This window comes from Pleurodeles waltl, chromosome 3_2 (assembly GCF_031143425.1).
Source record: "Pleurodeles waltl isolate 20211129_DDA chromosome 3_2, aPleWal1.hap1.20221129, whole genome shotgun sequence".
Taxonomy (NCBI): domain Eukaryota; kingdom Metazoa; phylum Chordata; class Amphibia; order Caudata; family Salamandridae; genus Pleurodeles; species Pleurodeles waltl.
Genome location: NC_090441.1, coordinates 164,680,329 through 164,752,417, shown reverse-complemented (window position 1 = coordinate 164,752,417; position 72,089 = coordinate 164,680,329).

Genomic DNA, 72,089 nt, shown 5'->3' with positions numbered 1-72,089 from the left:
TAGCTGAATGGAGTTAACATAGTGGTTCATACATACACCCACCCAGAAGACCCTCCAACAGGCAGCACCTACCGCTATACCCATGGCTATGCCCCTGACTAGTGCCCAGAACCCTGCTCTACAGCCATTCCCCAAATAACTTAAGGACCCAACGCTTAGGATACCTGACCAAAACACCCCTACTCCCGCAACTAAGCAGCTTAAACCTGAATGCACACACACACATCCATCAAGGGTAAAAAATATGTTATGGGTACTCACCCCCTTGTGACTGCTGTGCAGTCTTCAAGCACCTATCCAGGTCTGGGTACGCCACCGCCAGGATGTGTAGCATAAGGGGGGGGTCAATGCCCAATGGGCACCACTTCCCCATTGGGAGGACTTCCCCAGCTGGGCCTCGCAGATCTTTTGCGCCCAGCGCTGCAGGTCCTCCCACCTCTTTCTGCAGTGGGTGCTCTGCCGGTTGTAGACCCCCAGGGTCCGCACCTCCTTGGCAATGGCATGCCAAAGAGCCCTCTTCTGGTGGGCGCTTACCTAAAAGGGACACACAGAAATGTAACACAGAGGTCAGGCACAGGCCATCATATACAGCTGGCTATACGTCCACTATGGAACGGACTAACAGCACATACACACGCAGCATGTCAGGAACCCTGGCCCATCCAGTGTCAGAGGTGCACACATGTATGCTGCCAACACCAACCATTACACACATCCATGGCCCCCAATCCTCCTACTTACCCGTACCTCTGGCCGTCCGTAGAGTTTGGCATACAGGGGCAGGACCCCGTCCACGAGCCTCTTCAATTCCTCTTGGGTGAAGGCCTGGGCCCTTTCCCCTGCAACACGTGCCACTTCAATGACCAGAGGCAGGACACAGCAGTACACTCAGTGGAGTACCTGCTTTCACAAGATCAGGGAGTCAAGTGATGTTGGGGTGACAAGTTCGCGTACGCACTGCGTTGGTGTGCACCGTCACCACCGTCGGCGATCATGATACGCTAGGATTCCCCATTGACATCCATATTAACCAATGAATTTGTGCATGGCGGTAAACACCACCTTACGCTGTTTCATCAACCGCTAGCGGTATGAGGTCACTTCCACAATGACAGTTCTGGATTATATGGGGCAGACATTTTGGCAAAAACTACGCATTTATAAAACTCCTATCTGCACAATGCAGGCCCTTCTGTTCCCCAAACACCCATAGGCATGTGACAATTAACATTACCTCACCTGAAAAGCCCTGATCTATCATTGTGGTCAAGTTGCTGTTAAGTCATACACACTATGCATTTATGTCGACGACAATGAAGCCAGTGTGCTTAATGACTGACAATGTGTGCCGATGTATGTGTGTTCCTCATACGTGTTTCAAACTCCTCCTAGGTACAGACCCTTGTGGCGAGGAAGGGCCCCGTCGGTGTACAGACCACTTGTGGATTTGCAGACCATGGTGGAGCGTCACATCATTATCAATTACAGACTCACCCGTGCAACTATTCTTGAACTTTGTGCATTACTGGATCTTGCACTGACTCCGGCAAATCGTAATCAGCATGCCATCCCTACTGAAGTGCAGGTGCTTTCTGCACTCCATTTCCTGGCCACTGGCTCATTTCAAGTGACAGTGGGCATGGGTGCTGGTTTTTCACAGCCAATGTTTAGCATTATACTGACAAGATTGCTGAATGCATTAGTACGCCACCTGCAGTCCTATGTGAGGTTTCCCCAAAGTGCTGACCTGCCTGCCATCAAGTCGTACTTCTATGCCTTTGCCAACATACCCCATGTGATAGGTGCCATCGATGGCACCCACATACCTATAATCCCCCCAAGAGTCAGTGAACAGGTGTACAGAAACCGGAAGAACTTTCACTCCATGAACATTCAATTGGTGTGTACTGCAGACCAGTACATAACACATGTGAATGTCATGTTCCCTGGTCAGTCCATGATTCATTTGTGCTGAGGAACAGTAGTGTGCCACATAAGATGGAACAACTACAAGAGGACAGAGGGTGGATCATAGGTAGGTGTTTCTGTCACTTCTTGCCACCTTGCAGACAGCCAGGCTGTCTGCCTCTGAGGCTTGTCATTTTAAGTTGTGTTGTGAACCTTTTCCTAGGTGATTCTGGCTATCCCAACTTGTGTTAGCTCCTGACACCAGTGAGGAATCCTGGAACAGATGCAGAGAGGAATTACAATGAGGCCCATGGACGTACTAGGAGGGTGATAGAGCTCACAATAGGTCTACTGAAGGCTAGATTTCGTTGTCTACATAACTCTGGCGGTTCCCTGGGCTATGGGCCTGAAAAGGGGTGTAGAATAGTGGTGGCCTGCTGCATGCTGCACAACGTGGTTGTGAGAAATTCTATCCCCCTCTTGGAGGAGGAGGGTGCTGTATATCCAGACCAGCTTCCTCAGAGAGGGGACGAGAGTGATGGTGATGATGAGGAAGGGGAAGATGTAAATTCCAGGACCCAACTGATACAGCTCTACTTCCAGTAACTATGTGGGACAATTGGATGAGATTGGTGTCTGTGCATCATGCTCTCAGTGTGCCTTGTCATCTAGTGGAGTGGTTGGATTAATACTAATTGCCACTGTGTCCAAGTCTGCATAGGACAGATTATAATTTAGTTTTCTAAACATATTATGGCACAACAACATGTAATGCGAGTGGTGCTTTTCATGCTACGCAGGTGCAAATAAAGGAGTTATAAACCAGTTGCATCCATACTTCACTTTGTTCATACATAATGACAGGGGGCATTGTAACAGGTGTGATATGTGTTTTATTTGGTGCAGGGATGAAATCGTGCAAATTACAATGATGGTAGTGGGTCAATGGTGGTTATCCAAAATGGCAACATGGTGGCAGCATTGTTGTCAGTATTGTGAGGTCCATCCATGCTTACATGAGTTTTTAATTAATGGTAGCACTGTTTGGTGGTTGATTGAGTGGGATAGTTGGTGGACAGTTTTTTGAAGAGTCACTTCTTAGAGGGGGCCTTGCTCTTGGCAGGTGTTTCTGTGCCATTTCTTGGCCTGAGGGTCCGTTTGGTTGCCTGTTGTTGGCCTGTAGGGGTTGAGATGGAGGTCCCCTGTATTTCCTCAGAGGGTAGTACATGTGAGGTTGATGCTGATGCACCTGTTGTCCGGTGTGGATCCTGTGCTGTGGTGGGGGCTTCCTGTTCTGTGTGGGCCTCAGGCTGTGTTTGGACAAGCTGCAGCAGCGCACCTGCTATGCTGGCCATTGTGGCATTGTGCAGTTTCCACTGCTCCATGGCCTCTTGGTGGTGTGCTTGCTGCATCCTCTGACTCTGCTCCACGGTGGATACTCTCTGGCCCAATCTGTCCAGGGTATGGTGGTAGGCTCCCAGGACCTCAGAGATCACGTCCTGGGCTGCAGCATCCATCCTGTGGCCTCCCCCGGGCCACTGAAGCACCCTCCCACTGGGCCTAGCCCCTGTGCCTGTGTGCCCTGCACAGGTCTGGTGGTACCACTTGTACTGGGGCCATCGTCTTCCTGCCTGTTGGTAGGGGGTGACTGTGTTCCACCAGTCTGTGGCCTGGATACACAGGTGTGGGGACGGTTGCCCTGGGCTGCTGTTCTTGGCTGGGTGGTAGGGGTGTCAGTGGTATCCTGTGTGGGGCTGCTGGATGGTGACAGTCCAGGACTGTGTGAGGGGCCAGCCTGATCATCTGTGTCCAGGGTTCCATCCCAAGTGTCCTGTGAGGTGCCTCTGTCTCCCTGTGGGGCACTGCCACTACCTTGTCCTGTCCGTCAGGGTGGCATGGGTGGTGTTGCCTGTTGGGGGAAATGGACATGTCTGTTACATTAGCATGGTTGGATGGGGTGCAAGGGCCTCGGCGGGTTTGCGCAACTTACACACTTTGGGGCCATGCAGGATGCTTTGGTGAGGTTGACATTGCTTTTAGCTTAGGATGTGGAGGTGCATTGTGGGTGTTATAGGCCATTGTGTTTCCTTGCAGGGGTGGGTGGCTGTGCACAGGGGGAGGGATGTGGCCCTGTTTGTGGGCATGCAGGGGGTGGATTCAGAGCCTGTGGGCTGGGTGGGATAGTGGTCCTGGTGGGTGTTGGTGGGGGGGGCTGGTGCATGCATTCCAGGTGTTATGGATATGGGGTAATTGTAGACAACTTACCCGAGTCCATTCCTCCAGTGAGTCCGGTGAGGCCCTCAGGGTGCAGAATGGCCAGTACCTTTTCCTCCCAGTCAGTGTATTCTGGTGGTGTTGGTGGAGGTCCTCCCCCAGTCTTCTGGACTGCAATGTGGTGCCTAGATGCCATGGCCCTGACCTTTCCCCGCAGGTTGTTCCATCTCTTGCGGATGTCCTCCCTGGTGCGTGGATGGTGTCCCACTGCATTGACCCTGTTGACAATGGTCTGCCATAGCTTCATCTTCCTGGCGATGGGTGTGTGCTGCACCTGAGCCCCCCGAATAGTTGTGGCTCGACCTTCAGGATCGCGTCCACCATGGTCCTTAGCTCCCTTTCTGTGAAGCGTGGGTGTTTGGGGGGTGCCATGGTGAGTGTTGTGAATGGTGTCGGGTGTGGATCTTGGTGAGGGTGCCCTTGTGTTGTTGGGTGTGGGTATCGTGGATGGTGGCGTTCGGTGTCTGCTTCTAGTGTTCTCTGTCTTTGTTAGCCTACTTTCGTTGCAAAGGATTATGGGGTGTGTCTGTGAGTGTTTTATAGTGTTGTGGATGTGTGTCAGGTGTGTGGGTTTCTAACTTATCCAATGTGTGCACTTCTTACTGTGGGGGCCACTTGCCGCCTGTGGCGGTCTGCTCAGCCAATGGTCATTCGGCTTCCACTGACCGCTGCAGTGATTTGTGCATCATTATTGGGAGGGCTGGGTGTTGGTGTGATTGGCGGTGGCGGGTGGGAGAAAAAGCATTTCCGCTGACAATGTCCTGGCAGAGACTGGTGGATAGGTGATTTTTGTCGGAATCAGATTTTTGCATCATTATATGGCGGGTTTCTGTTCACCGCCAATGGCGGTCTTCTGTTCACCGTCGCAACGGCGGTCGGCGGTGATTACCGCCGTGTTCATAATGAGAGCCATAGGCCTGAGACCTGTTTAAAGGTAAAAGGGCACCTTAAGTGGGTGGCAGAATGAGTACTGCAGACCCACTGGTAGCATGTAATGGGCAGGCCCTAGGAACATGTAGCATCCACTGTATTAGGGACTTACATATGTGTTCGCCAATTTCACCATGTTAAAATGAGAGAGCACAAGCACTTTAGCACTGGTTAGCAGTAGCAAAGTGTGCAGAGCCGTTAGGCTAACAAAAACGAATTCAGCAAAACAGGAGGGAGGCAAAAAGTTTGGCAGGAGAATTCACTAAGGCTGACAGGTCTCACAATAGTCTTCCTTCTACCTCTCCTTTATTAAATCATAATATCTGAATGCTAACATCCGCCTGCAACTATGTCAAAACCACAATATCTGTTTGTACTTTATTGCTGTAAGTAAATGAGGAATGAGAATAATAAATGTGTACTATCTTATGTATGTTTACCTTGGCAATGCATTGGTCGTCGATATGTTCAAACCAATATCATTGACCTTAAAATTGTGACGTAGAACTGTCCCTTCACAGGGAGAAGGTGTTGCAAACACAGTTACTATATTATAAGATTACTGAGGCCAATCCCCCCATCTCTCCCCAGAGATCAAATCAACCATTTGTACTAGGTCAGGTATGTTGATGGAGACCCAGACTGAGAGGCGAAGGGGTGAGGAGAGAGAGATAGACACAATCCTGCAGACTCTGGTGTTCCAAATTCTCTCACTGGATTCCGGTGACACAGCATGTCAAGGCCAAACTAAGAATCATCAAGGTCTCCACCTATGGGTGAGAGAACACCACTTACCAAAGGGTTGATATACCCTCTGGTGCGCCTTGCATTCAGCATCCACATCAATAGCAGCAAAAAGGCTGGCAGCATATGCTTTCTCACAGCCAATGTTTATTGCTAGTGGTGACAGGATGGGACCAGATTTGCAAATGTTTGAACCCATAAAAATAAAGCCTGGCCTGTCAAACACTGGACGGTAGTGACAGGGAGTGACTGCTGAGAATTGATCTCTTCAGTGGAGGTTTCCTACCCGCAGGTGTCTCTAATAGGAGGTATGCGTGCCCAGCTGGTATCAATGATAATTAACTGACTGATGGTACTGTGCATTTCCATAATGATGCCACTGTTATAAGGTTACCAGTTACTTGACGAATAGAATACAAATATTCTGCATAGGAATAATCAATATGCTTCAAAGCAGAGGAGGTTTCTGCAGATGGTCCATGCCTATGCCACGAAAGGTTGACTATACTGGTTTTCATTCACGTTTGTATGTGGATTATTCAGCACACGATAATTTCTGATTATTCATATGCCTTATTTACTTTAATTTTAATGTTTAATAAAAATATCTGCTGTGCAGGTATATTTCTGGATGATCATCTATGCGTCTTTGTGCATCATATTTTGAACATTGCAAATGCGAAGCTGGCAATACCTAGCAGCAGCGTTGTCTCTAAAATAAGGTCATGAAGTCATTGGTTAATCTCTGATCTTTGGGAAAACAGTCACGCAAGTCTAACTCTGCATGAAGACAAATCTGGAAGGCACGATTACCGATTGCAATCAATATTTCTCTGCGGGGTTCCTGTCTCTGTCTCCCACAGGTCACTGATTATACTTCACAAGCAGAGAGATATATTAAACTGAGCCAGCACGAGAAAGATCAAGCAGGATAAAGGCATTAAGTAATGCGGCTTGTGGGTTTGTTTCACAGGGGCATGAACAATTGAGGTCATACTTTCTTTATCCCAGAAACATCTTCAGTTTTAAGTACTTCTGTGTATCTATTACGAGGAGCAGACTTGTATCCTTTTTTGTGAGGCATCAGGAGTCATTTATTGTAGTCAGAAGAAAGTGTCGGGTTTGTTTTACACAAATTTAGCATAAAGGAAATGTTAATTAACCTTTTTAGATCTTTGGCAAACATGTATCTTCAGGAGTAAAAGCACATATGGATGTGCTTACATTTCTGCTCTAAAATATTCAACTTCCAGAAAGTCAAGGAACGTGCAAAAAATAAACAAATATACTTTAACCATGCCATGGCTGTGACACTTTGGAACTCTTTCTGTTCATATAGGTCACAATGTCTAGTTCTTGAAGCGATGGGTGGTAACTGTTACCCACACCACATCCAAAGTGGTCAAGCCTGCCCAGTAATGCTCAGAAAGCACCACAAAAGGCCAAAAACGCAGATAATATGTTATGGTAATCATCTTTGCTGCGGCCCAGGTCATGGTGTTCGCCAGTGAAGCAATACCATCACGCTACCGCAGACAACATTTAGGACCACACAGGGGGCACAAACTTAACCCGACCAAACCCTTGAATACTGAATACTCATAGACCACCTGCCTGACCAACCCAAAAAGACTGAATCTCAATGGACTATAACCAGCCTGACCAACCCAAGAAGACTGAATCCTAACAGACAACCACCAGCCTGACCAGCACTGAGTATTGAATCGCAATCGATATACACTTGCCTGAACAACCCTGAGGATTAACTGCCAATGGATACATCTCAAAGTCATTGATGGGTGAATTGCACAAAAGTCAGGTGAGCACAAAAGATCCACCTCCACCCCACACACAGAAAAGACTTGCCATCTTTAAAGTAGTTTGGTAAACACCCACTCTGTACAGAGAGATTCAGAGAAATTATTCTTACGAAATGGATGTCATTGTTGTAGAGGAAAAAGGTTAGAAGACAACTCAGTGTGGATGAGCTCAGAGGAGCCACCTTCCATGTTGCCTGAGAGCAGGGTTCAGCTGAGCTGTGAAGAATATCTAAGGTGAAGAGAAGTGATGGGTGTACTGAAAAAGAATGCTGAGGGTCCAATGAGAGAGAATGGTGTAAAGGAGACACTTGTGGATGAGATGGTTGGAAGGGGCCCTATAAGAAACACCTGAGGAGAGACTATAAGAGCCGCTAAGTATGTGTGGTCAAGATTGCCACACATATGCCAGCACCAGGATTATGTCAATGTGGATACCATCATGTCATGAATATCTACACATTACCAGTAATGTGGAAGGACCAGGGTTTTTCCAAGGGCTAGCTTCATCATATCATGGTTGGTCCCACTGGGCCAAGACATGCCACCAATATGCCAGAGGCTGCTTTATGCTGGTGCTACAAATGTGCCAGGTCCTGTGTTTTGCTACAGGTATGAACCAAAATGCTCTCAATGCCACTATTATGTCTAGAGGGTACTCCTATGTACCAATGACAGTATATTGGCATCAAAATGCCAATTCTACTATTCCAAGAAGTACCACCAGTATGCCAGGTCTATATTTTGACAAGGGGTGGGCACCAACAAAACAATGATTGTTCTAACATGACAAAAAGTACCAAGATCATACCTGGCCAATTGTTTTGCTTGAGCCAGGAGACATCACACACATATACATACACATACTGACACATACACACACACATACATAGGCACACATAGACAAGCACCAACTCAGACACAGACATAAAGAGATACATGAAGAAAACCACTCAGGCATCAGAGTCTTTGAACCATTTATTTTCTACTTTTCTATTCTTCTAAATTGGTTTGGCAATTTTATTGTGTTGCGTTCTTTACTTTGATATTGTTGGTACTCCTTGAATTTAGCACGTACACCTCTGGGGATTACCTGCACATACCGCTTGTTTACCTTGCCCGCAGTCGAGAAACAGGAGGAAAACGATCTAAGAGCGTGTCTTACTGGCCTTACCTGTGTAGCATCAACTGAGTCCTCAGGCAATCATGCACCAGAGAGGTCCATGTCCATAACCTGTCAGATAGGAACTACAAATGTGGCTTAGAACATCAGATGCAGAATTTACATCATACAAGTGCAATAGAGTGAAAGTAGGACACTCAGAACACAGTGGGCGCGTTGTGTCATAATTCGTTTTAACATGAAGTACTCATCTGATGCAAAACAGGACAAAAGAGAACTCTGCTGCAAGAAAAGAATTGGTAAGCAGCTTGCTAGCTCAAGAACTAAGTAGTAATTCTTGAGTTCACAAGAAATACTTGATAATTGAAAGTTGATGGCATAACCCTTAAGCAGTGACAAGAAACAAACAAGGGTACTGTTGGACATCATGAATGTGAGGTATGTAACCAGAAAGTCAAGTGGTGTAACATTACAGATGTTGTATTGCAGTGAACGGTATACTAAACCCTGTCTTGTGTTTCTAGAGCAGTTCATTATCAGGCGTCAGCAGTAAGAGGACACCATTTGAGCCGCCACCCTGTGGTAGAAGCAACCCAGGTATCTATCTGGTTCTTTCTCCTTTCTTTCCTCCCAGGCTCCTTCTTCCAAGGGGATTATTGGACTAGTGTGTTGTTGCCACCTGATCAATGTGTTTGTCACTAAGAGAGGATGGACAGTCGCCGTGTCCACTTGAGTCATGTCAGATGACGATGCTTGTTATTGTTATTTCGAGGATGTAAATTGGCTGCACGAAATGGTATTCTCTGTTGATGACAATGAAATATGTCCCTTGCTTCCCAGGTTTTTCAGGATGTCTGCTTGGCCCATGCTCCATGGGCACACAGATAGCTTTTTCTTATGGAGTGGAGGTTGCAGGCCATTTAAAGACAGGGAACTTCAAGGCCAGAAGTCCTGGCAGTGCATCACTCTCAACCAAGTTAAGAGAAATGTTTGTTACTGAAACTGTTTCAAGAAGATTTCTTCCCTGTTTTATTGGGTTTCATCCATTCTTCAGGTTCTTCAGGAATGGCTGTCTTTGGATCGCTTCCCGCTACCTTGACTGGCAAGTAGTGGTGATAAAAGCGTTTTGGAAGCTGGTATGATGTAAATTCTGCATCTGTATGAGTCCTTTTCCATATGCTTTCTCCAGATAGGCCACCTTTTCCATCATACGATTGGCCATTCATTATTCAGAGTCCTCTTTTCCATTCCATTATTTTTTGTCTTGTAAATGCCAGTTTTGCTGGAAGGTTGCTATTTGTTCAAAAATATACCACAAATAGCATAATACCTGTCCTGCCATTAAACAAGCACAGCTCCTTCACGACCATCTCTGCAGTCTGGATGCAAAGTTGCTGTGACTCAGCATGGCACATAGAAGATGGCAAAGAGCCTGAGCCCTATACAAGCTCTTCAACAAGAGAACCAGTCTTGTGATAACTGGGGGTATCAAGGACGACTCAATATAATGTCATACACAGAAGATGCTTGTAGCAAATGCATCTTTTTCTGCATGGTCATCCCAGATGTCATGCATTTTTCTATTTTTGCAAGCTTTTGGGCTCTGTGCACTTCAACATATATAAGCAGCGGTAAGGTGCCTCCGCTTCCCCCTGAAAACATGTGCTGTACATTGAAACTCCCTATTTGGCCTATTTATCTCCATATATTTCTTAAGTGCACCTATGGCATGGAACGTTAAATGTCATATATTGGCTGGTGTGTGTGTGTGTGTGTGTATTTGTGTATTTATAATCATCCAAGCAAGATGCCAAAGCAAAGCTGCTCCTTACCAGATGATGCCAGTGCCAGCGGACCTTGGGCTCTGTCCCAAATTACTGATAAATCCATGTATTGCATCCTTGCGCAGGAATGAAAAGCAGCTCACCAAAATCTTGAACTCTGGTATATTGATACACTGTGATCCTTGGCTAGGCTGCAGTTTAAATGCAATTCAGTGAAACATTTCTGGGAAAGTGCCTTTGCCAAATGCATTCATAGATCACCCTTATCATTGTCACACAGGGCAAAAGGCCACCTATTAAAATAGGGCACGCTACATATTGATGGTAGTGTGCCTCCCAGTGAAACATGAAGCTATTTCACCAGTAGGCTAGGCTACAATTTTTAGGCGCTTGTGGGATTGCAATCTTTTTTTTCCACCTCTTTCCTGGAAAGGGCAAGAAAAATGCTTCACAGTTATTTCCAGCATATTTTTAACATCTGACTTACTAATGAAGTCAGATTTTAAAAACCTAAGCTGAAAAGTAACCTTTTAAAATTAGGGGTGGGTGGTAAACTCAGCTCCTCCGACAGAGTTCGCAGAGTTTTGCCCACTCAACCCTCCACTTGGAGGGCAGAGTTCCGGAAAAAGTCTGGCAATCCCAATGTGGTGGAGTTTTTTCTTGCACATGGGCAAGAAAATCGAGCTCTAGACTGTCTACAGGTGATATTCCTCAACACAGGCATTCATGGCAGGTCACTACTGCTCACGTTGAGAAAGCTGTCTAATGCGTAGAGAATGCTGTTGCTTGAATAGAAAATTTACTCGAGTGGCAGCAAGTAGCATCACCCTCTGGCGCGTTGCATGGTGCCATTTATGCTGATTGTATTGCGTGGGACAAGCTCCCAGTGCTCCTCATGGAACCCTGCAAAATCTTGCAGAGTTTTGGGATTTTGGGTAACTACACAGAATTCCGCAGACTGAAACTCCGTGAGTACTAACACCCCTATTAAAATTAACTTTAGGCTGCCTGGGTGAGAACTGACCTAAAATCATTTCTGACACTCATTACACCTCTGATCTGGAATACATATCCTTGGCTGGGAGAATTTACAACTCAGAGGACAACGGCTTGCCTCTAGGACAAACAAACACCAATGGGTGTTAACTACTGACCACTTGCACAGATACGCAATCTGGGCATGAATAGGGACAGTTGACAGAACAAAAAGCAGCTTTAGTACTACCTCTTTTGACGTAGAGATGCCATAGAGGGCGTCTCCTGTTCATTCTCACAAACTTCATACACAGCTCATTCCCAGTTAGAGAAGGGGGAAATCCGGTTCTGCAACTTGTCATGCTACCAGAGCTGAAGTACAAATCTTTGGTTGAGAGAGTTAATGACTGTCTCAGTGGACAAAGGCTAGCCTCTGGTCCCAGAAAAGACCAAAGGCAAAGGATTTTAACCCCTGACCATTTAGCAGGGTTAGCTATCTGGGAGTGGACAGGAATAGTTTGCAGAACAAAGGCTCGCATTAGGATTACCTTCTTTTACTTTAACTTGGAGATGACCAAGAGTCCTTCTGCTTTTCATCCCCAGGTCACTCCTAGACAGTTAGGCTCCAGCCACAGTAGGATGGAAAACCAGTTTTGGTCAGGTATGGAAGTGGACAAGAAGTTCAAGACAGGCCTGCCTGGAGGCAGCTTCATCATGTCATTTTGAAATGGGGGTGTCTGGATAATTTGACATTAGGGCAAAGAAGAAGAGATGAAAAAAAGATGGGGGAACTGTGAGAAAATTGTTAGGATTATACAGTAGACTTCCTCCACTCACTGGTTAGTGCACAGGATAAACTTGACATCCCAACCACCACCTCCTCAGAACATTCTTGGACCCAGGAAACCTACATCTGAACAAGAAGACCCTGCTGGAAGAAGAATCCTGACTTCTACCTCCTGGTCAGAAAGGGATTGTTTACAGTACCTATTTCAGATTGACTAACCTGTGATCCACGGGTCCATTGGGAGTAATGTATGAGGATTTGCCACCTGTGCCCCACCATACTTTCTAGAATAAGTGAAGACAACACTTGATCCAAGATAGTGTTGAGGGGAATGGGTAAGAGTGGGATTGGAGAGAAGATAAAAGAGAATGTTGAGTTAGTTGTGCTCCTTCACACTGACTCCCTCCCTCTTCTCTCCTTACTGTAACTTGCTTTTTTAACACTGTGAAAGTGGAAATTCAATGAACACAATGTTATTTGCCTACAGATGTCACAATTACTATCTCAGTTTTGATTGTAACCCCTTGGTATATGTGCACACCTTATCCAAACCTTCCTATGATTCTTCTTCTTTCTTGATCTCAGTCTCAAGGATTGCACCTGATTTTTATTTTGGATTATAGTTCAGTTAACAATTATATTCAAAGTTTTAGTTGCCTTAATTCTAGGATCTATTTTCTCGACTTTGTCCTTGTTTCGTGGTGGATAGATGTTTTGATAAACCCTAGTCCCTTCTTTGATTTCTTTAGTTCAAAATCCTTCACTCCAAAATCTGTAGTGAGCTTATAGAGCACCACCACTAACAAATCACCAAGATTTACCAATATGCCTTGTTCATAAGTATTTTGCCTCTATGTGCTTCCTGACGTGTTCTGTTTTTGCATTTTGCAGTTGGTTGTGCGCCCATTGTAGGTGGAGTTGAACTTATCTGTTTGATGTTGTTGTCCTTCTCTTTCATGTTGTTCCTCGGGGAACACAGATGTAGATGTCGAGTTTTGGAGGCTGATTCTGGGGTTTCCTTTGACAAGAATGAGGATTGCCTTTCAGGTAAGTCTCAGATGAATGTCAGGCAAGTTCTTCCTTAGTTGAACGTCAATTGACAGGCAAGGCACAGCAGGTAAGGCAGGCAGTTTTAACCAAGGGTCTATAAAATGGCTGCTGAGATTTTGTAATCTTGTGCCATCTCAACAGGAATGTTCTAGTACAGGTAACCTTTTTCATGTAGCAGGTGCTAGTTAAAATTTGATGCACTCTGTTGGCAAACACTTCTTTTGAATTATTTAATTCAAAATATGTTTTAATATTCGGAGCCCTTAGCTCTAGTGTTAACACCCGGTGACTAGCTCTGTTTCATGCTGCATGGACATCTTTAATTGTGCCCTCTTCATGCCGGAAGCTTAAGCATCCAATTAAAGACTGCATGGTGTTCCTTCTTTCTGCCACACAGTTTACGAAGAGTGTTTCTGCTATGGGTGGCCATAGCATTAACACTCTCTGCCATGTGGCCATGAACGAAGAGGTCCTACAAAATGACACCTGAATTCTGCTGGCACACTGGGGTTGAAACTTCTCTCACAGGATCAAGTCACTGGCCTCCTATTTACCTGCTTCAGGGACACAAAAAGCAGAAATACTCCTGATTCCATGTGGGATAAATTGACTAAGGAGGACTAGACCCTGCTGGAGACCTGACTGGAGTGGGAGACACCTGGGCCCATATTTATACTTTTTTAGCGCTGCATTTGCGTAATTTTTTTACACAAAAGCAGCGCAAATTTACAAAATACAATTGTATTTTGTACGTTTGCGCCGCTTTTGCGTTAAAAAATGGCGCAAATGCGGCGCTAAAAAAGTATAAATATGGGCCCTGGTGCCCAGGAGCATACCATGAGGAGCTAGGACTGCAGGATTGACCAGAAGAAGCTTTTCCAGCATTAAGACACTAACCAGGACAACCCACTTGGTGTATCCAACCTCCACTCCATTGCGGTCAGTTTGAAAATGCACCTAGGTCCCAGTCCACCACGAACTGATTTTTGTGCCATAGTACTTGACTTTTCTTAGGCATTTTGCTTTAAAACTTTAAAGGTTTGCCTTAACCTATGCTGATATTTTCATTATTATAGTATTTCTCTAGTTTTATAATGTGGTTTGGGAACTTTATTGTGTTGTGTTCTTTCCTTTGAAATTGGAGGTACTGCTTGAACTTAGCATACACTTCTCTTATACTGGAAACCCTCTGTAAATTGAAGGTCCTATTGAAGGTAGTGGAATCCTCGTAGCAAAGAAGCAGGAATGTCTATCTTAGCTGCATCGAGGCATCATCAGATCTGCTTCATTCAATGTTGTACTACATCAGGCAGGCTACTACTTTCACATGATCACCCAGTTCCTCCTCCTGGAGATGCATGTGGATGCTAATGTCATCAGCATACTTTCAGAAGCCCATTTTGGATCTCCTTCTGATTTTGGACAATGGGGACAACTGAGCCTTTGAAGCAATCGAGAAAGGATAATCTTTCCTGTAGTAGGTGCTTCTGGTCTCTGTCTATAATCTGAAATTCTGGTGAATCGCATTGCCTATCCTACAGCACCAGTGGGCAGGCCCTCAGACTCCCCAAAGTCCAGCCCTGTGCTGGGAAATCCAAATATCAGATCTTAGTTAGAGGCATCATTTGCAGATCCCCAGCATATTCCAAGTGGGAAAATGAGGAGCTGTAGTCTAATACAAGTCAATGTATGTTCATAAGGGGTTACACTTGCATAAATATAAAAATTGCTTGCCTCATGATGTCTTGGTGATTTGGAAAATGTTCTTTATAAGTCATTGTTAGAAATGGGGTCTCTAATTGGCAGTGGTTTGCACCCTGTCCAAGTACGGACCCTCACTTTAGTCAGGGTAAGGGAGCCACCCAGCTAAGATAAGCCCTGCTCACCCCGTTGGTAGCTTGGCACGAGCAGTCAGGCTCACCTCAGAGCCAATGTGTAAAGTATTTGTACACACTCACAGTAACACAGTGAAAACACCACAAAAGTACTCCACGCCAGTTTAGAAACAATAGAATAAAACAAGACGAAACAACACAAATCCAACATACACAAGCACAGATACACAGACCCCAGGCACAGTACCTTTGGTAAATGATGAGATAAAGATGTTGCACGGAGTTGGGGAGGTAAGGTGTAGCTGAAGCAGGTGCGGTGTTGGTTCCTAACTGCTACCGGGGAGGTGAGGCGTTGGTTCCTTACTGCCAGGCAGGGGAGGTGAGACTTTGGTTCCTCATGGTTGCAGGGGAGGTGATGCGGCGTCGATGGTGAGGCGTCGGTTCCTTACGATCCGGCGGGGTCGATGAATCCAGCAGATCAAGACGTGAGGCGTCGACTTCGCGGTGTCACAATCACACCACGGGCCACAGATCCTGCTGCAGAGATGGAGTTGGGTGTCCTGGATGTCAGGGACACGGCACTCAGGACTCACGCTGTAGCAGGACTTTGGAGCTGCTGCAGCAGCGTCAGGCCTGCGACGTCAGTCGTGGTCGTTGCACTCAGCGGGGACCACAGCTCCTGGTGCAGGCAGCTGCGCGGATTCAGACAGCGGCTCTGGTTCTGAAGTTGCTCTGGAGTCGATGCACTTGGTTTCTTCTTGGTTACACCAGAACTCACTCCCAAGGGCCCAGGAACTGGATTTGGCACCACTTGGCGAGTCAGGACTCTCAGCAAGAGAGCCCTAGTGCTGGCAGATGAAGCCTTTGATCTTCCTGAAACTTCTAACAGGAGGCACGCTCAGTTCAAGCCCTTGGAAAACCTTGGAAAGCAAGATGTAGAAAGCAAAATCCAGTCTTTTTCACTCCCAGGACAGAAGCAGCAAGCAGCAGGCCAGCATAGTAAAACAACAGGCAGAGTGGCAGTCCCTCCTACAGCATCTAGCTCTTGTTCCTGGCAGAATGTCCTCAGTCCAGAAGTGTTCTGAAGTTGTGGTCTCAGAGGCCCAGTACTTATACTCATTTCTGCCTTTGAAGTAGGCAAACTTCAAAGGAAAGTCTTTGTACTGCACAAAACCCTGCCTTTCCTGTTCGGACACCAGACACACTCCAGGGGGTTGGAGACTGCTTTGTGTAAGGACAGGCACTGCCCTATTTAGGTGCAAGTGTCAGCTCCTCCCTCCACTCTAGCCTAGGGAGACCCATCAAGATTTGCAGGGAACACATCAGTTCCCTTTAAGTGACTCTCTAGAGTGAATTCACAAACAGCCCAACTGTCATCCTGACCCAGACGTGTATTCCAAAGCCAGGCAGAGGCTAAGAATGGTAAAGCAAGAAAATGCCCATTTTCTAAAAGTGGCATTTTCAAACTTACAATTTAAAAATCAGCCTCACCAAAAGATGTATTTTTAAATTGTGAGTTCGGAGACCTCAAACTCCATACCTTTATGCTTTCCCAAATGGAAATTACACTTAAAATATATTTCAAGGCAATCCCCTTGTTAACCCATGGGAGAGACAGGTCTTGCAATAGTGAAAAACGAATTTAGCAGTATTTAACTATAAGGACTTGTAAAACACACCAGTACATGCCCCACCTTTTAAATACACCGCACCCTTCCCATGGGACTACCTAAGGCCTACTTTAGGGGTGACTTACATGTAGTAAAATGGAAGGTTTCGGCCTGCAAGTGGGTGCACTTGCCAGGTCATATTGGCAGTTCCAAACTGCCCACACAGACACTGCAGTGGCAGGTCTGAGACATATTTACAGGGCTACTCGTGTGGGTGACACAATCAGTGCTGCAGGCCCACTAGTAGCATTTGATTTACAGGCCCTGGACACCTCTATTGCACTTTACAAGCTAGTAAATCAAATCTGCCAATCATGGATAAACCAATTACCAGTCCAATTCAGACAGAGAGCACTTGTACTTTTGCACCGGTCAGAAGTGGTAAAGTGCCCAGAGTCTTAAAGCCAGCAAAACCAAAATTCACCACAGGATCAAAACTGGAGGTCAGAAGCCAAAACGACAGGGGAAACCACAGAGCTGACAGGTCTAACAGTTATCTACATTTTCATCTAAGGCCTTGATTTAGAAAATGCTTTCCAGATGGCATCATAAGCAGCAATTTCAAAGTTTCTGCAACAATTAGGGAATGGCCTCTGGCATTTTCTAAATGTTGTTATTTAGGGAAAAATGTCCACTGAACCCTTCACCTTCACCAGCATTCTCTTGATGGGGGACAAACTAGCTTAATGATGGATTCGTACTGTTGGGTCAGGCTAATATGCTTCCTGTTCAGGAGACTTTTCTCGGTTTCAGGCGTCTTCTGTCTCATTCGATTCTGTGCGAGATCTCTCTTCCTGGGTAGCCTCAGTGCTGCCATCAGTTCTGCAGGTATGTGTTTTATGAACGTTCAAAGTCCAGGAAAAGCAAAACAATCTTGTACGAAGATCAGTTGCCTAGTGAGGCAAATTGTCCCACTGCCATGCAAATCTAGCTCCTAGTAAGGCAAAAACTGATTCTCTAACACCGCCTCATCTTTCCTTTAATAGCGCAGTACCGAGATGGAAGCAACTTCAGAGATTGTGTGTTAAAATTTTACTGTACTAGCACAACACTTGCATAAAGAAACCACTAGGTAAAGCTCCAGGACCATTTGAGTAAAATCATAAATAACTTTTTGATTAAAATAAGGGCAGAACTAGAAAAAGTAGGTCAGTCACTGGAACTTTATAGCTTCTTAAAGTGATAGTTCCATTCCACACGGCTCCTTTATTCACTATGGACAGTCAGTGAGAGATCCTGAACAGCAAACCCTCCAGTCACACAGCACGACTCACAACTCAATCCTTCCTCTATCCTTCAGTCAATCCACAAAGGCTGGGTGAGAGTCAGTGTTAATGAGCAGGCAGGACAGTTCACAGCTTCCAAACTTCACAGAGTTAATGTAGGGGTGTCTCTGTCTTGTGTCTCACCGCAGACAGGCTCTCTAGGCTTTTTGAGTCTTCCTAAGCCAGTAGACACTAGGGGGCACAAATATGAGAGGCTTGCACCACCGGAGCATCACCTTTTTTCACCCTTCAGCAGCGCAAGCCTCCCAGCCATATCTATGAGGCCACGCAAAGCCACTTTGTGTGCCTCTGCATGGCCTCACAGATGTGAAGCAAGAAAAAGTAGCACAAGTTGCTAGGTGCCCTTATTCTGCACCAGGGAGGCATTCCAATGGTATTGTGGTGGGTTTTCCACGCAACACCCACGGATTTTGATGCTGCACCATATTTACTTAATCAAGTAAACCTAGGGCAGCGCCAAAACCTTACTGCTCCCCAGAGCAGGTGCAACGAGGAGAAATATTTTAATTTCTCCTCGTTTTTCCTCTTTCAATGGGTGCTGCATTCTGCAGCACACGTAGAACGAGGAAAGCGCCTCTCCGGATTGTTTTTGTGCAGGAAGGTGTCCCTTGCTGCACAAAAAAAATCCAGCATGCAATGCAGGCAACCTTGCATCATGGTGCAAGGGTGCCTGCATTGGCACTAGGCAGCCAATTGTGTGCCAGCTCAGGTGGAAAAGACAGGAATGCATTTATTATTTCATAAATGCGGTGCATTCCTGCCCTTTCACATTGATGTAGGGCAGCACAGCAAGAATACTTGTGGAGCTGCCCTATGCCAATTGACCATAAATATGGGCCCATGCCCTTCTCTTCTTCTCTGCCCCAGCCCTTGGTGCTACGTCCAAAATTGTCTGGAGGGTCCACTTTCCGGATACCAGTTCAGAGTGAGCGCAAGGTAACTTTGTCCTTTACTTTCCAGTCCCAAATCAAATCACCAAATTCAGTGCTAGACCAGTTAAAACTGACCAAGTGGTCTGCTTCTCAAGATCAGTCCTGGGTGCCCTCTGGTGGTTGTCTGGTTGAGCCAACCAGGGCATCAGTTTTGACACGGAACCTATTAGAACAAAACACACGACTTGGTAAGGGTGGGTAACACTCCCATCCACGGTACAAGCAGAGTCGATCCACTCCCAGTTCCTGCACCAGGCAAATCTGTGTGGGTCTGCTTGTCTGCCTCCTCAGACATCCAGCTGTACAGTAGCTATCTGGTCCCACACAACCTTCCCCCTCTCACTTCAGAAGGCCTGTGTTTCTGGGACTGTCAAGCTGTCTAATCCAATTCTATGTAATGCTTCTGAATGCAACACCAACAGATATAGCACCAAGCAGAAGTGGGAGGAACCTCCTATTATAATTCCTCACGCATGTGATGACGCAGAAAATGAGGGTCCTACATATATTCATACATATTGCATAATCAAACGTATAATATAGAGTGATGTTAGTAAAAGAAATAATATACGAGGGAAAATGTGCCCTCGGGGTAGTTCGCCATCATTGTAAACGAGCTTTATTAATCATGAAGTATTGAAAATGTAGTAATCCGTCATAATCGCAAATGTATGCCATGATTTCTTGTTTGAAAACTGTTTTGCTTAGCTTAAATTTAGTATAGTCTTTGGCCTAGTTGCCTGGCTTCAAATTCTAACTGCGTGATTCTTTTTTTCCTTGAACTAATGAAACATATATTCTTGCTTGAAGTTGTATTTTTCCAGTAGAAACCGGCTGGTACACTTATCTCCAAGGTTTCGTGCTAGGCCGGTTACATCCCCTTTGATACAAGGTCAGTCTCTGCAGGTGTGGACAATGAAGGTACAGATACCAAAAATAATTGGCAAACCATGATACAATTTGTGTTCCAAGGCTCCAAGGCTAATGTATGCACAAATAAGTTCTAGTAAAAGGCAATTTTTCATTGGACAATTTGAAGCCAACCTATGAACCGTCCAATGGAAGACCCTGCAAGATTTGGAATGTTTATTACTTAAACCCACCGAACAAAGAGAAGTCAGCCATTTTCCTCGATGCCAGTTTGAAGCCTGATGCCAGACTCCATTTTGGACGACACCCTGATACCCTTTTCTCTATTCGAGAGAAAGAGACTTAAGAATTCTCACCCTAGAGACTTTAACTTTGATTTGCCCCGTCTTGCCTATGCAGTAACTTTGCCCCATTCTCCTTGCCGCTGCAAGGAAACTTGCCCTTAACTTTGCCCCTTCGAAACTTGCCCCATGCTGATCAACCGGTACCTGAAGGACGAAGACTTTTCTTGAATGCTGATTGTATTTGGTAAATATGAAAGGATAAATGTATTATGCATTGTGTTTTTCCATTTAGGTACCAACTGCTATTTTGACAGGGCCCTAGCTAGAAGTTTTCCAAATTTGTGTGACTAAATTCGTTTCGCATGAAGCCCCACATGCCAATGCTAATTAGAGGTTAATCGAGGTATTCATTCAATGTATCATGAAGAATTTAAATCTTGTTATGCTGACCGAATGTATGCAATTAGTCAAATACAGTTAGTCACATTGGTGATTTGCATTGCTATAACAGAGTGTATCATCATCCAGATTTTGCGTAGATTGCGTTTCTTCCACCGTTATGGACAGCTAGTAATGTTCATATACATATATCAATTGGTGTTGAGACATATATATATCGTACTAGCTTTGTTAATATAGGGAAATAAATTCACTAACTTTTAATAAACTGGTGTGGTTATTCATGACTGAAAGGTCATGGTGCGCCGAAATACAAACTGTTATTGATTTCTGATGTGCTATATTGACCTATTAATTGGGTATTGATTACCGATTACAGTAGTTATTGATTATTGATCTGAGTGACTCGACTATTTTAGGATGAGGAGAGCCCGACTCGGTTAAAAGATTCACCGACCTCCAACGTGTCCAGGTACAGGTAATTTATAAGGGCTGGATGCGTTACCAGTAGATGGTAGCAGAGATTGATGGTTTTGCCCTTTGGGACCCCATCCGAACAATAGACAGAGTCAAGTTAGAATTTTTCTTTGATAAAACAAGTCGGAGAGATGATGATGCCCTAAGTCCCCAATGACTTTCCCGGGATCTCGGAGCTTGCGAATGGAGGACATGGAGGTGTGAGAATGGTCTCGGCGTTTCTAGTGACGGTATGAGTGAAGTTAGGGTTTCGCGCTTGCACAGCTTATCGCCGCAGATTAATTGAGAAGTTTGTGAGGATTTAAGGGGTTAAAAGATATTAGAGGATTGTTCCTCCAAAGGTGTGAGAGTAGGGAAGTCGTCGAACTTCACGTGTGTGTAGCGCTTTGAGCAGAGAAAAATTGTCCACGTGGTTGTTGATGTTGAGACGGGCCCTGCGAGGTCAAGAGACTCCGGAGTATGTTGAAAAGTGTATGTGACACTTGTTTGATGTTGTGATCTGGTCGGTTTAATAGGTTGATCGGGCGTGGTCAACAAGTCGATATGAATGTTGCAGAGTGAAAGAAAATTTCGACTTTGAGATTTGACGAATTCTAAAGTGCACTAGAATAGTTCATTGATCATTTGAGAGTAAAGTTTGCGGGTCAAATTTTGCTTGCGAAAGTGGGAAACCGAGAAAGATGGAATAACTGCCGAGGCTAGTGAAAAATCCCTAAGGTTTCTGAAGCGATTGTATTACCTTTCCTGTAGTAAACCGACAGATCTGTTTTATTCTTTTGGTTAAGTGCTCGCGTTATATTGCAGAAATTAGTTTATGAGTGAAGCCGAATGAAAAGAGGACAAGCCGCAGGACTTTGTCAGCCGCAGTGTGTGAGTGTGACGTCACTAGGAGCATCGCTGGGATAGGTCGGTTGGTGAGAAGGGTCGCGCACGGATTGGACGCAGTCCGTGAAGCGCAATTGGAAGGGGAAAGGCAAGCGAAGAGTATTCCGGGAATTAAAGTCACTTATTGATTACATATTTTTTAGAAAAACAAAAGACGGAAAGATGAAATTTTTCAAAGCATTTAAGAGTGCCATGAGGGGAGATGTTTATATTAAAGCAAATGTAGGAGAAGAAACACCCCCTGAGGGTACACCAGCTTACATCGTCATTGAAGAAAAGGGTGTAGCGCCATGTCTTTGGCTAAAGCAATGGTGCAAATTAACAGAAAAACATGGAAGTGTAGCGTTCCCTATCCACGGGTCGTTTAACCTAAGGGTTTTAGAAAATCTGAGGTTTGCGCTATACGACATGAAAGTACCTCCAAGGCCAGCACAGTTTGAGGCATTGGCAATTTGGGAGCTAATAGCTAGAAACCAACAACAAAAGAAATTTGAGACAAGAATAAGAAAAGTAGAAAAGACACTAGCGGATGCTAGATGGGACAGCACACAAAAGGTTTGGAGATCAGATGTATTGCAGGGAATTAAATTGTTTTCAGCGATTGCCGAGGAAGCGGAGACGGAAGGAAGGAAAGCCACCTGTAAGACAAACAGGAGTCAGTCCAGAGAGGGAGAGAGCAATAGAAACTCGAAAAGGGGAGACGAGTCAGATGATGAGGAGTTCATTATACAATTGCTGAATGATCGCCCACCGCCATATGTGGAAAGCGAAAAAGGCTCAAGCATTAGTACTGCCCCTCCAGAACCAATCCAGGGTAATGTAACGCCAAATTTGAGAAGATCTCAGAGGCCGAACAGTTCTGACATGCCTTTCTCACCACGAATACCACGGGTCCAGAGGATGTACCCAGACGTGCCAGCATTGAAACCTGCTGATAACTATCAGCCACAGGTTCAAAGGCACTGTTGTGATGAGCATAACATGGGAATGACTTCCGATTCAATGGCGCAGGGAGGACAAAACTATCAGAGACCGACATTGATTCAAGCTGAATGAACACAGTTCTCGATGCCCCAAAAGCAGACACAAGAAGTGCGAGTAATAGAAAGCCAGTTAGGTATGCCAGCAATGATGAACCATAATGTGGGGATTAACATGCCACAGAATTCGGGGAACAGACAGAATCCAGACGCAATATCTCTACCTATCACTGTAGGTCCACCAGTACCACTGTACATACAGGCAAATTCAAGCACAAGCGACCAAGGGTCAATGATACAGAATGGGACAGGGAGGAGATGCATAGAAACCACTCCAGAGACAACTCCGATAGCGGCACTGCCAAATGGATCTGGGTCCTTGTCGGAATTTAGCCCAATTCCAATTTGTGCTCCGTCAACCGTGGTAAGGTCACATCCACCACTATTAGTACCATTAACCTCACAGACTGAAACATTATAGAAACCGTCAGTGGCAGTTGATGTAACTGCTACACTGATGGGACTGAACGCGCAACAGCTAACACAATGGTTCAACAGCCTGAACTCCCCACAGAGTGTATCCAGCGGGAAGGGAGAAGAATACCTGAATAATATAAGGTTGGGTATGGAGGCAGATGAACTGGTTGAGGGAACAATGGGTTTGAACAGATTAGAATCATACACGGAGGAAGAACTAAGATACATGTGCCCTAGGATTACAAGAGAAGTGAGCAGCATACATAAGAAGTTACAAGAAATTGCAGACAGGCACGAGATTGATATAGGTAAGACTAAACACCTGAGTAGGAGTTACAGGTTAGACTTCGACACAAAAGACTTTGAACACATGAGATCCGCAGGGATGAAAACACACCTTAAAGAGATACTGCAGAGTGCACAGGTCTGGAGATGTTTAGACAAGTGGGAAAACAGGTGGGTCAAGAAAAAGGATAAAAAGAAGGAAAATACTTCGGAACGAAGTGAGAAAAAACAACAGAATGACGATCTGATAACCATATTACCAATGAGAGAGACAGCAGGGGGAAAACTTGTGCATGTACCATGGCACAGGTGCGATATTCAATCCTTTACGGACGACTTTCCCAAATTGAGAGAAAAACCGATCGAGTGGTATCAACAAACAGATAGATTTGTGAAACTCGCGAAGTGTCTCTGGGAAGACCTGAATACCTTGTTCGAGATTGTGGTTCCGGCTGATTTGTGGGAAGATTGTAAAAGGGCTGTAGGTTGGCCGACGAGTGAACCAGAGAGAGATAGGGACACAGGTGCGCCATCACCTACGGTAATGAGTTTGTACCACAAGGTGATCGAGCACTTGAAAACCAAGGTTGCGTCGAAAAATGTGGATTGGCAAAGGATTGACAGGACCGCCCAAGAGATTAAAGAATCTATACACGCATATTATGAGAGGTTGTTGAAAGCGTTTAAAAATTACAGTGGCACGGAAACGATTGAGCCAAAGGACATGCTTCATTTTGTGTTCAGGTTTGTGGAAGGGCTGAGACCTGAAATTAGCCAGATGATTAAATCGCATTTGATTTGTTGGCAGTCAAAGTCGATCGATGAAGTGTTGAATTATGCAAAATACTGCAGTGATGAGATTGAGACAAAGCAGAAAAGACTGAAAGAAAAGGTGATGGTAATGCAGCTCAGAGCAGCTCAGACAGGTTTACAAGGTTTGCAAGGTTTTCAACAACAGATGCCGCAGCAGCAGCAACAGGGAAATGCTATGTTTCAGCCGCAGATGAGAGGCAGAGGCCGAGGAGGTTTTGTGAATAATGGTCCTGATTTGAATACCGTTATGATTCCAAATGGTATACAGGCAATGAAGAAGGTGATGCCATGTCACACGGTGGAATTGTCGGGCATTGGAAATGGGAGTGCCCAATGATGGTGCAGGAAGGTGTAGGTCAGCAAAACAATGATGTCAATGCATTTCAAACTATGAGAGGACCGAAACTGAGAGGTCCGAACCCGAATTTTCAAAACAATATGAACCAGATGCAGGGTCTACAACCCATGCAACCGCAGCAGGTGCAAATGCCCCGTGTGCAAATGACACAATTGCAGCCAATGCAACAGCAGTTTCCCATGGTACCTAATCAGCAAATGCAAATACCCTTAGCACCAATGAATCAGCAGCAAGCAATGCTTCCTCAACAGGTCACGGGTCAGGGAATGAGTCAAAATGACACAGTACACCAATTCCCACTACACAGCGAGAACGGAATAAACGATGTATGGGAGAGTGGAAGTTCAGATGAGGAGGGAAATTGTGTGCTTGCAGCATCTTTGGAAGTTGATCAAAAGGGTCCGTATGTGGAGGGAAGAGTTATGGGTCATCGCGTTTCATTCTTGGTTGACACAGGAGCTACACGTTCCACTGTTAGGAGCATTGAAGTGCCAAATCTGCCACTTTCAGGGAGAACAGTTCAAGTAGTGGGAGTAGCAAACAGGTACCTGACAAACCCAATCACAGATCCAGTACAAGTCAGAATTGGCAACTATCAAGGGTCACATAATTTTGTGGTATGTGACTCGAGCCCGATATCACTGTTAGGGAGAGACCTATTGTGCAAATTGGGATGTTCGATTATGTGTTCGAACAATGGAATTAGAATTCAGACGAGCAGTGATGGGGAAGAGGAGGACAGTGTAGAAGGGGATGAGATGGAGACTGTCGATGAAGAGTATCCTCTGATTACCCTTTTTCCGATGATCACTGAAGCAGATATTCCAGCTGAGTTACAGGAAACAGTCGGAAAAGAAGTGTGGGATATGACAGGAAAAGAGGTAGGATTGGTGAAAGGAGTGGAACCAGTGAAAGTGACTTTAAAACCCAATGTAACCTTTCCCCAGACCCCACAGTACCATATGGCACAAGACACCCTCATGAAAGTCGCCCAACTCATTGATGAGTTTGTGAAACAGGGAGTACTGAAGGAAGTGTTAAGCAGTCCATGTAATTCACCAATTATGGGACTAATAAAGCCAAGTGGAAAGGTCCGAATTGTGCAGGACTTGAGGAAAATAAATGACATAATAATAAAATGTTGCCCTGTAGTACCAAATCCAGCTGTGATAATGTTTCAAGTCCCTTGTGATGCCGAGTGGTTCTCAGTCATCGACTTGTCACAAGCATTCTTTTCGGTGCCTCTTCATGAGGACAGCCAATTTCTCTTTTGTTTCAAATTCTTAGACAGAGTTTACAGTTGGTGTCGAATTCCTCAAGGGTTTTCGGAGTCACCGTCAATTTTCAATCAGATTCTAAAGAAAGATTTGGAAGCGTTGGAATTACCATTTGGGTCAACCCTAGTACAGTACATTGACGACTTACTGATTGCATCCAGGACAGAAAGTGACTGCACAGCTGACACCATTGCCCTATTGAACCATTTGGGAAGAAATGGACACAAGGTGTCTCCTTCAAAATTACAATTCTGCCGGAAGAAAGTGAAATATTTGGGTCACCAAATAGAGAAAGGGTCACGGAGAATAACGAAAGAAAGAATAACAAGTGTACTTCAAATGAGTCCCCCAAAGACGAGGAGGGAGGTGAGGAAGTTTTTGGGAATGGTGAGTTATTGTCGCCAATGGATTCCCAACTTCTCAACCCTAGCAAAACCTTTACTGAAACTGACCCAGAAGGATGCATTGGATGAAATTGAACTGAAAGGAGAGGAGATGGATGCTTTTATTGAATTGAAAGAATGCATGTGCAGGGCTCCAGCTTTAGGTATGCCTGACTACACAAAACCTTTCACATTGTTTTGTCATGAACGAGATGCATGTTCCTTGTCTGTCTTGACCCAAGCCCATGGTGGCGTAAACAGACCAGTAGCATATTTTTCAGCTACTTTGGATCCGGTCGCAGCAGCACTGCCAGGGTGCTTGCGTGCCGTAGCAGCAGTTGGTATCAGCCTCACTCAGAGTGAAGGAATAGTGATGGGACACCCTTTAACAGTCATGGTCCCTCACTCAGTCGAGATACTTTTGACACGTTCCCGAACACAGCACATGACTGGTGCTAGACTCACAAGGTACGAAACAATAATTCTGGGATCACCTAATGTGCAGCTGAAAAGGTGCACTACGTTGAATCCAGCAACCTTGTTTCCCAGTGAAAATGCTGAAATTGAGAACGCTGAAGACATCGAGCACGACTGTCTTCAGGTGACTGAATTTTGCACCAAACCAAGATCTGATATCAAAGACACCCGATTGGAAGAGAATGATCAAATCATTTTTGTTGATGGTTCATGTTTAAGAGATGCACTGGGTGTATTGAAAGCAGGGTACGCTGTATGTACTGTAACAGGTGTTCTGGAAGCCTCTTGGCTTCAAGGGGTTTACTCAGCACAGGTAGCAGAATTGGTAGCCCTTACTAGAGCTTGCCAACTTTCTGCATTAATGAAAGTTACCATTTACACTGACAGCCAATACGGATTTGGAATAGTGCATGATTTTGGACAATTGTGGTCACAGAGAGGCTTCATGACCTCTTCAGGATCACCAGTGAAAAATGGTGAAAGAATAAGAGAATTGTTACATGCCATTCAGTTACCAGGGGAAGTAGCAGTGGTGAAATGCAGTGCACACTCGAAGGGACAAGACTATGTTTCCCTGGGAAATGGATATGCGGATCAAGTCGCAAGGTTTTGCGCATTGAACTGTATATTGCTCAGGGATGAATGGAATTTGATAAGCGAACCAGAACTTGAACAAAGCGAAATCTTTGCTCTAAAGGTTATAGATACAATGGACGAATTGAAATCCTTACAGAATGATGTCAGTGAGGATGAGAAACTCTCGTGGACCAAATCACAATGTGTGAAGAGACTAGATGAATTATGGGTTTCAAGTGAAAGGAAATTCGTTCTTCCAAATAGCCTTTTGACACAGATAGCCAGATTTTACCATGGACAAGCTCATCTTGGGAGGGATGCCATGATTAGGTTGTTTAAAACTGATTGGTTTAACCCCAAATTCCGTCAAGTTGCTGAAGCAGTTTGCCACCGTTGCGTCATTTGCCAACAGATGAACGCAGGGAAGGGAACCGTAGTAAATTTGAGCCACATTGGAAGAGCAGGGGGTCCATTCAGCAGGATGCAAATGGACTTCATTGAGATGCCTGTGCATGGAGGCTTGAAGTATGTGTTGGTGATTGTGTGCATTTTTAGTCACTGGATTGAAGCATACCCTACACGCAGAAATGATAGTCTCACAGTTGCAAAACTACTCTTGAGAGAGCTAATACCACGTTTTGGATTCCCGATCTCTTTAGAATCAGATAGGGGAAGTCACTTCAATAATGAAGTAATAAAATTGCTTTGTGCAGCACTGAACATTGAGCAAAAGCTGCATTGTAGCTACCGCCCTGAAGCATCAGGTCTAGTGGAGCAAATGAATGGCACATTGAAATCAAGAATGGCGAAAATATGCGCATCAACAAACTTGAAATGGCCCGACGCATTGCCTTTGGTGTTAATGTCAATGAGAAACACCCCTGACCGAAAGACTGGACTGTCTCCACACGAGATTCTCATGGGCAGAGCTATGAGACTTCCAGTAGTTCCTGCAAATGCACTTTTGAATATTACAGATGATATGGTGTTAGACTACTGCAAAGGTCTAGCTGATGTGGTTCGCTCTTTCTCTCACCAGGTGGAGGCAACCACCTTGCCACCGATCCAAGGTCCAGGACACACCCTGAAAGCAGGTGACTGGGTCGTGATAAAGAAGCACGTGAGGAAGTTGTGTTTGGAACCCCGTTGGAAAGGACCTTTTCAAGTGATTCTGACGACTACCACTGCTGTGAAGTGTGCGGGAGTTCCCAATTGGATTCACGCCAGTCACACAAAGAGGGTATTGTGTCCCACAGACGAGGAAGTTGAAGCGCTGAAGTTACCAGTACCTGATAACAAAGTGCCAAGCGCTGAGACAGAGCGAAAAAGAACTGAAAGCGAACAGGCAGAAATAGAGGAGGGAGAAATATTCTCTGAGGACGAAGCAACTGATTCCCTTGGGGAAGACCAAGGAGGAGCCTCAGAAAGCGACGAAGCAGCTGAAGGTAACAAAGAGCCTGAAGCAGCTGAAAGTGACAAAGAGCCTGAAGAAAGTAACGGTGACAAAGGGCTCAAAACAGGTAAAGAAGCAGGAGAGCCTGATCAGAGGAGGGCTTTCCCAGAAGCAGACGACACAGAAAAAGAAAAGGAAAACCTGATTGACTCCCCAGAAGGAGGGGACAAGGCAGAACAGAACGAAACTGCTCAAAATCCTTCAGAAGAGATTGCAGGTCCATCAAGTGGACCCAGTGCGAAAAGAAGACCAAGCATATCGCCAGTAAAATTAAGAACTAGAGAAGCGTTGAACGACAGTGAAGGGCCAAGAGTGAAAGGGAAAAGAAAGGAAGTGTCTGTCGTGGTACCAACACCAAGTGAAGAGAAGGACTTGGCCAAAGAGGAAAGTACCAGTGAGAAAGAATCAAAGAGAGATGCAAAATTGAAAAGAAAAAGGATACCGAGCAGAAGGTATTCCGGTCCGGAGTGGGCATACATAGCCAATAACGACTGGTCAGACGAATTCGTATCCCTTAGTCTCGAGAACGAAGAAGCAGAACTACACTTTGGAAACAAAAGTTCTATGGACTCTGTTGATTGAAGACATTGGTCACCTGATTGACTTTTCAACCGGCTAAGACATTGTTAACCTGATTGACTTTGAAACCGATTTTGAGACAACGCTGCTAACCGATAAGAGACTAAGCTGCTAAAGAAAACTGTGTGAACATTGAACTCGTTCAGCTTTGTAAATATCTGCGAAACCGCTTTGATAGAGTGCCTTCAACTTTCTGATTCTATACAGATCATGACTAGTTTCACTACACAGGGGCGTAAAATGAAGTATTGTAAATACATGTGTATAGGTTTATTAATTGCATGGGCACTAATCATCGTAGTAATAGTTCTTGGAATGCATGGGAAGAATGAGAAAGAGACGAATGATGCTACTACTTCTAAACCTATTATTGTTACTGAATTAACCGCTCTGAAAAGACTCGAACAAGACGAGAGACACTTGCATGATAAAAAGGAACTTTCATCTAACGTTTTCTATCGCTTGCTGAGTGAGTATGTTGAGACCATGGATGCGAAAGATTGTTATGTGTGTACGCAAATACCTACCTCAGTAGTGGAAGGGGTAACATATCACAGCATGCCTCTTACATATGGAATTACATGTAGTATTATAGCTTCCAGATTTTATGGTCAAAAGGATATTCATTATTTCTACACTAATTATGATGTTACTTTTGCATATGTCCCCATAATAGGGCATTTGAGTAAAATAGCTAGAGATTGGTATGCCAAATTAATGAGGGAATTCTTTGAACCAATGTCACCTTTTCATACAGCTCACGCACATAGAGAGAACCTTACATGCTTGCTTTCACCAGTAGAAATAGAATTTTTAGATCGCACTGATGATAGGAAGAATGAAATGAAGGAGAAATTAGAGAGGGAATTACACGAAAGGACGTCTGTGGATAATTATGCTTTTGCTGCAATAAAAACACAAGGGAAAATAGCTTTAGATACATTGCATGTAGGCAGATTTTGTATACATAGATTTCAATCATATTATGACACCGTTTTTGTGGGAACGAGTGAATGCAAACATACGTACGCATTTCAATCTAAGTGGACGTTCATGCTGAATGGACAAGATCCAGTTATTCCTGGAGTATATTATATTTGTGGACTCAACGCCTATTATCGTCTTCCTAAAGGATGGTATGGGAGGTGTTATTTGGGAATAGTGTTCCCAAAAGTTTACCAACTAGATGACTTAAAGAAATTTCCAAAGCTGTCTGAATCACATCGTGTTCAGAAAAGGGAGACAGCTTCTGGTGTGGTAGGAGACATATTTGGAGCATTGATTCCTTCAGTAGGAGTCATATTGAATTCAATCAAAATACGAAAGTTGTCTACTATTGTGGATAACATGCTGACAAAGTTTTCAGGAGCTATAATCCTGATGGATGCTGAACTTGCTGCAGAAAGAGCTATGACTCTTCAAAATCGGCTTGCCTTAGACATTCTTTTAGCAAAGGATGGCGGCGTTTGCAAAATGCTTGGTACACGTCACTGCTGTACCTATATACCAGACAGTAGTGGAAAAATTAGAACAATGCTTACGAACTTAACCAAAGAAAGCGTAGATTTGAAGGAATTGAAAGAGCCCGGAGTTTGGGAGAAGGTTGGAAAGGGATTTGCTTCTGTGGGAAATTGGCTCAGCAACGTTTGGAACGGATTGTTATTAAAGATAGTAAAGGGAATATTAATAGTAATAATTTGTTTATTAGGTCCTTGGGGAATATGGAAAGTTATTAAAATAATAAAAGCAAGGAACAAAAGAAAGAGAGAGGAGAAGATAGAAAACAAAATGGTGGAAATTTATAGAGAAAAATCAAAAGGGACTAAAAGAAAAAGGGAATTGACAGAAGTGCCAAATTACTATACAGAATTTTAATGGAATAAAATTTGTGGGTAGACTTGATGTGATGACATAATTAGTCATCAGAGGAGGGATTGATGACGCAGAAAAAGAGGGTCCTACATATATTCATACATATTGCATAATCAAACGTATAATATAGAGTGATGTTAGTAAAAGAAATAATATACGAGTGAAAATGTGCCCTCGGGGTAGTTCGCCATCATTGTAAACGAGCTTTATTAATCATGAAGTATTGAAAATGTAGTAATCCGTCATAATCGCAAATGTATGCCATGATTTCTTGTTTGAAAACTGTTTTGCTTAGCTTAAATTTAGTATAGGCTTTGGCCTAGTGGCCTGGCTTCAAATTCTAACTGCGTGATTCTTTTTTTCCTTGAACTAATGAAACATATATTCTTGCTTGAAGTTGTATTTTTCCAGTAGAAACCGGCTGGTACACTTATCTCCAAGGTTTCGTGCTAGGCCGGTTACATCCCCTTTGATACAAGGTCAGTCTCTGCAGGTGTGGACAATGAAGGTACAGATACCAAAAATAATTGGCAAACCATGATACAATTTGTGTTCCAAGGCTCCAAGTCTAATGTATGCACAAATAAGTTCTAGTAAAAGGCAATTTTTCATTGGACAATTTGAAGCCAACCTATGAACCCTCCAATGGAAGACCCTGCAAGATTTGGAATGTTTATTACTTAAACCCACCGAACAAAGAGAAGTCAGCCATTTTCCTCGATGCCAGTTTGAAGCCTGATGCCAGACTCCATTTTGGACGACACCCTGATACCCTTTTCTCTATTCGAGAGAAAGAGACTTAAGAATTCTCACCCTAGAGACTTTAACTTTGATTTGCCCCGTCTTGCCTATGCAGTAACTTTGCCCCATTCTCCTTGCCGCTGCAAGGAAACTTGCCCTTAACTTTGCCCCTTTGAAACTTGCCCCATGTTGATCAACCGGTACCTGAAGGACGAAGACTTTTCTTGAATGCTGATTGTATTTGGTAAATATGAAAGAATAAATGTATTATGCATTGTGTTTTTCCATTTAGGTACCAACTGCTATTTTGACAGGGCCCTAGCTAGAAGTTTTCCAAATTTGTGTGACTAAATTCGTTTCGCATGAAGCCCCACATGCCAATGCTAATTAGAGGTAATCGAGGTATTCATTCAATGTATCATGAAGAATTGAAATCTTGTTATGCTGACCGAATGTATGCAATTAGTCAAATACAGTTAGTCACATTGGTGATTTGCATTGCTATAACAGAGTGTATCATCATCCAGATTTTGCGTAGATTGCGTTTCTTCCACCGTTATGGACAGCTAGTAATGTTCATATACATATATCAATTGGTGTTGAGACATATATATATCGTGCTAGCTTTGTTAATATAGGGAAATAAATTCACTAACTTTTAATAAACTGGTGTGGTTATTCATGACTGAAAGGTCTTGGTGCGCCGAAATACAAACTGTTATTGATTTCTGATGTGCTATACCGATTACAGTAGTTATTGATTATTGATCTGAGTGACTCGACTATTTTAGGATGAGGAGAGCCCGACTCGGTTAAAAGATTCACCGACCTCCAACGTGTCCAGGTACAGGTAATTTATAAGGGCTGGACGCGTTACCACATGCAATGTAGGACAGTCTCTACTTCATTGGGAAAGGCCCCACTATATAAGCACCCAGTTCAATCTGTTTTTAGAGCTAAATTAATAACATTCAAAAACTATGCTGCTCTTGTGCAACCAATTTACACTGGTTTCCTCCTACTGAATATAAGTCTGGTCTCACCTATACTGGACCCCTGTGAGGTCGGGGAAGCCATCCTCATCTGCAGATCTCCTGGACAGAACAGGCAGGTTGTGCTCCTGCGGATGAGAACCTGAATACAATCGACTCACACGCTATAAAGAAAACACACACACTGCAAACACAGTTAGCAGTTTCTCAATGCACAGAGTCACAATACCACTAGTATCTAGCAGATAAAAATGACTAAAATCATGCAAAAAAGCAGATTGTTCACAAATGTACGAAGATTTGCGGCCTGATTTAGAGTTCGGCCAATGGATTACTCCATCACAATGTGACGGATATCCCATCCACCTTACTACAAATTCTTTAGCACATGTAATCAGGTGGCAAGGATATCCATCAAATTGCGTTGAGTGACGTCTCTGCTAAACTCTTAGTGAATGATTTATCATTATTTCACGCAGCGCAACGCAGCAAGCCACCTTGATGCTCTGTGTTGTGTGAAAGAGAAAGGACAGGAATGTGCCGTATTTAACATGATACAGCACATTCCTGTCCTTTGCCTGTGCTGGCGCACAATGTCTTGCCTACCGCCAATGCAGGCAGGATTGATTTTGTGCAGGAAGGAACATTTGCCAGCAGAAAAACAATACTAAGAGGCATTTTCCACTTTTCAAGTGTGTTGCAGAATATAACACACTCAGGGCCTCGTTTATGAGGTGCAAGGGGCATACTGCACCACAGGAGAGTCTTTTCTTTTATTCTCCGGTGGCGCAGTGTGCCAGTCCACTTCTACAAGGCCACGCAAAGCCACCTTATGTGGCTTTTCATGGCCTTGTAATTATGGACCCCTTTCATGCGTAACACTGCATGAAAGGGATGTTCCATGGGTTTTGTTTGGGGTGTTCTCATGCAACACCCATAGAACCAGAAGGAATCTGACGCATTCCCAGATTTATAAGTCTGGGAATGCATCAGATTCATATGCCACCTCAGAGGTGGCATAATATTGACGAAACGGGGAGAAATGTCTTTATTTCTCCCTGTTTTTTCCTCTTTCTTTGTGTGCTGCATTATTCAGCACACACAAAAAGAGGGAAACTCCTCTTGTGATTGGTTTTGTGCAGGAAGGTGTCTCTTCCTGCACAAAAACAATCCTCCCCACAATGGTGCCTGGTAGTTGCAGGGCAGCAGTTTGTGCACCAGCGCAGGGGGTGGGGACAGAAATGTACCGTATCTTGTAGATATGGTGCATTTCTTCCCATTCCCGGTGGAGCAGGGTGGCGCAGCAAGGCACTTGCTTCGCCACCCTGTGCCACATGCCTTGTAAATGAGGCACTTAGAAAGAGGAAACAAACTGGAGAAGTAAATATATTTTTTCCTTGTTTCGCCTCCCCAGGCGTATTTCCAGGTCTACCAATAATGGTAAACCTGGGAATTCGCATAAATCCATGGGTGGATGTGTAGATAAACCCACAGTCCACCCATGGAATACCTACCTGGGGAAGGGTAATGCAAGGCAGCAATTTGCCCAGCCTTGCGGTACTCCAGATTTACTAAGCCATGCAGGGCCATGCAAGGTGGGCGTGGGTGGCTTGATAAATCTGACTTTATTGTTGGGTTGCCCTTTCACCCCCTCGAGTGGCACAAGGGCAATGCAACACAATGATAAAAATGCCCCTTCATCTCACCCGGAGTCTTGCATTGTGTTTACAATATACCTTCCAGATTTGTAGCGTTAGTGGTATTCTTGCCTTGGCTGACCTCTCCTATTATTTTCAATTGACTTCACCCCAGCCCTTCCTTCTATCCTCTTTGTTTAGAATGGGAAAGAGGGCCTCCATGGATCTCTTTGGATATCTTCCTCTTTTGATGTTTTTTAAAAATATACTTGTTACTGATTCTTAAACATGGGTAATACCAATAGTCCTAGCGGGCTGGTACTTCTGGTAGCGCAGTGACCAATGCAGAATGATTATTACAGCGGTATCCCTGTCTCAGGCGGTACCGCCTTTGTCCGCTTTCGATGTCCATGAGCAGGAATCCTGCCTGGCAGCTCGTCTGCCTGGTGCCTTTCAATTGTTTGCCATGAAAGACATTTACTCCCAACATTCTGAGCATGGAGCTATGTATTTATTTGTATATGTGGACGTATATTTATTTAATGAGTTATGCAGCGCAGATCTTCCCCTCAAAGGAGAAACAACTAAAAAATAAACAAATATTCGCAGTGCAGTGAAAAAGAATCATGGATACCGACTGGGAAGAACATATTTGTTCAAAAAATGGAATGAGGTTGGTATGTAGATGCCCAATAAAGTAATTTTAAGCCTGGGAATTTAGGAGGGCCAAAGGAAAGCTTCTGCTCCACGGTCACCCCATGCCTTGCTTAAATCCAGTGAACCAAATTGAGGGGGGGAGGGGTGTGTGTGGCGGGGGGGGGGTTACAGGTTGCTCTGCCACCTGCATGCGGCTCATTTCCTGTGTCCTAATAGATTTATAATGAGGATCTCAGGAATCTGCAGACAAACACAAATTCATCACCATGTTCCACATATCAATTGACCATACGTTAGTCACTAAACAGGGCCTGATCTGACATTACAATGGCCGCGGGTTTAAAAGATGTTTTAGGTCTCATTCCTGACACCGGAGCATTGTGCACCAAGGCCCAAGGCTGGAGGATAAAGTGCGTTTCATTTAGTGAGACGGGGATTCCAGCACATTCTTTCTTTAGTCATCAGCAGCAACTCAGGAGCTTTAAGTTATGGGCAGGAAGAGCTTTCCTGAAACCTTTAAGGGAATGTGTGGGAGCTGAGAAAGCTCCCTGTATTAAGGGAGCAATAATTATTCTTATACGCTCTTTTGTCATCCACAGATTCCCAAACTCATTGGTAACTCTCAATGGAGTTATAGGTTTAGTCATTAATGATGTTTTCAATCCTGGTGTCTCTGTGATTTCATAAGCAGCTCATTGAGAAGAGGAAAGATTTCCCGGATGGCCTGGACAGATGAGTGGAACTTTAATGTGTTAAATTAGCAAAGAATAGTCTTTCACTAAAGCAATACTCGGAGAAAGACATCAACTTGTCAGGATATATTCAATTATATTGTGCCTTGTGAATGTACGTAAATATGACTGTGTGTAAGATGGGGGATGTGTGTGTGAGAGAAAGTGATGTTCTGTGCATAGTCCTGTAGTACTAAGGGTGTGCACAGTCATGATTATGTGCATGCAAAGTCAGGTAAAATTGGCAAATGTTGGCCTACTGGTGGCAAGCAGTTTCCAATGGTCCTCATCTACCCAACGTGCAAGGCACATCGTAATGAAAATACTTGTGGATGGTACAAACCCTTCCAGCTGAATGTATGGCTGGGATATCTTGAGGCATATTGACATTTAATTCTTGAGAGTTACTGAAATATTCTTCTGGAAATGCATTGTATAGTCCCAGCAGTGCGTATGAGATATTTTGGGGGATTGCTTTTTGTTGTGGCCTCTTTCTATCTTATGCATTCTCCCCACTACCTTAATGTTCCCTGCTGCTCAGCCGGCGAGTGAGATCATTGTATGGTTGGAATTTTTAGAGTGTCTGTGCTTGGATAAGTGGACAGTTGGAGTGAGAAGGGCTGAGCGGCAGGATGCTGCTCCTGGTTCGGGCTTTATCTGTAACCTACAACTAACATAATAAACCTACTTCTTTTGTAACCTACGAGCATCCAGTATTGATGACAACACTGGTGACGATTTAAGGAAGAACCAATGCGTGAAAAAAGAAAGAAACTGAACCTACAGAAAATCTAAGGAGGAACCAGATTACAGAGGAAAACTAAGAGAAGAGAGATTGAAAATCTTAGAGAAAAATATGAAGCAAAAGAAACTGAAGATTGAAGTGAAGAAAAACACCCTGGGAGCCCCACCAGTGTCTTCTCTATGAGACAGCCTGTACTCAACAGAAGTTAGAGGACGTGTGACTTGTTAACTTCAAGGCAAGCTGTTAAAACAGGAAGTGTAGTGGCCTGCAGATTAAGAAGGTGGTCTGCACAGCAGTGCAAGGAGCAAGACCTGTTTTACCTGCTTGTATGGACTGGGTGTATTGATGAAATGGTCTGCTGAACTGCGTGTGTACAGAGTTAAAAATGTGTGGCACTGAACGTTTGGCAACCTAGTGGAAAGTCAGTTGGAGGAACAACTGGTGTCAGCATTTAAACACTATCTGAAGAGTGATCAGTGAACCTGTGCAGCAGCCGCTTGAAGTGCTGTGCTTAAGGGCACACATTGTGAGTAACACTGACAGTCTACCTGTTGACTGGGTTGCTGAGTTTCCCCGCCCCCTATACTACAAGAGAGATCATTGGGTACCTGATCTGTTTCAAGGAAACTTTCTGAGAGGAAGACTACAGCGCCGACCTGGTACATGGGAACAGCTCATGTACAGTGGAGAATGTGTGCCATTTTTTTGTATGATGATGAAGAACTGTGTGTGCATTTAAATGGAATAAAATGTAGAATGGCAATGTATTCGGGTGAGACGTCGCTCACCAGTGTGGAGTATTTGAATATTTTCCAGGGAATAATTTAACGTTAGATATACTGTCATGTGCATTTTACTCAATACCATATGCTGCTATCCTCTATTTTAAAGGTGCATTGGGTTGAATTGAGTAATGTTATGTTTATGCTGACAATGCTTGCCGCTGCGGAAATTAATTTTTAATGCTGTATTGAATTGAGAAATGTTATGCCGTTTCTGACATGTTTTAAAGTTGTTGAGTCATGGCATGTATGTTACGCATGGGAGGTGCACCCTAATGCTATTTTAACATGAAAGTTTGCTTACCATATTTTGCGTGTGTATATTGGCCTGAAGTTTTAAAGCGATGCTTGATTTTAGAGATGTATAATTTGAGGTTATGTTGTGATATTAGTATTTTGATCCATATTTGGGATTGTGTTTTGACCATCCTTCCTAGGGGCTAAGGATGTGGGGGCAGTGTGTTAAGCACAATGTTAAAGGACTACACCCCAGTGATATGTGCCAATCCTTCCGATGGGGTTAAGGATGTGGGGGCAGTATGTTAAGCCCAGTGTTGGGGGGGTCACCCCAGTGATATGTGTCAATCCTTCCTATGGAGTTAAGGAGGTGGGGGCAGTGTGTTAAGCCCAATGTTAAGGGAGGTACACCACACTGATATGTGCCAATCCTTCCTATAGGGGTAAAGGATGTGGGGGCAGTGTTTTAGGCCCAATGTTAGGGGATAGGTAGTTACATCCCAATGCAGTAGAGGATAGGTGAAACCCTGGTTCTGTTTAAGTGAATGGTGATAGGGGTACATGTTTACACCCCAATGCAGTGGAGAGTAGGTGGGACCCTGGTTCTCTTTAAGTGACTGGTGATGGGGTAGGTGGTTACACCCCAATGCAGTAGAGGTGGAAGAAACTCTAGTCCTGTTGAGTGTTGAGTTGTGGAAGGCAACACGCTGGTCCTGTTATAGTGTGCATGATGTGGAGAGGAACAGGCAGTTAGTGTTCTCTGTTGGGTGAGCAGGGAAGTTTTGTGTTAGTTGTACACTTGTATTGTAAATTTGTGGAACGTATTGATTAACTGTGTTTTACCATCTTACATCCCATTGGAGTATTGAAGTTATGCAGAGTGAGTGTTAACCTTTTCTGTTTATTGCAGAGTGTTTGTTAACTTGTTCTGTTTATTTCAATGGGGTGGTGCTCAATTTTGGAGGATGGTTGATGAAGGGTGTTTTGCCGTTTTCCGTTCTGTTGAATATTTCATTGTTTTCATAAGGGGGAGAAGTGTTGTGGCCTCTTTCTATCTTATACATTCTCCCCACTACCTTAATGTTCCCTGCTGCTCAGCCAGTGAGTAAGGTCATTGTATGGTTGGAATGCTGACAGTGTTTGTGCTTGGATGAGTGGACAGTTGGAGTGAGAAGGGCTGACCGACAGGATGCTACTCCTGGTGGGGCTTTATCTGTAACCTACAACTAAGCTAATAAACCTACTTCTTTTGTAACCTACGAGCATCCATCATTGATTACAACACTTTTTTTATGCAACATATGTTAGTTTGGTGAACAGTTGAGAGGTTTCTGTTATGGTTTAGAATGGTAACCACACACAGTAAGGGGCCTATTAACAAGAATGCAGCACATCATAGATGATGGACCACCTTTCTTGCGCCCCCCAACCGGCACCTAACAACACCATGGTTGCGCCGTATTTACAATACTGTGCACCATGGCGGTCGTTCACACAATAGCATCAAAACATTTGACGCTATAGTGGTGCTTTGATGCACTAGGGAGACCCATTGAATATAATGTGTGCATCATTTAGGCGTTAAAAATGACAGAAAAAAAGGCGCTGTGAAATGTTGAAAATTTCACTGCACCATTTCTTCGGGCCTCTCTGTACTGGAACACCCCCCTTGCATAAATTATGCCTGGTGCAGGCATAATGTGGCGCAGGCAGAATGTGGCGCAAGGGGTCGCAAAGTGGCAGAAGGCAAGCATTGCGCCACTTAGTAAATATAGCGTAGCAGAAAAGCCACCTTAGCATAAAAAAAATTACGCTATGGTGGCGCTAAGGTGGCAAAAGGGGCTTGTACATATGCCCTTATGTTGCAAAAGGGAGAAGAAAGGGAGGTGAGGTGAGAGTGCGGGGGCCTGGAGTGGATGGGTATAAAAGTTGGGTCCATATGGTTGCTATTCTAGCAACGCTAGTGTTCATCCCAGGCGCTGCCTCTAACCAGGCCTTACCACCACCACCACCCAGCATCCCCCAACATGACCACCAGTGGCAAGATTCTTATTCAAAGGGTTGGCTTAAGCATGGGGAGGGGGATAGCAGAATGGTAATGAACATCAGCATGTCTTTCAAGAACCACCATGCTGCTCTCCCTGTTTCCCCAGGTTGCCCTCTAGAGCCGCCTGGCAGGGTATCCAGGCCCTAGGAATTCCATGGAATTACATGGATTGCCCTAGCCTGCCTGTTACACCTAATAGCCTGCAATGCTGCTTCTCCCTACACTGGGTAACTTCCTACCCAAAACACCTACTCCTCCTCATAGTATCCATCCTCACCCATAAATGTTCACCAGCAGTTGACAACTCTCTATCTACATCATGCATCCATGTTGACCTTATAATTGTGTGCTATTATCACCAGTCGCTGTTGTTGGCATACCGCCAGACATTTCAGATTGCCTACGCCTGCCTCCCATTGCTGATCTCCTACCCAGTAAAGCTTAACACTTACGTCAACACCTTACAATCAGACTACTAGAGTCCCCAAAACTCACCACATTGAACAGGAGACACAAAGAATGATGTCTCTGAGGCAAGTGGCTTGCATCTTTTCAGAAAGGTTGCCACTCTGAAACAAAAGAGACAGAAACCTAATGTTACAGTGTGTCTGCATCCATGTGTGACTGTGATGCTGAGATCCCCAGTGGCACCCTTTAGGCACTATTATCAATGGAATGCTATTTTTGACCTTCCTTCACTGTCACTAACACTGTTACACTTAGATAGCATTTGACACTACAAATTCAGTGACTGACTACTTAAATCCAAAGGGAATTCACACACTCGGTGCTGGATCAGCACTACCTTAACACCACATCTATTTCATGGCAGTGCTTTGTCACGGGAAGAGATGTGCTTTGAGTCAACAATGGACTCGGAAACATCCACACAGGATTTTGACCCTAGAACAATGACACAAAAAATGAAGAATTCAACCAGTGGCACAGTAACAGGACCACACTAACAATGGAATAGGGAAATACAGTGGCTGACACTGAGACAGTGGCAAAGGGACATTGACACATGAGAGGGGCATTAGGAAACCTTGGCAGAAATAAGGTGACTACAGCGGAGAGGCAAAAACATTGACACTGGGATACACTGGCAGTGGAAAGAGGCAGCTAACACTAGGACAGAGAGACATATTGCCATAGGGATTTGGACACATTGCCACTGGATTGACAGAAATGCAGGCACTTGTACAGGAAGAGACTGTCTCTGGGCCTGGGGCACACCTGTTCCACACTGACACTGGAACAAGGAATTACAGCACTTGACTGTAAAAGGCACTGGCCCTCGGAATGGCACATTAGGGTAGCTGGATGGGAATACCTGAAAACTAGAACGAGGACATGGCCCCATCAACAGTGCACTGAGATTCACACACTACTTCTGGGGCACACCGGCACCAGGACAGGGACACAGTTTCACTAGGGTATGGTCGGGGTGACTCTGCGACAGGGGCGGGCCCCCATACTCGGACACACTGACTGTAAAATGGTGAGAAAGGGCCACACTGATACTGGGATAACCTGAGACAGCAAGATGGTGATGCGGAGACCGAAACACAGAGACCAGGAAGGCGTCCGCTTCGGGAAAGGAAGTGAGTGAAACCAACACAAAGTGTCAGGGAGTGTAGAGAGTCCGTTGAAGTGGGTCTGGTGAGGCAGTGACACATGGAGAGGGTGAGAGAAACACATCCACTGAGAGGGGTAACACACTGCATAGGAAGAGGACTGTATTGACACTCGGGCAGAATCAAATCACATCAAATCATTAACATTTATAAAGCGCGCTACTCACCCGTGCGGGTCTCAAGGCGCTAGGGGGAAGTGGGGGTTACTGCTGCTCGAAAAGCCAGGTCTTGAGGAGTCTCCGGAATGCGGAGTGGTCCTGGGTGGTGCTGAGGCTGGTGGGGAGGGTGTTCCAGGTCTTGGCTGCCAGGTAGGAGAAGGACCTCCCACCCGCCGTGGAGCGGCAGATGCGAGGGACGGCAGCGAGCGCGAGGCCGGTGGAACGGAGGAGACGGGTGGTGGTGTAGAAGCTGAGGCGTCGGTTGAGGTATTCAGGTCAGGGCAGACTGAGTGACACTAACCCTGGAACACAACCAACATCCTCTGTGGCAGGAGAATGCTTACACTAGGGCACAATTATGCTGACTCACTCAATATCTTTAGAAAAATATAATCTGTCTGAAATTTCATGTGCTGCATATGCTCTGCAAAATATAATCCCATTGAGTGTAGGCATTCTTTTGTTACTCCAGTGAGATAACACTTGTGTAGACGAGATACCATACTGAATCAAAGATTATACAGACAATGGGGCAGAAAATAAACTACAGGGGACTCAAGGAAAGGGCTAGGCAGAGAGGCACATGCATACTCCTAAACAAAAAACACAGTGCTAACAATTTTCTATGGATGAGAATGTCTCAGAATGTGAAATTCCCTCAACAGCATAAACAACTCACAACCACAAAGTATCAGCATGGACCGATTCAACCAGGAAGCACCCCAGGTCATGGAAACGGAGAGTGATGCGCCATGCAAAAAGCATAACAGAAACCAGCAAGTCGATTTGAAGTGTATTTTTTCAACAATCTGATACAGCCTTGTCGTAATACCACACACCTATTCATACACCTCTGCCACTGCTACCCATTACACATTGTCTGCTGCCTACACCAGAAGTATTTTTACAAATTGTCATGAAAGCAGTGTAGTGCCTCTGTGCTCTCCATGGAATTCTCAGCACTACCCTCTTCTGATGACCGGTCTGCTGAAGAAAGGAATGTGAATTATGAGGACAGCATAGGTTTTTTCCACACAACCCCTTCAGGTTCAGTGTAATAAATGTAGCCGTTGGAGAACACTTCCAAAAATGTGGAGAAGCATTGGTAGAATAGTCAACGTGAGCCTAAAAGGAAGGATTCAAAATGAAGCCCCCATGGACTGAACAAAGCATTCACCAGAAATAAAGACTTAGACATCTATCTGTACCATCTCGATGTATCAAAACTGCCAAGTAGTCCTGTGGATTGCTTTGCATGAAGAAGATGCTGAAAGCGTTATCCCTGCCCTCTGGCATGTGTAACTAGGACATGCTTTCACCAGGTCTTTGTGACAAACTAGCAGCAAATTGAGGAAATCTGGTGCATACACTTGCGTGAAGCTTGGCGGGGTAACTGCATTGGACTTTGTAGGGCATCATGCCACTGATGTCACATGGAATGGAGAGTCGGTGACTTGTGCACGACCACATTGGCCATCCCCTCTGTGCAAGACTACCCAGTGATAGCTGCCTTCTGCACTCACTAAGGAGATCATTTAGGCCTTGGTGGTAACACCTTCTGCACAAGCTGCCTGATGCAAATACCATCTGCACTGGATGATTGCCCGGTTTTTATTCTCAGTTTACAAATTTGCAAGAAAAATTGGGAAAACTGTACTTATTGGGCACAAATATGTTTCTGTTGCTTTTCCTGTATTGCCTATAATCAGTATTTTTATGCAACACATTCTAAACGTGAGGATTGTAGCAAAGCTATCAGACCATTGCTGGATACTCATTTAGAATGCTTATCCCTAAAATTTAGTGTAAGATTGTTGCGGTTAACATAATGTGCTCAGAATTCTACAGAACAGGTAGGTAGAGTTGTGTTTTGGATGGTTACCTGTACAGTGGTGAAACGGACCATATCAACACATAGGTGGTCATTATGAACATGGTGGGAAACACCACCAACCGCCGTGGCGTCGGTGAACAGAAGACCGCCATTGGCGCTGAACAGCACACCACCATATAATGATGCCAAAAACAGAAACCTCCAAAAATTCTGCTACCTCCAGCCACTGCCAGGGCCCTTGACGGCGGAAAGGCTTTACACCCCACCCCACCACCGCCAAGCAGACAAATCCTCCGCCCTCCAAATAATGAAGCACAAATCACCGCGGCAGATAGTGGATGTCGAATGACGGACCGCCACGGCCAGCAATGGGACCCAACAACAAGAAATGCACACATTGGCAAGTTTGAAACCCACACACCTGACACACATCCACAACACTATAAAACACTCACATACACACCCCAACAATCCTTTGCAATGCCAATAGCACAACAGATATTGACAACACAACACGCATACACTGAACTCAACATCACACTAGTCACACACCCAACCACACAATAGCACCCTCACCAATAATCCTACAACACACCACCCACAACACACACCATGGCACCCCCTAACCATCCCCGCTTCGCAGGACAATGGTGGATGAAATAATGAAGGTCAAGCCACAAACATTCGGGGCACAGGTCCAGCACACACCCATCGCCAGGAAGATGGAGTTATGGCAGACGATTGTAAACAAGGTCAACGCAGTGGGAAAACATCCACGCACAAGGGATGACATCTGCAAGAGATGGAACGACCTGCGCGGGAAGGTGAGGTCTATGGAATCCAGGCACAACATTACGGTCCAGAAGACTGGAGGAGGACCCCCACCTACACTCCGACTACACCGACTGGGAGGAGAAGATACTGGCTATCCTGCACCCTGAGGGCCTCACTTGACTCACTGGAGGACTGGACTCGGGTAAGTCATCTCCAGTTTCTTCATATCCACCACACCTGTAATGCATGTACCACCCCACCCCTCCAACTACCACCAGGACCACTACCCCATGCAGGCCACAATCACTACATCCAGTCACCCTGCATGCCCACAAACCCATTAACAGGCCCACATCCCTCCCCCTATGCACAGCCACCTACCCCTGCAAGGAATCACAATGGCACTACGGCACCCACAATGCACCTCCACATCCCATGCAAAATGTAAGGACAACCCCACAATAGGTCCCTGCATGGCCCAACAGGGGAATAAACAGCACAAACTAGGGCAGAGCTGTTCATCCTTATTCGAATTAGTACATGTTACATACTTGTCCATTGCCCCCCACAGGCACCACCACCCATGCCACCCTGACGGAAAGGCCAAGGAGTGCTAGCACCCCACATGGAGACAGAGGCCCCACTCAGAAGACTTGAGAGGGATGTATGGACAGTGAGGATTACCCTGGCCCTTCACACAGTCCTGGGCTGTCACCCTCCAGCAGCCCCACCCAGAGTACCACTGACACCCCTACCACCCAGCCACCACCATCAGCTCAGGCCAAACGACCCCACACCAGTGTCTCCAGGCCACAGACTGGTGGACCGCATGTACAGAGGCCAGAGTCCCCACCAACTAACAGGCAGGATGACGATGGCCCCAGTGCAAGTGGGACTGCCAGACCTGTGCAGGGGACACAGGCACATGGGGCTAGGCCCAGTGGGAGGGCATCAGTGGCCCAGGGGGGAGGCAAAAGGATGGATGCTGCAGCCCAGGGGGTGATCTCTGAGGTACTGGGAGCATACCACCATACCCAAGACAGGATGGGCCAGATCCTGTCCAACATGGAGCAGAGTCAAAGGCTGCAGATAGCCCAACACCAAGAGACCATGGAGCAGTGGAAACAACTCAATGCCACCATGGCCACTATTGCGGGGGTGCTGCAGCACCACTACCCAAGCCAGCCTGAGACCCCCAGAAACCTGGAAGCCCCTACCACTGCCCAGAACACAAACCTGCCCTCTACATCTCCAGCAGCAACTGGACTGGTGGCACTAGCAGAGGACACACAAGAGACCAGCACCCCTACCCGTGCAGCCCAGCACCAGACACTCAAACGTGCCCTCAGACCCAGATATGGCACTGGAACACCTGCCAAGACCAAGGCCCCCACAAAGAAGTGACTTTGACCTGAACTGTCTCCCAAGTGTGCCACTGTGCAACCATCCTCACCCGCCAATAGCAACATAACAACTTCCAAGGGACAAATGGACCAATTCCCACTGCCACCAATCGCTGAGCCCATGTACCTGGTATGGACATCCACCATGAGCCCACACCCTAACACTGTACAGCGCACCTGTGTAGTTGTGACACATAATAAAACACATTTACACCAATTTGTATGTCCCCTGTCATTATGAAAATTCAATTGTAAGTGTGAATGCATTTGCCAGTCTATTCCATATTCATACCTTTATTGCAGGAATGGTACCCCATGCACAACATCATCTGGAGTAAACCAAAATGTACACCATGTTTGTTTCCATGGCACATGCCACCTTAGTCTTCAGGTAACAGTGTCAATGACTACAGACACCATATCCCCAAACAAATGAGTCAGACCAACATTATGCAGTGCAGACATCATCAGTGAACAGTACCTCATAGTCACTGGAAGTATGGTTGAATCAGCTGGTTCCTGGAGTGGACATCTTCCCCCTCTTCATCCTCACCATCACTCTCATCCCCTCTCAGAGGTAGCAGGTCTGGATGTACAGCACCCTCCTCCTCTAGTAGGGGCATAGCTCTCCTCACAGCCATGTTGTGAAGCATGCAGCAGGCCACTATTCTACACACCTTGTCAGGGCCATAGCACCGGGATCCCCCAGAGAGATAGAGGCAACTAAATCTAGCCTTCAGGAGACCTATAGTGCGCTCAATTAACCCCCTAGTACGTCCATGGGCCTCATTTTAATTCCTCTCTGCATCTGTCCTGGGATTTCTCACAGGTGTCAGGAGCCATTGCAAGTTGGGGTAGCCAGAATCACCTGCAAAAGTGGTTGAAACAGGACTGTATCCAACTGCTATTACTTGCATACAGCCTAGCTGTCAGCTATGTACTGATCGAGTGTCATACACACTCACCTATGAGCCATCCTCTGTCCCCTTGTAGTTGTTCCATCATGTGCGGCACAGTACTGTTCCTCAGGACAAAGGAATCATGAACTGATCCTGGAAAGCTTGCATTTACATGTGAGATGTACTGGTCAGCAGTACACAAAAATTGTATATTCATTGAGTGGAAGTTCTTTCTGTTCCTGTACACCTGTTCATTCACTCTTGGGGGGATGAGAGCTATGTGGGTGCCATCAATGGCACCTATCACATGGGGAATGTTAGCAAAGGCATAAAATTCAGACTTGATGGTGGGCAGTTTAGCCCTTTGGGGAAACTTGACATTTGTCTGCATGTGTTGTACAAATGCATCCAGGAATTTGGACAGGACGAGGCTAAACATTGGCTGTGAGAACCCTGCACCCAGGCCCACTGTCACCTGAAATGAGCCCATAGCCAAGAAATGGAGAACAGAGAGCACCTGCACTTCAGTAGTGATGGCATGCTTATTCCGATGACCTGGTCTCAGTACAGGGTGCAGTAAAGCACCTAGGTGCTGGATTGTTGTACAATTGAGTCTGTAGGTGACAATGATGTGACGTTCCACCATGGTATCCAAATCAACAAGAGGTCTGTACACAGATGGGACCCTCCCTCGCCACATGGGTCTGTACCTATGGGGGAGTAAAGAACACATGTGAGGGACACACATACACATGCAAAACATGTTGTGTATGAATAACTGCTGTACAATACGTAGGTTACACACACAAGCGATGTATGATGTACAACTTTAGGGACATGTATGCAGTGATACTTCTGGACTGATGTGAGGGACAGACACTCATTTGGGCAGGTGACTAAGGGCTGGGATCTGAAGGCCCTAAATGGGGCCCATGACCAGGAAAAAAGTATGTGCTGCTAGCAAAATGGCAGCCTCCTGCCATCCATATATGAAGGAGTGGAAGTGACATCATTCCGCTGGTGGTAGTTGTCATGGCTGAAGGCGTTGTTCACCGCCGTGCACCCATTCATTGGTTTACATGGTTGTCAATGGGGAAACTGGGCCTCTCATGATCACCACCCGGGGTGACAGTGCACACCGCCGCAGAGCGTACACCATGTTGTCACCCCAGTTTTCACTTGACTCCCGAATCCCGTGCATGCAAGTACTCCACTAAGTGTGCTGCTGTATCCTGACTCTGGTTACTCCAATGGCACGTGTCACAGGGGAAAGGGCCCCGGCCTTCACCACAGAGGAGCTGGAGAAGGTGGTGGACGGGTTCCTACCCCTGTATGCCAAGTTATATGGGTGACCATAGGAGTAGGTGAGTTGGCGGTTGTCTTGCATGGATGTGTGTGATGGTGGTGAATGCCTGTATGCATGTGTGGTCGATTTGTAACTCCACAGGTGTAGACTGTGTGGCAAGTACTGTTAGTGAGGTGGTAAAATGATCCTGTGAAGTATACGTCCCATTGGGGATGACATGTCAGTTGTATCAGATGAGCATATGCTGACGTCTGTTTTTCTTCTCTGTGGGTCCCATACAGGCCAGCGCCCATCAGAAGAGGGGACTCTGGCAGGCCATCGCCAGGGAGGTGTAGATTGATCTTCCTGTACTGTAGGGTTCTTTGTGGGCACATGGACTAGTGGGTGCGTTGGATGGCCATGGTCCCCCATGTGTCTAGTCCACACAGTTCATCAGGTCCATGTTTCATGTGGGAAATGAGTTTTATGCTTAGGTAGTGGCCACTAGTCAGGGCCATAGTCAAGACTATAGTTGTAGGTGCTGCATGTAGGTGTGTAAACTGGATGGGAGTGTGTGTGCACCAAGTATGTCATTCCATTCTAGTATTTACAGTTTCTCTCATGTTTTGTCTCCCCACCCCTGTGCTCTTGTGTTCTTTGTGTACATCAGCATCATCTGGCGAGGGAGCAGTGGCACCGGCGAGTGGGGATGCAGCGGCCCACGGCTCCAAGGAGGCAGAGTCAAACGCCGCCTAGGGGACCAATGGGTTGGAAGGAGAGGGGAGTACCACGAGGGAGGCAACTACCACTGGCGGTAGTGACTCCGATACCTCCTCCGATGGAAGATCCCTGGTTGTGGCGGACCCTAGTGGGCCCACCCATTCCACCACCCCATACCATCACCACCCTCCCAGTTGCGCCCCACCCAGTTGCCCGTGCCCGCTCACCCAGGATGGTGGGCATCTCCTTCGCCCCAGGCACCTCATCCCCAGCCCTGCTGCCCTCCCGGAGGAGGCTATTGACCTCCTGAGGACCATCTCTGTAGGGCAGACAACCATCGTGAATGCCATCCAGGGGCTAGTATCCAGTATGCAGCAATGCAATGCATACCTGGAAGGCATTCACAGTGCCATGTCTGGCCTACAAAGATCTTTTCAGGCTCTGGCCTCCTCTTTGACGGCAGTCAGTGTCCCTGGTCTTTCCATCCCCCCTCCAACCACCTCTACCCCTTCCAGCACCCCACTTCCATCACCCATCCCAAGCACACGTTCAGACAGCCATGCACACACCTCAACACACAAGAAGCACACAGAAAAACACAAGCACCACACTTCCCACCACAGGCATACACACAGCCAACATACAAAGGCACACATGACAACATCCACTTTCCCCAGTGTGTCCACCTCTCCCGCCTCCCTGTCACCTCGAAATGCACACCCACAAGCACTGCACCCTCAGTCACTGCTGCTGGCCCCATTCTTGCAGTCACCATGACATCTGACATCCAGTCATCCACCCCAGACACCACACCTGCATTCACCACAACAACATTGACTGACACATGCAGCACTCTCAACATCACAAAATAAAATGATGGACGGAGTGCTGAAACTTTTCAACCACTCACCCCCAGTCACAGATTTGGGTTTAATCCATCAATTCTTTTGCTCACCATGCCACCCCAGTTTGAACCCAGCCACATGCAAATCAGTCTTGACCCTGCTCCCCATGGGAACAGTCCAGCCCTAACTGCCAGGTGAGGTACTGGGTTTTTCAGAACCGGTACTGATCCGGTAACCCAGCGGTGCCAGGGTACACCCAAAGACCTCGGGTACTTTCCTGATTCAGACCACAGAAACTCAGAGTCTTCTAGGTGAAGTCAAAGATCGAATTTATTGGCTGCAGCCAAGTAACAAGCGTCCTAGAAGTACAACAGCACGGTTTGTATGTTCTCAGGAGACTGTGTTTCAATGCAAAGTCAGGTTTCCTTATATACAGTTTTTTAAGCTTCAGGCAAACATTCTTGACATTTTGGTTGGTCATTCACATGTTTTCACTACAAAGGAAAAAACAGTGTCATGATGAAACCTCATATTTCATGTCATCCAACCCATAATAAATAAGTGTGGACCCCCAATAAAAACGGGCACCTCCCCCTCGTAAAGTAAGAAGAAGAAAAGAGCAGGTGCAGGTGTGAGCAAGATTAGGCAGGGTGTGTGAGCGATAATAAGGGTTTTATGGCATGGTGTGCCTTGATGCTATCTGATTCGGCCACTGGGAGAGGGACTGACCAAACAGGCTTGGCCTGAGGCAATGGTTCCAGCTTGCCCAGGTCAGAGAAAAGTCAATCAAGGTGTACGTGTCCTTGGAATCAAATCTGACTGTATTATAAGCCTATGTGAGGGCAACTTTTAAAATGGCTGCAGTGTATAAAATGGGAGCCACGAGTGCAGGACGAAAATGGCGATTTCGAGGTGAAAACGCTGCTGGAATTGAGCGAAAATGCTCATGCTTAGTGTACTAGTCATTATCGGTCTTTTGATACTAAAATCGTACTGCTGTGGCAAAGTAAATTACATGGGTCCAGAATTTTTAGAACCACACAGGCCAGGTCTTCCCCGGACCGGATACAAGCATCCTGGGACCGGTTTCAGGTTATTACCCTTCATCAGCCAGGCTAGCTTGAATCCAATGGCACAGTGAGCAAGGGACCCACGTCTGGGCATACCCTTGCCACTTAGGGCGCACAAGGCAACAACGTGTTGCAGATGTGTATGTTGTTAACAACTGAGATTGTAAAACCAGAAGTCTCATGTTGTTCTCTGTGCAACCAATGTAGCCCACAAAGATTCCCTTTCCTACTCACAGTGCTTTTTAAGACCAACAGTGTAGATCCTTTACCACCTGTAGGAAGCTGGCTCTTTATATATTATATCAAAATGAGATATAATGTGCACAGAGTCCAGGGTTTCCCCAGAGGCTTAGCAGAGGCTAAAGCAGATCATGCTAATGCTCTCTTTTTTGGTAGTGTGGTCCAGCAGTTAGGCTTATCAGAGAGTAGTGCAAAGCATTTGTTGTACACACACACACAATAGAAGAAACACTAACTGACTTAACTCCCGACCAATGTTTTTTTTATAGCAAAAATATATTTTCTTAATTTATTTTTAGAACCACAAGATTAAAGTTGCAGGTAAGTACTTCAATAGTTTCATATTTCACACATGTATCAACGGTTCTTTGTTTGAAATTGATAAGTTATACAGTTCTTGAAATATTGGCAATAATCTGTTTTAAAAATGGACACACTGCAATTTTCAGAAACAGTTCCTGTGGGGAAGAAATGTTAGTTCGATTTGCAGGTAAGGACAACACTTACAGTTTCAGTCTCTGGGTTTTAGGAAGTCCACCGGTTGGGGTTCAAGTTAACCCCAAACATCCACCACCAGCAACACTGGGCCGGCCGGTTGCAGAGGTTAAATATGAGTACATTTAACATGGGCTCCTATGGAGACAGGGGGTACTCAGAATCAGGTCTGCCTGCAGGTAAGTACCCGTGGCTCAGAGGGCAGACCGGGGGGATTAGAGGAGCACTGGAGGGGCAACAAGTAGGCACCAACCACACACCCTCAGTGGCACAGGGGCAGCCTGCTGCAGGGTGCAAACTGGACATCGGGCTTCCAATGCTGGTCTATTAGGGGACCCCTGGGGTCACTGAGAGGCTGCAGGCGAGGTCCATGGGGGTGTCTCGAGCACACCACTGGTTGGACAGGGAGGAGGGCCCCCTGCTGATCATGGCTGCACTGTGTGTCGGTTTCCCCAAAGCCTGGGGGCTGTGGGTGCAGTGGGTCCTTTGGTGTCAGATATCTTCGTATGGAGCTTTCACGGTCAGGGGGTTCTTGGGATTCCCTCTGCAGGTGTCGTTGTGGAGGGGTCAACCTGGAATAGGCACTTGCTCACAGTCGCCTGGGTATCCTCTCTAGCTGGATGGACCATCTGGACATAGGCCGTGGACGTCGGGTGCAGAGTGGTCAGGACTCACGCATTCGGAGTGAGGCTGAAGTCCTTGGTTGTAGGTTTTTCTTGGACAGGGCCGCTGTCCTTGGGAGTTCTTGGTCCTTTTGGTTGCAGAGCAGTCCTCTGGATCTGGGCAGAGGTTGCTGGTCCCACTGGACGCGTGGCTGTTCGTTTGCAGGTTCTTTGAAGCAGGAGACAGGCCGGTAGGGCTGGGGCTAAAGCAGTTGTCGTCTTCCTTCTTCTCTGCTGGGGGTTTCAGCTAAGCAGTCCTTCTTCTTGTCAGGTCACCAGGAATCTGGTGAGCTGGATTCAGGGAGACCATTGAATCCTAGATTTAGGGGTGCTTTATGGGTCAGAGGGCATTAGCCTTTGGGGAGAGGGGCACACTCCTAATCCTGTTGGTCCCTGTCCTCCAAACCAAGATAGAGGATTCTGAAGGGAGGGGGTCACCTCAGCTCTGGGCACCTTAGGGGTGGTCCTGGCTGGAGTGGTCACTCTTCCCTTCCAATAAATCTCACACTGGCATCAGTGTGGGTTTATTGTGCTGAGAAGTTTGATTCCAAACTTCCCAGTATTCAGTGAAGCCATTATGGAGATGTGGAGTTTGTAATGACAAACTCCCAGACCATATGCTCTATATGGCTACACTGCACTTACAATGTCTAAGAATGGACCTAGGCACTGTAGGGGCATATTGCTTATGCATCTATGCCCTCACCTGTATTATAGTGCACTCTGCCTTAGGGCTGTAAGGCCTGCTAGAGAGGTGACTTACCTGTGCCACAGGCAGTGGTTTGTGGGTATGACACCCTGAGATGGATGTCATGTTGACTTTGTCTTTTTCTCCCCACCAGCACACACAAGCTGCAAGGTAGTGTACATGTGCTTGGTGAGGAGTCCCCGGGGTGGCATAATACATGCTGCAGCCCTTAGAGACCTTCTCTGGCCACAGGGCCCTTGATACCATGGGTACCTTTCACAAGGGACTTAAGAGTGTGCAGGGGTTGTGCCAATTGTTGAACAAAGGTACAGGTTTTGGGAAAGAACACTAGTGCTGGGGCCTGGTTAGCAGGATCCCAGCACACTTTCAATCAAAGTTGGCATCAACACTAGGCAAAAAGTGTTGGGGGGGTAACCATGCCAACAGTGGCACTTTCCTACACCACCCTTTTCAATCTTTTTGATTGTCTGTTGACGTTAGGGTGGTGCAGTACTTCCATTTTATATTTAAGTGCCCCTTTTCATGGACTTGTGGATTTTGAAATTGGAAATCCATACTCCATTGTAAGACACCAGTTCTTCCAGAGGTCTGCACTCCTAAACATGTCCTCCAGTGGTGGATGACTGCAAAGGTGATAACACACCTGCCCATTCACACTTTTGGATATTTGGAGAAGTAGTTTCTTATGACCATGATGTGGGACACTCTCTGGGCTAGGGGTCTCTCTGTGGACAGACCAAACATTGGCCCTAATATCTATGGCAACATTCTTCAACGACTTGATGTTAATTTTGCTACACATGAAGGAACTGTCCTAGACCTAGCATAGAGATTCCATGCACCCCATAGATCACAATTCCTGATCAATTTAACAATCATGCCATCCAATCTGCGGTCTTCCATTTAATCCATTTAATGATACACATGTGATAGTGACCTTCATGATATACTGTTTTTCTCCTTAAAGTGCACTGTCACACATTTAAAACGTTACTTGAGTCTTTCCCAACCACCTTTCTTCCATTGTTATACTCCAAACGACATCTGCTGCCTTTCACACAGCTGAATTTTCTGTTCTCTATTAACTTACTAGGTATCTCATGCCTCACTCATAAATTTCTTAGTTAATATCTCTATCTGGACATTCTTTCTCAGTGGCCTGAAACACTAAAGTTTCAACACCTATCACACTTGAAGTATGTGTACAACCAGGTTCTTTACAATACCCACTTTCACTATACACCATCACCATCTGAGACATTATCTTTGGGGTTCTCATACCATCTTTATGCTGAGAACACAGACTAATTTTTATCTACCTTTCCTACTTTTTCACCTCAGTATGAAGGGCATGTCTAACAGTTAACCATCATAAATGTCCTATATTCTCTTTACTTTTCAACACTACCCTCGCTAACATACTACGGGGAAGAATTATTCTTTTTTTTTTAAATAACTGCAACGCAGCATAGCAGCCAAAGTTGCTTCAGTGCAGTGCAGAAGGAGGAGAAAGCAGTGCAGAGCCATATCTATTGGCAACCATTGACAAAGCCAATTGGTCTCACTATACAAGATCTACTGGACTATTGGTTTTGTCAATGTATTTTAGTCATGTTGTATAGCAGAGCAGCTGCTGTGCAGCATGGCCGAAAGTTAGAAAACAATAGCTACGATGCTGCACACACTGACTACAACGGGCAGTGATCTGTTGTCTTAGTATGGGATTATTCTCTGCCTCCCCAAAAACATTTTGGGGAACAAATGACAATAACATCTTGTCAGTAAAGCTAAACCAACAAGAAATTAAAATACACATTTATGCATCAATCTTTTTCTAATGGGGGGCAGTAAATGACAGTCAGAAGCTATGGTGCTGAGCAAAACACAGATTAAGCAATAATAACAAAAATAATTCATATTCATCTGGGTTTGAGTGCTGCAATCTAATTAAAGTGCTCTGAAGTGTCAAAAGTGAGAAGGATCATGGCATGGCTGCAATATCTGAAATTCACAAATGCATAGAAAGCATTCCAGGAAAAAAAACTCAATTGTTTAATTACTTTACCTCCAACCAGAAGTTGACTATCCACCTCAAGGAACAATCACAACCATTGTCAGGGTGCACCCTCAAAATCGCTAAATTAAACTGAGCTCAACTCCCTGTTAGTTATGGTACAGAGCAGGCAGTCTTACTTAGAAAAAAAGTAATAAAGACAAAATGCATAATAATACAAATCCCAAACTGATTTAGAAACGTAGAGTAAAATGTAATTAACAAAATTACACCAAAATGACAAAAATCCAATAACTGGGACCAGAAGTATGAATTTTCAAAGCTTCAATTAGAAATAGCAGAAAAAAGCACAAACCACCAATTTTAGTCAATGGTTGACTGGTCAATGGTTGCCTAGGGACCTAGGCGTCATTTCAGGCTTAGCAAAAAAGAGTGCAGGTCTTGAACACCAACCAAGTTTGTCCTGGTCAAAGATTTTACCTTCTTACCAGAACCTCAGAAGAGGCACATAGAGTCTCACAGGGAGTGAAGCAGAGGCCTGCAGCAGGGTCCAGTCCAGGTCCATTTGCCACTGGTCATCTGGGTACACCCAGGAAAAGGCAGCTTGTTGTCTTCCTATGGCCACACAGAAAGGCAGCCAAACGAACCTGGGATACTGCTACTTTGTACTGGGTACCACAGAGAGCAGGACCAGCCCTTCGGGGTTCATCTCAGGTTACAGCTAACAGGCCTAGTCCTATTCTGATCTTCTGCAGGTCCAGGAAGTGTTCTGAAGTAGGTGCTGCACTTATACGAGGCAGTATCTACCCAATGGTGTAATAGATTGAGTGACCAACCCTACCAACTTTCAAGATGGCAAAAGCTTTCAGCCACTCTAAACTTGATCTCTGAGGGCTGGGGGTGTGTGTTGGGTGTGCGCTGTGGTAACCTTAGAGTCGTCCCACACCTAACATTAAAATCCAGTTTTGAGGGAGCCACTGTACCCACAATAAAGTCAGAGACAGAAGATTGGTCGAACAAAAGAGGAGTCCTTCAGCAACCAGATAGTGGATCCATAAGAATTGTATTGCATCCTGTTATCTTCCTGTTTAAGTGTGCCTTAAGTGTTACATATGCACCTAGCAAATCTGCCAGGTAGGATTTGGAACTCATGCTTGATTTGGCACTGTAGTGCCAAAAGAGATGCCCACAGCCTCCACAGTGCATATTCTCTGCCCATTCAGGTCGGTCTATTGTTTGCTCCTGTGATGCATTTCACACCTACCATCTAGTCAAGGCTAATTACTGTCTGGGAAAAGCTAGAGAGACAATGCAAATTAGCCTCCAGAAACTTCAGTCAGAGAAGAGGTAACTTTCTAAAAGTTACATTTGCTTAATATATATTACAAATCCGACTTTACAGCTGAATTCGTTTTTAATAATTATAAAAAAATAGTTGTTTAATTATTTTATAGCTGGTCCCATTTCCAGGATTTTAACCTGTACTCTAGTTTTCTACATAGGACAGCTAGGCCTGCCGCAGTCAAAAATAGATTTTGTACGCAAGTCACCGGAAGGACATTTTAATGTTAAATTTCTGCCTTGTGGCATCAAGGCCCACATAGCAGTGAGTAATTAATATTTGAAAGGGAGATTTTGACATGTCAAAGGTGTTTATTGTGAAATGTCGAATTGCAGTTTTTACATGGCTACAGTCAGGCTACAATCGTAAACTTGAAGTCATGTTTGCACTGCCACTTTAGTGGATGGTACAATTAGTGCTGCAGTCCAATAGTAGAATTCACCTTCCAGGTCCTGGGTTCTGATTGTACCATATATTAGGAACATACAGGCAATTTAAGTATTCCAATTAAGAGTATGCCCATTCAGTAATGTTAAAAGATGGAGCACATGCCCAGTTTAATATGGTTTAGCACGGATAAAGTGCACAGAGTCCTAGAGGAGCACAAAAATAGCATCCAACAAAAGGTGAACTATCTGGGGAGGCCAAGCAGAAAAGGTGGATTTCCTACAGTGGGGAGCTTTAATATGGTCATGGATGTACCCAAGTGCGAATTTGGAGCTAGAGCAGTTCAGAAACTTGGGTCTAGCAAAATTGTTTAATTTCTATATAATTCTTAAATACTTTGCAACTTTTTAAATGTCATGATTTTTATTGAGGGTTAAAAAGAAACAGTGTTAAACAACTATCCAAATCATTTCTAAAGGTGCAAACATGAATTTGTAGCATATTTAGCTTGACATTGAGAATAAATACCTGCCCCCGAAGTAGTATATGTTTCAAATTAATTCTTCCTTTGTCCTTAGAGGAGGAAAAGTGAACATCCAGTTTGCTCGTTTAGAGGAGAGATATTTACCTATTCCTAAAGAGTAGGGATTATAGCGTAGACTAAATCAGTCGTAGGTGTAGACAAGAGATGATTTGTAAAGGAAGATAACCAACACTTCCAATACAACCTTCTTTGTCATGGTCTCAGCATCAGTTGTCTGGACATGGAGTGTGCGGCAAGTAGAGTGTTAGAGGTATTCTAAGGCACAAAGCTCTTGAAGGGACTAGAAGAGGCTGAAAGGGACACACTAAACAGATAGAGGAACTCCATCTAACTAAGCACAGGAAAACAGTATTGCTCTAGAATGTATAGTACCAAATATCCATAAATCGATTGTTTGGGGATCAATCAAGTTCATCATGACTTACCTGAAAAGGGGCTACCTTCACAACAATATATTGCCATCAACTCGCTCCTCCATCTCCAGCCTTAATGCTCACTTAAAAGAAGAAAATGCATACATTTTCCTGGTACACATGTCCATCCAAGACTTGGGGCTGGGAGGAGGGACAGACCACAAACATAGCTTGTGTGATGACATTGCTTGGAGCACCTTCCTTGAACTACAGACTTCTACAGCAGTATGTGCGTGTTGGCTGCTCATATATGCGTAGTGTCCATGGCTCCCATTGCCCACGTGGGATTGAGAATGAGACTTTGATAACAGACTCTCATTGCTTCACTCACGTCACTCAAGTGGACCTCATGGACACACGTGGGCATTGCATTTTTGTGTCTGTCAATGCATTGAATTACATTTGTACCCCCAGGCTGTGGCAGGAAAGCAATTCTGTGGTCTTCAGTTCATGGCTTACACGGACAGGGATGTTAGTAAGGCTAAAATTGCAGGTTGGAAACACATTTGTCCTCTATTGTATTGTAAACAGGGACTGGGGCAGGAAAATGGGATGTACAGTGGCATCACCCCCCTGGGAATTCATTTGTAATTGAGGAATGAAGCATGATCTGCTCATGTTTCACCCCTGATCCAGGTCCCACATTGTGTTTTTGTGCCAGGAGCATATTTTTGGCATATGCTGTTTGGTGAATCTGTGATTCCCTAAAATGCAATACTTTGTGGATTGTCACTTACTCCCTCAGTGTTGAAAAAAGTTACTGAGGGTTGCATTAACAAATAACAGAAGCCTGCACCTGCACCCACACAGGCTGTTGGAAGAAATGCACTACCTTAGGAATACATGAAAACTGATCCCAGCACATAAACCAGTTGAAGCAAATCTGAAGTTTACCATCTCCTTACATCTGTGGACCAAAAGAATACAGCCAAGTTAGCTTGTGGCACCCACCCAATGCTGAAATCTCTAAAAACATATTCCTCCAGCTGGTTTGATCCTGGTGTTTTTATACAAGAACTCTCATTATGAGTCATTGTCCCATCAATGGAGAATAACTAAAATAATTATGTTTTCTGTAACTCTGGGGACTAGTCCTTTGACATTTACATCTTTCTTTCAGCAGGCTATACATTTCAGAAGGGGACTTGTGTGGGCAGGATGTTCAGGGGTGAAGAGGGTGTAAAGTGCTTGGCTGGGAAGAGTGTTGTCTTTTCCCAGCCAAGGTGCACATTGTCTTTGTATTTCTGGCAGCAGCTCTTTTTTTAGAGAAGGATGAAGTGAACAGGGTGATTGTTAGAATGGTGATGCCTAACAAAAGAGTGTAAACAAAAGCAATGTGAGGAGCAAATGGTACAAAAGGAACTACTACTGATACTAGGATGATATGTATTATAAAAGGAATCCCACAGTCAGCAATGCACGAGGGAACAAACAATGGCAAGCCAACAGTCTGAAGGTGGTAAGCTTGTGCAATGATAGCAACACAAAAGGATGATGGACGGAGTGCTGAACAATGCAAACACTCACCCCCAGTCACAGATCTGGGTTTAATCCATCATTCTTTTGCTCACCATGCCACCCCAGTTTGGACCCTGCCATATGCAAATCAGTCTTGACCCTGTTCCTCATGGGAACAGTCCAGCCTGAACTGCCAAGCCAGGTCCTCCCTGGACCGGAAACAAGCATCCTGGGACCGGTTTCAGGGTTTCACCCTTCATCAGCCAGGCTAGCTTGAATCCAGTGGCACAGTGAGCAAGGGACCCACGTCTGGGCATACCCTTCCCTCTTAGGGCAACTTTAACAACACAAAATGATGATGGACGGAGTGCTGAACAATGCAAACACTCACCCCCAGTCACAGATCTGGGTTTAGTCCATCGTTCTTTTGCTCACCATGCCACCCCAGTCCTAGGACACTTGTTTCCAGTCCAGGGAGGACCTGGCTTGGCAGTTCGGGCTGGACTGTTCCCATGGGGAACAGCGTCAAGACTGATTTGCATATGGCTGGGTCCAAACTGGAACGGCATGGGTAGCAAAAAAAGATGGATTTAGACCCAGATCTCTGTACTGGGGGTGAATGTTTGACATTGTTCAGCATTCCGTCCATCAATTGTTCTTTTTGCATTTGCTTCCCCAGGTGGGAAGGGTATGCCCAGACGTGGGTCCCGTGCTCCCCATGCCACTGGAATCAAGCTAGGCTGGCTGATGAAGGGTGATACCCTGAAACTGGTCCTAGGATACTTTTTTCCAGTCCAGGGAGGACCTGGCTTGGCAGTTCAGGCTGGACTGTTCCCATGGGGAACAGGGTCAAGTCTGACTTGCAAATGGCTGGGTCCAAACTGGAACAGCATGGGTAGCAAAAAAACGATGGATTTAGGCCCAGATCTCTGTACTGGGGGTGAATGTTTGACATTGTTCAGCATTCCGTCCATCACTTGTTCTTTTTGCATTTGCTGCCCCAAGTGGGAAGGGTATGCCCAGACGTGGGTCCCGTGCTCCCCATGCCATTGGAATCAAGCTAGCCTGGCTGATGAAGGGTGATACCCTGAAACCGGTCCTAGGATACTTGTTTCCAGTCCAGTGAGGACCTGGCTTGGCAGTTCGGGCTGGACTGTTCCCATGGGGAACAGGGTCAAGACTGATTTGCATATGGCTGGGTCCAAACTGGAACGGTATGGGTAGCAAAAAAACAATGGATTTAGGCCCAGATCTCTGTACTGGGGGTGAATGTCTGACATTGTTCAGTATTCCGTCCATCACTTGTTCTGTTTGCATTTGCTGCCCCAAGTGGGAAGGGTATGCCCAGACGTGTGTCCGTGCTCCCCATGCCACTGGAATCAAGCTAGCCTGGCTGATGAAGGGTGATACCCTGAAACCGGTCCTAGGATACTTGTTTCCAGTCCAGGGAGGACCTGGCTTGGCAGTTCGGGCTGGACTGTTCCCATGGGGAACAGGGTCAAGACTGATTTGCATATGGCTGGGTCCAAACTGGAACGGCATGGGTAGCAAAAAAACAATGGATTTAGGCCCAGATCTCTGTACTGGGGGTGAATGTTTGACATTGTTCAGCATTCCATCCATCACGTGTTCTTTTTGCATTTGCTGCCCCAAGTGGGAAGGGTATGCCCAGACGTGGGTCCCGTGCTCCCCATGCCACTGGAATCAAGCTAGCCTGGCTGATGAAGGGTGATACCCTGAAACCGGTCCTAGGATACTTGTTTCCAGTCCAGTGAGGACCTGGCTTGGCAGTTCGGTCTGGACTGTTCCCATGGGGAACAGGGTCAAGACTGATTTGCGTATGGCTGGGTCCAAACTGGAACGGCATGGGTAGCAAAAAAACAATGGATTTAGGCCCAGATCTCTGTACTGGGGGTGAATGTTTGACATTGTTCAGCATTCCATCCATCACATGTTCTTTTTGCATTTGCTGCTCCAAATGGCAAGGGTATGCCCAGACGTGGGTCCTGTGCTCCCCATGCCACTGGAATCAAGCTAGCCTGACTAATGAAGGGTGATACCCTGAAACCGGTCCTAGGATACTTGTTTCCAGTCCAGGGAGGACCTGGCTTGGCAGTTCGGGCTGGACTGTTCCCATGGGGAACAGGGTCAAGACTGATTTGCATATGGCTGGGTCCAAACTGGAACGGCATGGGTAGCAAAAAAACAATGGATTTAGGCCCAGATCTCTGTACTGGGGGTGAATGTTTGATATTGTTCAGCATTCCATCCATCACGTGTTCTTTTTGCATTTGCTGCCCCAAGTGGGAAGGGTATGCCCAGACGTGGGTCCTGTGCTCCCCATGCCACTGGAATCAAGCTAGCCTGGCTGATGAAGGGTGATACCCTGAAACCGGTCCTAGGATACTTGTTTCCAGTCCAGTGAGGACCTGGCTTGGCAGTTCGGTCTGGACTGTTCCCATGGGGAACAGGGTCAAGACTGATTTGCGTATGGCTGGGTCCAAACTGGAACGGCATGGGTAGCAAAAAAACAATGGATTTAGGCCCAGATCTCTGTACTGGGGGTGAATGTTTGACATTGTTCAGCATTCCATCCATCACATGTTCTTTTTGCATTTGCTGCCCCAAATGGCAAGGGTATGCCCAGACGTGGGTCCCGTGCTCCCCATGCCACTGGAATCAAGCTAGCCTGACTAATGAAGGGTGATACCCTGAAACCGGTCCTAGGATACTTGTTTCCAGTCCAGTGAGGACCTGGCTTGGCAGTTCGGGCTGGACTGTTCCCATGGGGAACAGGGTCAAGACTGATTTGCATATGGCTGGGTCCAAACTGGAACGGCATGGGTAGCAAAAAAACAATGGATTTAGGCCCAGATCTCTGTACTGGGGGTGAATGTTTGACATTGTTCAGCATTCCATCCATCACGTGTTCTTTTTGCATTTGCTGCCCCAAGTGGGAAGGGTATGCCCAGACGTGGGTCCCGTGCTCCCCATGCCACTGGAATCAAGCTAGCCTGGCTGATGAAGGGTGATACCCTGAAACCGGTCCTAGGATACTTGTTTCCAGTCCAGTGAGGACCTGGCTTGGCAGTTCGGGCTGGACTGTTCCCATGGGGAACAGGGTCAAGACTGATTTGCATATGGCTGGGTCCAAACTGGAACGGTATGGGTAGCAAAAAAACAATGGATTTAGGCCCAGATCTCTGTACTGGGGGTGAATGTCTGACATTGTTCAGTATTCCGTCCATCACTTGTTGTTTTTGCATTTGCTGCCCCAAGTGGGAAGGGTATGCCCAGACGTGTGTCCGTGCTCCCCATGCCACTGGAATCAATCTGGCCTGGCTGATGAAGGGTGATACCCTGAAACCGGTCCTAGGATACTTGTTTCCAGTCCAGGGAGGACCTGGCTTGGAAGTTCGGGCTGGACTGTTCCCATGGGGAACAGGGTCAAGACTGATTTGCATATGGCTGGGTCCAAACTGGAACGGCATGGGTAGCAACAAAAAAAACGATGGATTTAGGCCCAGATCTCTGGACTGGGGGTGAAAGTTTGACATTGTGCAGCATTCCGTCCATCACTTGTTCTTTTTGCATAAGCTTGTGCAATGAGTCATTTTATTTTACAAATTTTTATGGCAAGTGTACACCAAAAAAATTAAATGAAAAAAATATATAATATGCTGCCACCAAAAGATGGCTGCATTATATTTGCCATAAAAATGTTATATTTAAAAACAAATGACAGAAGTAACTGTTCAAATCATAGGCAGAGCTCTATAGCATACATTTCTAAACAAGCATTGGCAATGTCAATAGATCAGTCTTGTGAATGCACTGTCAAGCAAGACCTAAAAATCCATGTATGCTAATGACTGTCCTCCTCCCATCTGTGCTGCTGCGAGAGAGAAACACAATAAATGATCTAGTTATCTAAGACACTGTAAGAGCACAGCAATGGCATGTGTGTGCTCCTGGAAGTTCAAGCTCAGGCGTCTGCATAAATAAACAAAATCATAACAGCTGTGCGGAGAGTAAGCTCTTTTTTGTGGAAGCACACATCATCTGCCCAATCAAAGCATGTAGTCCTGGCTCCCAACATGCGGGTGGGAGCTAAATTCCCTCTCCTGGTGATACTTGCATAGTTGTCTGGCACAGCTGGCAAGCCAGACCATAAAAAGAAAAGTAGTATAGGCAAACTAAATAGCTGGCTTTTAACCTTAATATAAACATAAGTAAAATTAAAAGATCACACTTTGAAGCAGTTTTGTAACCAAAAAGAAGGGAATTATTTTTAGGCGAATGTGAACAATTACACAGGCTTTGTGCAGTCACTCAAAGTGAGGGGCGCCAATGGGAAAAGTGGGCAACCCCACTGCACCCTGCAGTATGCTGTGGTAGGCAGAAGCAAAATGCAAGTGACAAATTAACAGGCCAATGGATAAAGCCCACTGTCAAGAAGCTCCTCTACATGTGTACATTATGTAGAATTATTGAGGAAAACAATACTCTGGCAAGACAAGCTGTCTCAAAAGACAGACCTAAAAAAAAAGAACAAAAGAAGACAGTCTCCCTCCCTTCTTTAGGGATGTGGAGCATTATTCCTGGTTGACTTCAGAAGGGTTCCAACCATCCTGCCATCCAGAAATAAAGGGAAGACACATCTTTACAAGGAGCATCACCCGGCTCTCAGCAGGGGTGTAACAAAGGCCCCCGCAGCTCTCGTGGTGCGGGGGGTGAGGGGGAGGCGAGCTCCAGGGACCCCCTCAGCACAGTGACCTGGCCTGAGAGCTCCTGAGAGAGTCCGGAAGGGGGTCCCTCCATGTACTTTGCAGGGGGGAGGGGGGCTCAAGTTTTGTTACGCTGGCTCTCAGCACACTAGAAGGTACATGTGGCCTTCCTGTCTGCAAACAATTATACTGTACCATGAACTCTGATCTGAATAAATCGCAACTTGTGACTTATCCCCTTTAATATTTATGAGGTAGGTCGGATTACAACCTACTCCGAGCTGGAATTGTGTTCCCAAATTGAGACCAGGAATTTGTGGCCACTGTTTGCAAAATAGGTCCCTTTATTGTTAGCAACTGTATCAGACGAACTGCAATCTTCTTATATTCTGCTAGTTATAATATAGCAAACATTGTATGAGTTTGTTTTAAATATTTAAGTATTTGACTCTAGAGTCGTTGTAATTCCTTATAGAAAACCTGATTGTTAATAAAAATGCAAGCTTTAAGTTGTGCAGATATATACAGCTATATTTAAAGTGTCAGTTTAGCAAGAGGTGCCAGGAGATGCTGGCAAGCTCAGCCCCACATGTGAAGAGCGCTGAGCTCATTAGCCCCGTCACGCGGCTGTTAAAGAGCGCCGGCGGCCATGTCTAAACCTGCCATGATGTCACTGAACTGCAATGACCCGCCAAGAGCAATGCACAGAACTCTGCGCTTGTCCAAGGATATATGTTTCACTCTGTCGCAGACTGGCGATTAAGGTGGTCATTCTGACCCTGGCGGTCTTTGACCGCCAGGGCGGAGGACCGCGGGAGCACCGCCGACAGGCCGGCGGTGCTCCAATGGGGATTCCGACCGCGGCGGTAAAGCCGCGGTCGGACCGGCACCACTGGCGGGGTCCCGCCAGTGTACCGCGGCCCCATTGAATCCTCCGCGGCGGCGCAGCTTGCTGCACCGCCGCGGGGATTCCGACCCCCCCTACCGCCATCCAGATCCCGGCGGTCGGACCGCCGAGATCCGGATGGCGGTAGGGGGGGTCGCGGGGCCCCTGGGGGCCCCTGCAGTGCCCATGCCACTGGCATGGGCATTGCAGGGGCCCCCGTAAGAGGGCCCCTACAAGTATTTCACTGTCTGCTGCGCAGACAGTGAAATACGCGACGAGTGCAACTGCACCCGTCGCACAGCTTCCACTCCGCCGGCTCGATTCCGAGCCGGCTTCCTCGTGGAAGCCTCTTTCCCGCTGGGCTGGCTGGCGGTCTGAAGGCGACCGCCCGCCAGCCCAGCGGGAAAGTCAGAATTACCGCCGCGGTCTTTCGACCGCGGAACGGTAACCTGACGGCGGGACTTTGGCGGGCGGCCTCCGCCGCCCGCCAAGGTCAGAATGAGGGCCTAAATGTCCTGTACCAGGCTTTAATCAAGCAAAACAAGTTCTGGGGATGTTGATACGAATATTGCAAAGGAACAGGGTTTGGGGGCGATGGGGGAGGAGAGGCTGGGTTTTTATTTTTGTATTCTACACAATTCGAGCAAAATGTCTCCTAGGCACAACTGTACATTTTAAGTTGTGAAAAAGTAAACACCACATAATGCAAGTGAACAAATTTAATGGTTTCTTCAATTTTTACCCGTACCAAGATCTATAAGATTACTTTTTTCAAATCTAAAATTTACACCTGGTGGCAACCACCATGAAATCTAGAAATCCAAAAAGTGAAATCATTAGCAACCGTCATTTCAAAGTCTGAATGTAGTGCTTCAGAAAGGATAAAGATCTTAAAGTGGCAAAGAAACTTTGTGGCAGTACCATTAGGAGAGCTGAAAAGCAATATGTAGAAGGCATGAATGCATAATCATTGTGCATCATTGGAGCAATCTACCCCTCCAATAACTGAAAGGGGCAGTTAATGTCCGAAAGCCAAACTTCTTTAAATTACCAATATTGCTGTCACCAGTTAGTTCCCCCTAAACCTTTTAGGCCCAGATTTAAGAGGTCCTAGTGACATCTAACGATACACTAGCATAATTTTTTTTGCGCTAATGAGGCATTAGATGGACGAAAACGCCATGCCATATTTACAAAATGGTGCAATTCATGCATTGCGCCACTTGGTAACCCCTTGCGCCACATTATGCTTGCGCCAGGCAATGACCGTCGCAGGTTTGGCTGTACGTCTACTCACCTAATTTAGATGGGCCGACATATAAACGTTTTCCAGTGCTCGTGACCGACAAGAAAAAGTTGGCAGTAACGGACGTTGAAAGTGCTCAATGCCCCCCTTGCCTCGTTGTTTTGTCCGCTTTCAAAAAGAAAATCCTGCTTTGGGGTTTTCTTTTTTGAAAATAAAAAAATGTAACTTTGACATGCAACTCTCGCATGTTTGATGGAGCCGTCTGGCAAAGGTACAGAGCATTTGCAGGAACCGCCTTGGTGGTGCTTCCTGTCAATTAGTGCTTGGAATGTATGCCAGGCTGGTGGACATTGCAAAATCTGACAGGTGGTACCTCCGCCAGGGTGATGGCGTAATTTATTCCATCACCCTGGCGGAGGACGGACTGTCCACCAAACAGTGAATTGCCATTCTGTCCTAAAGCACACTCTCCTCATCACCAGTTACAAGGCCTTTTGTTTAATATACACCTCATTCAGCATTCCTCATGAAATAATGGGTGATAACGTCAGGAATCTATACCTTAAAGGAAGAATCCTGTAAAGATGTTGGCTGTATGCTTAGGGATGGTATACACAGGTTAACAGTATTCACAGAAGAGGGACAACAGTATGGGGCTGTGGTCTGAGACTGTCACTCCCAACTATTCAGTGTTGGTAGGTTGCTCAGTTAAGTTTTCAGGTACTTGTCAAGCCTCGTAAGTTATGCATCGGTGAGAAGAAGGACTGTTCTCTTTGCAGAAGGTGAGAGCCATCCAAGATGCGCATGAAATTCCAATCTGTGGATTATTCTTTGTGCTCAAGATCCATCCTCTAGATGACTGTACCAGGCAGTGGCAGGTACAACCTTTCTAAGGATGGGTCAGCAGCAAATATTCGACATATTGTATATATGCGGCAGGAGTACTCTATTGTGTGAGGCAAGTAGTGCTATTTGGTACCTTTACTGAAGTCATCGCCACAAATTGTGGGCAAATGTTGATCAAATACAAGTTTGACTCATGATCATGTAAAATGGGTGTTGGTGCAAGACTTGGAGCATTGATGGAGATTATGACAAACTGCTCTCCATCCAGCTGCCCTGGACATATGTATACTCTGGGTCAGTCAGTTGCCCAGGGCTGTCAAATACCACTACCAGACTCACACAAAAGAGTGCTCCTGCAGCATATGGAGAATATTTAGTTCCAAACACCTGGCCTCACCATCATTTCTGTAGAAAGCAGCATGGACCCCAGAGTTTTGTGTAGGCATAAATCTTGTAACACTTTGGCAGCTCCACTATACCTCGAACATTCCTTGTAAGAAAGGAGATAGAGGATCCCTAGGGAGGGATCACACTTTTTCTAAAGGGATGTGTGGGTGCCGGAGTGTGGGAAGTACACCCCTCATTCTAGAAGAACATGCAGGGTCCTTCACCGATGATCTGAGATCTGGGCAGCCCTAGTACCATCACTGTCTTTCTGCAGCTTGTGCACAAGGGAGGACCACTGGTCCAGAGACGCTGCCCGGTCTGGATTCCATAAGAACTACATCAACCAGGGCAGAGTTCAAGTAGTTGATAACATTTTACATTTTTATTTGATTGTCCTTATCCAGGTGGTGGTTTCCATATTAGAATAATCCTGCTCACAGAAATAGCATTATGGATCAAATCTGTTTATTGGTATATAACATATATAGACCGGATACAAAGCTCTGTGCCTACATCCGCATCGTCCAGCAGTCAAAATATAGCAGTATCCCTTGCCGCACATACCAAAGGACGGGCTGACAGAAAGTGCTAGTTGACATAGATAAACGTAGGCCGTTATCCCCTCAGCCGAGCCCTTAGGAGCTGATGCCCGTAGCACATATGGCAGGACAATCCGGTCCATGGTGGAACTGGAAACCACAAAACTATACAAAAAAACACAAAATACAGAACAGTGCTTTCCTGTGCAACCCTCAACAGTGCCTCTCCATCCTGACCCCCCCTTCCACACACCCCCAGAAGAGGCCCCCGAACCCCACCACCTCTCCGCTTCACCGGCTAGCCCCCACCATCAGGCATCCCCCAATCGCCCCAGAACCCTTAAATATGCAGGACAAGTCAATTTGTTGAATTCCGTGGACAGAATCTGAATGAACGGTCTCAAGAGATTACAGATGTCCCCAGCCCTCTGCCTAGATGCCAGTGTTAGTTTCTCCATTGCCAGGATGAAACAAAGCTTATGAAGCCAGGAGGTGTAAGTCGGGACCCTGTCCGAGCCCCGCAGAGCTAGTATCGTCTGATGCGCTGCATTAAGAGCAAGGGCCATCTGCCGGCCTCTCAACGAGCGAAGAGGGATGGTGAGAGGATTGGGTAAGCCCAGAATAACATATGACGGCAGTCTAGGAATCTGTGTCTGGAATACTCTGTCTATATCGTCAAGGATGCACTTCCAATATCTATTTAACTTGGGACAGTGCCATAGCAGGTGTATGAGTGTGCCCGTGTTTCCGCATCCCCTCCAGCAGAGCCCTGACTTAGAGGGATCCCACGCATGCACCCTTGCCGGGGTATAGTACCAGTAAGTAGCCAGCTTGTAGGCAGTCTCTGTCCCTGACGTGTTGTGAGCTGTGATCTAAAGTGGACACTCTCCCACTCCTCCTCCGTCAGCTTCCTCCCCAACTATTCCTCCCATCTTCTCTGCTCCTTTGTTTTAGAAGACAGCGCTACCCACCGCAAGAGTCTATACAGTTCCGATATCACCCGCTTATCATCTTTCTTTACCAGAAGCCATTTCTCAAACGGCGTAAGCGGTCTATCTACCAATGGCCTGACCGCCGGCTGGGGGGCCCAATGTCAAACCTGATAGTATGTCAGCCTGTTTGCCTCCGTAAGTCCATAAGTCTCTCTCATCTGGTCAAAAGCAATTACTCCATCCGCATCAAATATATTCCCCACCCTTTTGCAACCCCCCCGTACCAGCGGCGAAAGTTCTCTATCTGCAGACCTGGGGTGAAGTTGGGGTTCTCACAAATTGGTGACATGGGAGAGGGGAAGGTCGTCAAACCTTGCTTCCTCGCCACCGCATCCCACACCCGGAGCGCCGTACCTGTAATCGGAGAGGAATAGAACCCCTGTGCTCTATGCCTACGCCGGAGCCAGGGGTCCTTCCATATGTGAGACCCAGCGACCGCCTGGTCCATAAAGCACCAGTGCTTTTCTGTAAGTGGGTGACTCCACTCCAGCAGAAAGCACAGCTGGGCAGCTTGATAATACCTCAACAGGCAAGTGACTGCTAGTCCCCCCTTCTAATTAGGACGGTACACCGCGCGACACGGAATCCGTGCAGGCTTCCCATCCCATCCCATATAAATTTCAAGATCGCTGACTGGAGCGTCGCTATGGTATGTGGCGGCGGGGTCAGAGGGAGCGTCTGAAACACATAGAGTATGCGCAGCAATACTGTCATCTTGACCGCAGACACCCTGCCGAACCAGGAGAGCTTATGTTTCCCCCAGTTTTCTAGGTCCTGCAATATCTCCCGAGAGAGGGAGGTGTAGTTCATGCTAGACGTCTTTGCCCCCGACGTTGCCAGAGCTATGCCCAGGTACAGTACATGCTACGCTGTCCATATAAAGGGGTATCTAGACCGTAAGGCCTCCTTGTGCGCAGGAAGGACGGACAAATTTAAGACTTGAGATTTCTGTGTGTTCACTTTAAACCCAGAGACCCTACTAAACGTACTAGGGGCATCCATGAGCACAGGTAGCGAGACCATGGGTTCCACCAGAGTAAGAATCACATTATCAGCATATAAACTAATGAAGTGGTGGTCTCCCCCAAATTTAACGCCAGAGATGTGAGGGTCATCGCGAAGACGCTGAGCTAGGGGCTCCATGTGAAGCGCAAACAACAGTGGGGACAGCGGGCACCCCTGCCTCGTTCCCCGCCTTATCGGAAACGGCAGTGACAGAGTCCAATTAACGCGGACCGTGGCCTTGAGCTCCCGATATATGCATTTGATCCAGGTCCGGAGTGCATGTCCAACCCCAAAGCGCTCCAACACCCGGAAGAGATAGGGCCAATGCACCCTATCGAACGCTTTCTCCGTGTCGATGGAGAGGAGGAGCGCCTCTCTATGGGATCTATTAGTTTTGTCTATTAAGTGTAAGAGCTGCTTTGTGTTGTCTCCGCACTGTCGATGGGGTATGAAGCCCGCCTGGTCCTGGTCAATGAGTCCAGGCATATAGGGATTAAGGCGCTGCACCAGGATGCCGGTGAATAACTTGGCATCTATATTTAGAAGTGAGATGGGACGGTATGAACCACAGCCCTCCGGATTCTTCCCAGGCTTGTGGATGACCATGATGGTGGCCTCCAGCATGCTGGGCGTGAGGGTTCTGGTCACTAGGAAGGAATTAAAGAGCCGAGCCAGGAGTGGGGCCACCTCTGGGCAGAAGGTCTTATAGAAAAGCGCGGTGAATCCGTCCAGGCCAGGGGATTTCCCAACCGTAAGGCGAGAAACCGGCAAGATCACCTTGTCTATCCTTATGGGCTGGTCAAGGCAGGCCGCATCCTGCTCACGGACCGGGACAATCCGCGAGATAAGAGGAAGGGTCTGCACCGCTCTCCAGGTCCGCGGCATACAACTCTGTGTAAAAATCGGCAAACACCTCGCCATTTGCATATCCGTCCCTGCCTCACCCCGAGAAGGGGAGTGCACCATCTTTATGGCATTGGCCGATCGCTGAGCCCTCAGTTTATGGGCAAGGAGTTTCCCGCAGCGGTTATCCCCTATATAGAATTTGTGTTTAAGCCGGGCTACAGCATTTTCCGCCCGGTCCCAATAAAGCTGTTTCAACTGATGACGCGCCTTCTCCAATTCCCTCCACACTCTGGGGGCGCCAGTGTGTTTGTGGGAACGCTCTTGTGCCGACACTTTGTGTTCTAACTCCGCTCGCTGCTCTCTCCTGGCTTTATTTTCCTTGGCCAAGAGTGAGATCACCTCTCCGCGGACGACTACTTTCAGCGTCTCCCAAAGTGTCTCTAGACTAGTCCTCCCATCGTCATTGTAACTAAGATAGTCAAGGATCGCTTGTCGCAGCATCTCTTCCGCCGTCCGGGACTGCAGTATTGTGTCCCGAAAATGCCAACCAGGGACCCTGACTCGACCACCATCAAGGCGGACCACCAAAGTAATAGGGGCATGGTCTGTCAGAGCCTGAGGCTCAATCGTGGTCTCCCTAACTCGGGAACTAAACTCTGAGGAGGCCAGGAAAAAGTCTATACGCGTGTAAGTCTTGGAAGACGCCGAATAGAACGAATAGTCCCGGAGAATCGGATGCGCCTTCCGCCAGACGTCATCTAGGTCACAGTCAGCCAGCCACTGTCGCCCCGCAGGAGTCAGCGCCCCGTCTGCCCACAACGGTGTCCAGAGCGGTCCAGATCATTGTCCATGACCAGATTGAAGTCCCCCCCTACAAGAATAGCCCTGTTCGGTGTAGTAAGTATCGGGGATATAGCCTGTCTTATGAATGTTTCTTGCTGTGCGTTAGGTGCATATAACGTGGCGATTGTGAAATGGAATGACTCTACGCGCATAATGGCCAGGAACCTACCCCTAACCTCATGTATCTTGGCAACTACCTCCCCGGGAAAGGTCCTTGATATCAAGATCGCCACCCCGGCATGCTTCGTAGGGGCAGAAGACCAAAACTGCCGGGGGAACCACCTTGAGCACATACGATATGTGTCTGTAGGTAACAAATGCATTTCCTATAGTAGGCAGATATGGCTGTCAGATCTCTCAAGGGCAGAGAGGATCGCCAACATCTTTGCGGGGCTATTAAGCCCCCGGACATTAAGGCTTAGACATTTAAGGGACATGAGTAGTTGAGCGGACAAAGCGCCTTAGTTGACAACCCCCGCCCAGGGTAAGCAGCCGGAACTGGCTCGGAGGGGGGGCAAGAACACAAAAGAACAAGGATCATGACAAGCGCACGTATGACCCTTTAGGGGAAGCACAACAGAATAAGACAAAGGTGCACAATGGGTGCAAATCTAACACAAATAAGTCCTCTATCGAATGTCCAAGAAGAGGCAAGTTCCAGACAGGGGTCGACAACACCTCACGAAGCCGCTGTGTGGCGTCCAGAGACCCCACCGCCCAGGCCTAACTCCAGCAGCTTCACTACTTGCTCTGG